The 60,948-nt window shown below is 43.7% G+C and overlaps 1 protein-coding gene across 1 annotated transcript; it reads left to right on the plus strand.

Annotated features, from left to right (window-relative positions):
• The first annotated feature begins 24,545 nt into the window (after positions 1-24,545).
• Positions 24,546-60,406, plus strand: LOC130367660 (phospholipid phosphatase 3-like). Its single transcript, XM_056570223.1, has 6 exons — positions 24,546-24,755; positions 39,444-39,601; positions 41,830-42,101; positions 52,334-52,391; positions 58,218-58,394; positions 60,102-60,406. Exons 1-6 carry the CDS (start codon positions 24,596-24,598, stop codon positions 60,204-60,206), a joined length of 930 nt encoding a protein of 309 aa, XP_056426198.1. The 5' UTR covers positions 24,546-24,595; the 3' UTR covers positions 60,207-60,406.
• Positions 60,407-60,948: the final 542 nt, after the last annotated feature.

Raw genomic sequence — 60,948 nt, forward strand, 5'->3', positions numbered from 1 at the left:
TCGTTGTTATTACTACAACTACTACTACTACTACTACTAATAATAATAGTAATTAACATTATTATTATGAAGTATTAATGAAATATTCCGTTTTGGCAGATACATTCTAGATAATAAGCAGTTAAATGTTCCTGCCAGGAAGTAAACACAAAGCTGGTGCAGAGCAGTGACCTGTGGACAGAGTTCAGGATACAGAATGAGAACATAAGACTAAACAATGGTCAAGAAGAAGAGGAAGGAATAAATCAGACAAGGAGGCCATTGTTTGGAACAGATGGTGATAAAAATGTTTACTTTTTTTCTTTTTTTTTTACTATGCAACACCATTATTGAACACTAGGTGGCAGCACAAAATAAGACGTAACTGAGCCATGGTAAGAGATGTGGAGGTGAGAATGTTTACATATCATTAAATTGGTGAGGATATGACTTATTTATATCCTGATCAGCACATGGAGCCGAATCCCGTAAGTGAGTCAGGGATTGGCCCCTGTGTTTATAAATGGTCTTCCCAATAAGTGTGACTAAGGACAAGGTGACGTGTAAATACAGGCACTGACTAGTGTCCTTACCAAGGAAACATGAATACAGAATGTATAGAGGAGAACGATACTTAAGAGACGGGATCAGCTGTGTCCATGATAACACTGATCTTCCAGGAATAGTTTTCATAGGGACACAGTTATGGTTTACAACCACAAGACCGAAAACTAGGGGCGCGTGCCAACCAATACAGAACAAAACTATTACCTTCGGAATTTATGGATTTGTTTGAATCTAAAACTTTTAGGATTTGTTTTGGCTCAATCATTCAAAATGGTGGCTGACAGCTAGTGATCAGAACAAGGGGTAAGGGTTAGGTTTGGGAGTCTCTCCGAGGCTACTTTTGGGTAGTGTATCTCTTGGTGACAGATCAGAGACTGCTAGACATCCCTTCCCTTCATTACACCTCTTGTCCCCTCACTTTACTCACTTCTCTTCATTTACACCCCATGTCTCTTCATTACACCCACCCCCTGTCTCCTCACTACAACCGTCTTTTCATTACACCCCCTTCTCGTCATTACACCCCCTGTCTCCTCATCACATACCCCTATCTAATCACTACGCTCTCTGTCTCATCATTACACCCTCTGTCTCTTCATTACACACCCCTGTCTCTTCATTACACCCCTGTCTCTTCATTACACTCCCTGTCTCTTCATTACACACCCCTGTCTCTTCATTACATCCCTGTCTCCTCATTACACTCACTGTCTCTTCATTACACTCACTGTCTCTTCCTTACACCCCCGTCTCTTCATTACACCCCTGTCTCTTCATTACACCACTGTCTCTTCATTACACCACTGTCTCTTCATTACACCCCCTTCTCTTCATTACACCACTGTCTTTTTATTACACTCCCTGTCTCTTCATTACACTCACTGTCTCTTCATTACACCCCCGTCTCTTCATTACACCACTGTCTCTTCATTACACCACTGTCTCTTCATTACACCACTGTCTCTTCATTACACCCCTGTCTCTTCATTACACCACTGTCTCTTCATTACACCCCTGTCTCTTCATTACACCCCTGTCTCTTCATTACACCCCTGTCTCTTCATTAGACCCCTGTCTCTTCATTACACTCCCTGTCTCTTCATTACACGCCCTGTCTCTTCATTACACTCCCTGTCTCTTCATTACACTCCCTGTCTCTTCATTACACACCCCTGTCTCTTCATTACACCCCTGTCTCTTCATTAGACCCCTGTCTCTTCATTACACTCCCTGTCTCATCATTACACTCCTTGTCTCTTCATTACACTCCCTGTCTCTTCATTACACCCCCGTCTCTTCATTACACCCCTGTCTCTTCATTACACCACTGTCTCTTCATTACACCACTGTCTCTTCATTACACCCCCTTCTCTTCATTACACCCCCGTCTCTTCATTACACCCCTGTCTCTTCATTACACCACTGTCTCTTCATTACACCCCCGTCTCTTCATTACACCCCTGTCTCTTCATTACACCACTGTCTCTTCATTACACCACTGTCTTTTTATTACACTCCCTGTCTCTTCATTACACTCACTGTCTCTTCATTACACCCCCGTCTCTTCATTACACCCCTGTCTCTTCATTACACCCCTGTCTCTTCATTACACCACTGTCTCTTCATTACACCACTGTCTCTTAATTACACTCCTGTCTCTTCATTACACCACTGTCTCTTCATTACACCCCTGTCTCTTCATTACACCCCTGTCTCTTCATTAGACCCCTGTCTCTTCATTACACTCCCTGTCTCTTCATTACACTCCCTGTCTCTTCATTACACTCCCTGTCTCTTCATTACACACCCCTGTCTCTTCATTACACCCCTTGTCTCTTCATTATGTGGTAGAGGGGTGTGTGATGTAGGGCAGAGGGATATACCCTAGGGGCAGATGGCATTAACCCCTTGTATTCGTGACACCAGGGCATGGTTTATCCACAATACCACCCGAAGGTATACCGCTTGATCCTGGGCTAGACACGGGGGCAATAATGACTCCGATGCCAAGTTACAGACAACAGTAGCTTTACTGAGTGACAGATGGTACAGTCTATACAGTGTAGGCAGGGCCCACGGAGGTGACCAGTGACTTCAGAGACCTTAAGGGCTTGCTGGGACGTGCAGTAGATTTGGACAATTTAAGTGCAGGCCACTCTGACTTGACAATAGATGACTGTGACTGACTTGACTTGAGACTGACTAAGCTGTGACTTTAGCTTAGGCCCCTTTCACACTATAAAGTTGTTCCATTAAAATATCCGTTATAAATGTGCGTTAGAAAAGCCATGTTAAACGGCCGTTACAAAATCCCATTCAAGTCTATGGGATTTTTTGATTATCCGTTATGACCTGTCCATGAATAACGGCCGTTATTTGTGACGGAAGAAAAAATGTCACATGCACTAATTTTTCTTCCGTCACAAGAAACGGGTAAATTAACGGCCGTTATTTTTAACATTGAAGTCTATGGGTGATGGATGAGCCTTTATGTCATCCGTTTGCACCTGGTTTATAATATCAGTTATTACTTCTGAGCATGCTCAGAAGAGGTGACATCAGCAGACTCCTGAAGTGCTGAGGGACTACTACTACTCCCATCAAGGAATAAACTTGCTTCCTTGATGGGAGCAGTAATTCCCCGGATGTGGGAGTCTGCAGACAGCTGGGGAGGCTACATTAGTGTTTGTACTACTACCCCCATCATGGAACAGAGTCTGTTCCATCTTGGGGGTAGTAGTACAGGGGCTCAGGGATTGATTGCATCGGGTCTCAAGCAGGGGAGCTGGCGGCATGGTCCGCAACCCTGCAATGTACGCATTTACTTTCATTTTTAAATCCCCCACGGGGAGCCCTGAATGGCCGGTACTGAGGAGCCATTCAGGGCTCCCGGCGGGGTTTTTAAAATAAACATTGTGAGTGGCAGGGGGGCATATGTATATTAAAAACGCTGTGGGGAGCAAGATATATAGTGCTGCGGGGGAGGGGAAAGGGCAGATATACAGCCTATATATCTAGCCCCCCAGCGCATTTATAATATTCCCCCTGCAGCGCTTTAATAAAAATATGACCCCCCCCGCCAGCGCATTAATAAAGATATGACCCCCGCCGGCGCATTTATAAATATATACCCCCCACAGTGCATTAATAAAGATATGACCCCCGCCAGCGCATTAATAAAGATATGACCCCCTGCCGGTGCATTAATAAAGATATTACCCCCCGCCAGGGCATTAATAAGGATATGACCCCCACTTGCGTATTAATAAAAATATGACCCTTGCCGGCGCATTAAAAAAGATATGACCCCCGCCGGCGCATTTATAAATATATACCCCCCGCAGCGCATTTATACTGTGACCCCCGCAGCGCATTTGTCATAATGTGCCACCGCAGCGCTATATGTGAAAAGTATATCTATCAACAGCCGGCCGGGCCGATGATGCTGATATAATACTTTTCATACATAGCGCTGCAGTGGCATATGTATATAGATGCGCTGGGGGGCAGACATATAGTTATCTGGCCCCCACAGAGCATCTATATACATATGCCACCGCAGCGCTATGTATGAAGAGTATTTCTATCAGCATCATCGGGTTGGCCGGCTGCTGGCCCGATGCGCTGATATACTTGTGGTGTCCCGGTACAGGACTTGTCCTGTACCATCCTTAAGTCCCCTCAGGAAGAGTGCCTTAGGTCCATAGGGCTCTCCTACAGGGCTCCTCCTTGTTGCCTGATATAAATTCACTGTATATTCGTTATGTGTATCTATTGTTCATATGTATAAAGTTGTACAAAAGTGTTTAAAGTGTTGGTCATGTGAACTACTGTCATGTGATGTACCCAGAGTTCCATGGGCACAGGAACCCCAGGCATTAGCAACCAATGGGCTTTAGTCCAGCCCCCTAGTATATAAGGGGCTGTAGTCTCCATATTCTCTCTCTTAGTTCCTGGTATTGAAGAAAGCACAAAGTCCTGTATACTGCAAATTCATCTCATCTAGGCCAAAGCCTAAAGTCCAGCAGCCACTTCTAAAACGTGAGTTACAAATCAAGTGACTACTACTCAGCTAAGGAATATATTAGTAGCACAGTGGTCTGCCTAAATATCCTCATAACTACAAGTCCAAGCAAGCCTGCGAGGTATCCTGTGTCCCAGTTGCCTCTTAGGAAACTGCATTATTGTAAACACCCCGTGGTCACCACATACTTTTCACATATAGCGCTGCGGTGGCATATTATGACAAATACGCTGTGTGGGGGGGGGGGTTTACATAATAAATGCGCTGCGGGGGGTATATATTTATAAATGCGCCAGAAGTGGTCATATCTTTTTTAATGTGCTGGCGGGGGTCATATCTTTATTATTGCGCCGGCGGGGGTCATATCTTCATTAATGCGCCGGCGGGTGGGGGGGGTCATATCTTTATTAATGCGCCTGCGGGGGGGGTCATATGTTTATTAATCCGCCGGTGTGGGGTCATATCTTTATTAATGCGCCGGTGGGGGAGGGTCATATCTTTATTAATGTGCCGGTGGGGGTCATATCTTTATTAATGGCCGGCAGGGGGTATATATTTATAAATGCGCCGGCGGGGGTCATATCATTATTAATGCACCAGCAGGGGTCATATCTTTATTAATGCACTGCGGGGGGCATATTATAAATGTGCTGGGGGGCTAAATATATAGGCTAAATGTCTACCCCCCCCCCCTGCAGCGCTATATATTTTGCCCCCACAGCGCTTTTAAAATAGATATGGCCCCCGCTGCCACTCAAAATGCCGCCTGCTCCCCTGCTTAATAACTTCTGATTGCATCAGAAGTGAGACCCGGTGCGATCAATCCCTCAGTCCCTGTACTACAACCCCCAACATGGAACAGACTCTGTTCCATGATGGGGGTAGTAGTACAAACACTAATGTTGCCTCCCCAGCCACAGGAAGACTCCCGCAGCCAGGGAACTACTACTCCCATCATAGAAACAAGTCTGTTCCATGATGGGAGTAGTAGTAGTCCCAGCTATAGGAGTCTGTAGGCGGAGGTGTTAAAACGGCTGTGCATGAGGGATGTTATAACAGGTCTTAACGGATGAATATGCCCGTTATTTTGACGGACATTATTCAGCCGTTAGCATCCGTTATTTAATCCGTTATTATACATCTGTTTTTACACAGAAAATGGACGTTTAATAATGGATGAATGCTCATAGTGTGAAAGGAGCCTTACGTGTAGCTTGTGGCTACAGGATGGACTTGAGGCCTCCTATAGACTCCAGACACACTCCTAGGCTTGATTTATCTCCAAATATTTTTCTGCAAAGAGACTGAGAGACTCCTCCCAGGGCTTTTATAGGGGAGACTCTGATGGGGTCCCATAGCTCACCATTAGGTCACATGGTCACTGATACCTCATGGGTTACATTCACATGACAACTCACATGAGAACTGGGGATCACATGTTAACATTTCTCAAACCAATAACACTTCTATACACACTTTACAGTAGAACATATGACAGAAAATATATACATGAGGAGACAGGTGTAGAGGGGGCCCAGGGGACACTGAAGGGAGGCTGCCTGACAGGGCAGCAAGGGTACGGGGTAACACTCCTGTACTGGGACACTGCAAACTCCCCCTCTTAAATACAGCCATCCTTGGCGCCCAGTCCTGGAGGGCGGACGACTGTAAGTGGCCACTGGGGCCAGTTGACAACAGTTCCTGGGGCATTATTGTCCAATGTCCTTCACAGGTCTGAATATGAGTCCATGTAGCACTTTGTGAAAAATGTCCATGCATGCTCCTTTTGATACTGGGACATAAACATGTGGGATTCATTACCCTTGTAACTGCATACTGAACACAGTTTAGCATGCTTAAACACATTTGTTGCGGATTGGGCTGCCGGAGGCTCTTCTACCCAATGCCTTAGCTTCTGGGGCCCATAGGCAAAAAGGCTACTACTCCCCAGAACATTGTACATACTTTTTTACAACATAGCACTGTTACCTTTATGTACAGCAACTCTGTCACTATACGTGCTTTATTTCTATCGCAGGGGAACCCTCTGGCCAGTAGAGTGCCCTGTACACGTGAAGAGCAATGATTAGACGTGTGTGCATTAAACATTATGGATATGGACTGGAAAAATAAATTTTAGTTGCAGTCCTATCTAGGCATTACTTTGTCACTTTGTCATGGCGGTGCGGTAGTGGATATGCTTCTGCCGACCTGGTCAGGATACCTCCTATATAAATTGCCATGAACAAAAGACACTGTACTCTTGAACATTTTCGTACAAACACGTTATATGCATTTATTACATTTTACCCATATTTTCTCTAGTACCACTCTACAGTTCTGGTACGTTTTGTTCTCAGTAAAGGGTCATGGCTAAAAGCCGGGCATGTACACTTGCGCAAATGGTTACAGAAGTTCTTGGTGAGTCCACCAGGCACTTTTTCCTTAAACGTTGCTGAACCTGAAAACAACAAGAACACTTCACACAAAGTTAGTCTTACGACTCATTAGCAGAGTGGGTACACATAGACTCTTCAGCCTGGGTATTTGCCATCCCAGCCTTGCCTGTCGGACTGCTTCCGAGGCTGGGACATGTAGCAGGGTCCATGGGATTGTGTCCCCTCTAATGGACTCACTTGGGTGTTCCAGTTCACCTGGGACAAAGTAGACTCAGTAATGGTAGGGCTGATGGTGACCACCATTTGCAGCGCAGCAGCTTGCGCCACTGGGGGACCAGCAGTCGGTGCCTGTTGGGCCGGCCAAACCTCTGCGGGAGTAGGTCAAGGCACTTCAGTTGGTGCCCGCTAATTAGGCCAAACCTCTTTGACCACAGGAGTAGGCCTGGGCACTTTTGTAGATGACTGTGATAGAAACTTTGGCGCCATGACAGGCACTTTGGGCAAGTAGACCTCTTTTTCCTGGATGGTACCTCTGACTTTAGGTGACAGCAAACCGAAGGGATCTGCGTCCAAGTTGTCCGATGGGAAGTAGGCAAACCGAATCTGAGATGGATTCTTCAGACGGGTCACCGCAGCCACCCATTCTCCTTTCATACTCTGTACAGGAGTATATTCCATGATCTCTCCGCTCTCTAGAGAATGCAATGATGGGGGGGAGATAGTCTCTCTGCACTGCCCAACGATTGACCAAGATGATCCCACCCCATGACGGCAGTCCATGAGGGTGCCAAACCCGCACACTTTGTAAAATTTTACCACTGTGGCTTTGCAGCGTTCCAGGGGTGGCTCTCCCTCTCGGGGATGCTCCAACTTTCTGATGTATAGGGCCTCTACTGCTTTGTTGTCCTGTTGCTGTGCCTGTCTAACCTCATATGGTAGCAGCTTTGGCCCATATTTCTCCAATTTTTGGGCCCTCAGCCCTTCTACAATCTCGGCCACCTGTGCTTCTCTCCTGGCCCTCTCGGACTGGGCTGTCGGAACTGGGGGATGGGACTTCCCTGGCAGGGGAAGAAGGTGCTCCCTCATGTTTTGGATTCGTCCGGGCTCATCGCCAAATAGCCAACGGGGTAGCAGTGGTGACTGAGGGCATACAGCAGACTTCTGGACCGGGGGTGGGGAGTTTGCTCTGGGCTAGGGGAAGAAGGAGGGGTAGAGAAAGCGGCCTCAGATGGGGTACTCATTTCTGACTCCTCTGTATGGATTTTGGCCCCGGATCCCCAGGTCCAGTGGTGAGGGGAAGCCTCACTGGCTATGATGCACGGGAAGATGCCGGCGTTCCCTCCACCAGGGTTGCTGGCCAGTCTCCATTGTCCTCTGGCAGCGGGAGTTGGTAGCAGGCCTCCTCAGCCCGAAGGAGATGGGCTGTAAACGATCTGAAACATTTGCGCCGCGGTGACTTTCCGAGCCTCCGGCGCCATCTTGGGACTCTCCGACCTCGTGCTTGCCTGTTCTGCCATATTGCTCCATTTGCAGACTTCCGGCAAACTGGGAGGATCCGGCGGTGCTGCTCCTTGATCACCTCCGTGGTCCCTGGCTGACTGTATAGACTGTTCCATCTGTCACTCAGTAAAGCAAACGTGGTCTGTAACTTGGCGTTGGAGTCGTTATTGCCCCGAGCCTAGCCCAGGATCCAGCGGTATACCTTTGGATGGTATTGAGGATAAACAATGCCCTGGCGTCACAAATACAAGGGGTTAATGCCATCTGCCCCTAGGGTAATTCCATCTGTCCTGCATCACACACCCCTCTACCACAACTTTTGGCATCCTACGAACAGGATACGGGTGTGCGCCTTATGTCTAAAGTACCCCCTCCCAGTCTGAACTGTGTCCAGTATTGTCAGAATATCGCATGCCGATGCAAATAAAATTTGCACCAGAAAGTGTACGGGACATTTTCAATGGTAAAATAGAGGGGGAGGTGATCATGACGTCATGACTCCACCCCCGTGTGACGTCACACCCCGCCCCTCAATACAAGTCTATGGGAGGGGGCGTGACAGCCGCCACACCCCCTCCCATAGACTTGCATTGAGGGGGCAGGTCGTGATGTCACATGGGGGCATAGTCGTGACGTCAGGATCTCCCGTCACCGTGGTCGTGAGGCGTTAGGATGAGAGCCTCCTGCGCTGACGGAAGCCGCAACAGGTGGGTGCTGCAGCCGAGATCCCGGGGGTCCCCAGCGGCGAGACCCCCCCCCCCCCCCCCGCGCGATTTGACATCTTATCCCCTATCCTTTCGATAGGGGATAAGATGTCTAGGGGCGGAGTACCCCTTTAAGGGCTTACTGGTACTTGCAGTAGAGTTGGACAATTTTAGAGCAGGCCACTCTGACTTGACAATAGATGACTGTGACTGACTTAAGACTGACTAAGCTGTGACTGTAGCTTACTTGTAGACTTGTATCTTGTGGCTGCAGGACTGACTTAGAGAGCCTCCTATAGACTCCAGACACTCTCTTAGGCTTGACATGACCTCAGCAAAGACTTATCTCCAAAGAGAGCAAAGAGACTACTCCCAGGGCTTTTATAGGGGAGAATCTGGTGGGGTCCAATAGGTCACATGGTCACTGATACCTACTGGGTTACATTCACATGATAACTGGGAATCACATGTTAACATTTCTTAAAGAAATAACACTTCTATACACACTTTACAGTAGGACATATGGCAGAAAATATATACATGTGGAGACAGGTGTAGAGGGGCCCCAGGGGACACTGAAGGGAGGCTGCCCAACAGGGCAGCAAGGGTACGGGGTAACAACTCCCATACTGGGCCACCACAATTACACCACGGTTTCTTCATTTTACACCCCTGTCTCTTCATTACACTCCCTGTCTCTTCATTACACTCCCTGTCTCTTCATTACACACCCCTCTCTCTTCATTACACCCCTTGTCTCTTCATTTCACACCCCTTGTCTCTTCATTTCACACCTGTCTCTTAATTACACACCCCTGTCTCTTCATTACACCCCTTCTCTTCATTACACCCCCGTCTCTTTATTAAACCCCTTTCTCTTAATTACACCCCCTGTCTCTTCATTGAACCCCCTTCTCTTATTTACTCCCCCTGTCTCTTTATTTCACCCGTCTCTTCATTACACTCCCTTCTCTTTATTACACTCCCTATCTCTTTATTACACTCCATTCTCTTCATTACACCCTCTTCTCTTCATTACACTCCTGTATCTTCATTGAACCCTCTTCTCTTCATTACACACCGCTGTCTCTTCATTACACCCGTCTCTTCATTACACTCCCTGTCTCTTCATTACACTCCGTCTCTTCATTACACCCCCTTTCTCTTCATTACACCCCCTGTCTCTTCATTACACTCCCTTCTCTTCATCACACTCCATTCTCTTCATTACACCCCCTGTCTCTTCATTACACTCCCTTCTCTTCATTACACTCCATTCTCTTCATTACACCCCCTTTCTCTTCATTACACCCCCTGTCTCTTCATTACACTCCCTTCTCTTCATTACACTCCATTCTCTTCATTACACCCCCTGTCTCTTCATTGCACCCCTTGTCTCTTCATTTCACACCCCTGTCTCTTCATTTCACACCTGTCTCTTCATTACACTCCCTATCTCTTCATTACACACCCCTGTCTCTTCATTACACCCCTGTCTCTTCATTAAACCCCTTTCTTTTAATTACACTCCCTTCTCTTCATTACACCCCTTCTCTTCATTACACTCCCTTCTCTTCATTACACTCCCTTCTCTTCATTACACTCCCTTCTCTTCATTACACCCCTTCTCTTCATTACACCCCTTCTCTTCATTACACTCCCTATCTCTTTATTACACTCCATTCTCTTCATTACACCCTCTTCTCTTCATTACACTCTTGTCTCTTCATTGAACCCTCTTCTCTTCAATACACACCCCTGTCTCCTCATTGAACCCTCTTCTCTTCATTACACACCGCTGTCTCTTCATTACACCCGTCTCTTCATTAATCTCCCTGTCTCTTCATTACACTCCATCTCTTCATTACAACCCCTTCTCTTCATTACACCTAATGTCTCTTCATTACACTCCCTTCTCTTAATTACACTCCGTCTCTTCATTACACCCCCTTCTCTTCATTACACCCCCTGTCTCTTCATTGCACTCCATTCTCTTCATTACACCCCCTGTCTCTTCATTACACTCCCTTCTCTTCATTACACTTCATTCTCTTCATTACACCCCCTTTCTCTTCATTACACCCCCTGTCTCTTCATTACACTCCCTTCTCTTCATTACACTCCATTCTCTTCATTACACCCCCTGTCTCTTCATTACACTCCCTGTCTCTTCATTTCACACCTGTCTCTTCATTACACTCCCTATCTCTTCATTACACACCCCTGTCTCTTCATTACACCCCTGTCTCTTCATTACACTCCCTTCTCTTCATTACACTTCATTCTCTTCATTACACCCCCTTTCTCTTCATTACACCCCCTGTCTCTTCATTACACTCCCTTCTCTTCATTACACTCCATTCTCTTCATTACACCCCCTGTCTCTTCATTACACTCCCTGTCTCTTCATTTCACACCTGTCTCTTCATTACACTCCCTATCTCTTCATTACACACCCCTGTCTCTTCATTACACCCCTGTCTCTTCATTAAACCCCTTTCTTTTAATTACATCCCCTGTTTCTTCATTAAACCCCCTTCTCTTATTTACACTCCCTTCTCTTCATTACACCCCTTCTCTTCATTACACTCCCTTCTCTTCATTACACTAACTTCTCTTCATTACACTCCCTTCTCTTCATTACACCCCTTCTCTTCATTACACCCCTTCTCTTCATTACACTCCCTATCTCTTTATTACACTCCATTCTCTTTATTACACCCTCTTCTTTTCATTACACTCTTGTCTCTTCATTGAACCCTCTTCTCTTCAATACACACCCCTGTCTCCTCATTGAACCCTCTTCTCTTCATTACACACCGCTGTCTCTTCATTACACCCGTCTCTTCATTAATCTCCCTGTCTCTTCATTACACTCCATCTCTTCATTACAACCCCTTCTCTTCATTACACCTCCTGTCTCTTCATTACACTCCCTTCTCTTAATTACACTCCGTCTCTTCATTACACCCCCTGTCTCTTCATTACACTCCATTCTCTTCATTACACCCTCTTCTCTTCACTACACACCGCTGCCTCTTCATTTCACACCTGTCTCTTCATTACACTCCCTATCTCTTCATTACACACCCCTGTCTCTTCATTACACCCCTTCTCTTCATTACACCCCTGTCTCTTCATTAAACCCCTTTCTTTTAATTACACCCCCTGTCTCTTCATTAAACCCCCTTCTCTTATTTACTCCCCCTGTCTCTTTATTTCACCCGTCTCTTCATTACACTCCCTTCTCTTCATTACACTCCCTTCTCTTCATTACACCCCTTCTCTTCATTACACTCCCTATCTCTTTATTACACTCCATTCTCTTCAACACCACAGGAGAAAGTAGACATTACACCCTGCTTGCTTTGTCTTTATAATGGAGGGCAAAACAGGTTCTCCAGAGCAAAAGACTCTCTTTGGAGCACCTGCCCCGGCCAAGAGATGAGGAGATACCGGTTGGAACTGTTAAAGGGGTACTCCGGTGAAAACCTTTTTTCTTTTAAATCGACTGGTGGCAGAAATTTTAACATATTTGTAAATTACTTCTATTAAAAAATCTTAATCCTTCCAGTACTTATTAGCTGCTGAATGCTACAGAGTAAATTCCTTTCTTTTTGTAACACTGATGACATCACGAGCACAGTGCTCTCTGCTGACATCTCTGTCTATTTTAGCAACCATGCATAGCAGATGTATGCTAAGGGCAGCATGGTGGCTCAGTGGTTAGCACTGCTGCCTTGCAGTGCTGGGGACTTGGGTTCAAATCCCACTAAGGACAATAAATAAAGGATTGTTATTATTATTATTATTATAATAATGTCAGCAGAGAGCACTGTGCTCGTGATGTCATCAGAGAGCATTCCAAAAAGAAAAGAATTTCCTCTGTAGTATTCAGCAGCTAATAAGTACAGGAAGGATTAAGATTTTTTAATAGAAGTAATTTACAAATATGTTTAACTTTCTGCCACCAGTTGTTTTAAAAGAAAAAAGGTTTTCACCGGAGTACCCCTTTAATGTTTCCAACAGCGACACCATAGGAGAAGTTAGACATTACACCCGGAAGCGCTTCACTCTTGTTTTTATGAGTGACATGTCACTTGCCACTTATGTGGCTACCAGTTTTTAATATGTTTCATTAAACGTTAAGTTTTACTGGATTTTTTTTTTTCCTCCGAGAGGTGGATTTCCTTTTTCTACTTTCTTTTATGCCTTGCCAGCTTGAATGAGTGCTTTGACTGTATAATGGAGGGCAAAACAGGTCCTCCAAATCGAAAAACTCTCTTTGCAGGACCTGTCCCGGCCAAAAGATGAGGAGATACCTGGTTGGAAACATTAAAGTTCCCAACAGCGATAACCACAGGAGGAATTAGCCATTACATTTTGCTTGCTCGAGTGAGTGCTCTGTCTGTATAAAGGAGGGCAGGACAGGTCATCCAGAGTGAAAGACTCTCTTTGAAGGACCTGGTTGGAAGTGCTAAAGTTCCCAACAGCGACACCACAGGAGTAAGTGGTCATTACATCCTGCTTGCTTTGTCTTTATAATGGAGGGCAAAACAGGTCCTCCAGAGTGACAGACTCTCTTTGGAGGACCTGCCTTGGCTAAGAGATGAGGATCATGAATAGGGAACACCTCTGTGAAAACTCAGAAGTCCCTAATACAGTAAATAAAAATAGAGTTTCTAAACTGGACAATCCCTTGAGGGGGTTCATTAAATTTGTTGTCCGTTAATGAAATTCCAATATAAACACTATCTATAATCCTTCCTACTTCTCAAGATTTCCTCAGGTTAAGACTATTTTGGTCTTCAAGGTCTTTCCATGTTTATCTTCTTGGAAGTCGTCTCCTTCTATTTCTGCTGCTCCTTTTCCTATAGATGAGCTGTGGGAAACAGGCGGGCCTGGCAGTCTTTTCCCGTACTCCATATCCTGTTCCCTAGTTGATAGGAAAAGTCAGGAAGGATGCCCCAGTGTCAGCACACTCCTCTCTGCTGTCCCACGGGCCGGATACATGTCCTTCTGCCTCACCTCACGCGGTCAATCTTATGCCTCGCATTGACGTCAACCAGGACGAGATCATTCACCTATGGAAGAGACATTTACGTAATATGTATAGAAATGCTTAATCCTACAGAACGTGGACCTGGGAGGTGCAATTAAAGGGGTACTCTGGCTTTCTACATCTTATCCCCTATCCAAAGGGGAGATCATACATCCTTTGGATAGGGTATAAGATGAATAAAGCCGGAATACCCCTTTAAGTCTTGTAGTTATGTTTTCGGGGTTCTACTGGGGTTAAAGACATTGGACCAGAAGAGCGTAGTTGATATTTTTGGAGGTTTGAAGAATCTGACCCATGTAAATCACGATAGTTCCCAATACTGACCAATTGCTTTTCCCGTAATTCTACGGACCGACAGACAAGGCTAGTGGAACGTTCACCATCATCTCAACTTCAGTGAAGGAAAAATGTATTTGATCCCCTGATGATTTTACACGTTTGCTCACTGACAAAGAGATGTTCAGTCTATAATTTTAATGGTTGGTTTATTTGAGACAGAATAACAACAAGAAATCCAGAAAAACACATTTCAAGTAAGTTATGAAGAGATTTGCATTAGTATTTGATCCCTTATCAATCAGTTATACTTTGTGTCTCCTAGGTGTCTTTTATACAGGCAACGAGCTGAGATTAGGAGCACTCTCTTAAAGGGGGTGCTCCTAATATCAGCTCCTTACCTGTAGAAAAAACACCTGTCTACAGAATCAATCAAATAGATTCCAAGTTGTCCACCATGGCCAAGACCAAAGAGCTGTCCAGGGATGTCAGGGACAAGATTGTAGACTACCCAAGGCAGGAATGGGCTACAAGACTATTGCCAAGGAGCTGGGTGAGAAGTTTACAACGGTTGGTGCGATTATTCACAAATGGAAAAATTCAAAATAATTGTGAATCTCCTTCAGTTGGGGGCTCCATGTAAGATCTCACCTCGTGAAGTTTTAATGATCAGGAGAATGACGAGGAATCAGCCCAGAACTACACGGCAGCTGGGACTATAGTCACCAAGAAAACAATTGGTAACACAGTACACCATGAAGGACTAAAATCCTGCAGCACCCGTTAGGACCCCCTGCTTAAGAAATCACATGTACAGGCCCAGCTGAAGTTTACCCATGAACATCTGAATGATTCAGAGGAGAACTGGGTGAAAGTGTTGTGGCCAGATGAGACCAAAATCAAACTATTTGGCATCAACTCAACTTGCTGTGTTTGGAGGAGGAGGAACGCTGCCTATGACCCCAAGATCACCATCCCCACCGCCAACATGGAAACGTAAAGTTTTGGGGATGCTTCTCTACTAAGGGGATAGGACAATCTCAAGTGACGATGGATGAAGCCATTTCACATCTTCTCTCAGCCAGGGCATTGAAAATGGGTCGTGGATGGGTATTCCAGCATTATAATGACCCAAAACACACAGCCAAGGCAATAAACTAGTACCTGTCATTTGGAAGAACTTTTGGCAAGTCTTAGTGACATATCAATCAATTTGCAGGGTCTGAGTTTTCCGAACTGTGGTGATCATCAGAACGAGTCGGAGGAAGTTTGCGCTGCCACGCGCTCCTCTATCTGCTCTGTGTCACATGACCGAGACACACTCATAGACATTGTGGGGGGAGATTTATAAAAACCTGTCCAGGGGAAAAGTTGCTGCGTTTCCCATAGCAACAAAGGCCTCTGTAAATTGAAAGAAGCGATCTGATTGGTTGCTATGGGCAACTTAGCAACTTTTCCTCTGGACAGGTTTTGATATATCTCCCCCTGTGAGATAGTTTAAATCACATGACTTGCAAGAGAACACGTTGAACGAAAACTTCTCCCTGTCCATTCTCCAGATCAGTGGAGGTCTGAAAACTCAGACCCCACCGATCCAAACTTTTGACATGTTGCTAGGATATATTAAAAGTTTTTTTTCCAACTGACAGAGGCCAGTTAGGATCCTGGTGGGGCCTAGTCAGTCTCTTAATTCCATAGAAAATCTGTAAGGGGTCCTGTCAAACATCAGCCTCAAAACCTTAAAGGAGTACTCCGGCAAAAGGAAACTTATCCCCGATCCACAGGGTAGGGGATAAGTAGCTGATCGCAGGGTTCTGACTGCTGGGGCCCCTGTAATCACTAGGACAGGACCCTGGCTCTCATAGTGAGGAGCACTTGTCATCTACTGGTAGACGGTACGTGCTCCATTCATTTCTATAGGAGCGCCGATGATGCCCAAGAGCTCTACTCGGGTCTTTTCAGTGATCGCGGAGGGCCCCAGCGGTCAGACCCCCCGCGATTAGCAACTTATCCCTTATCCTGTGGATAGGGGATAAGATTTTTTTTTGCCGTAGATCTCCTTTAATGACTTGGAGAGGATCTGCAAACCTGGTGCCAAGTACTAAGTCATGTTTTGCGAAGGGGTCAAATACTTATTTCACTGAGTAAAATGCAAATCAGTTCACATTTTTTTTTGCATTTTTTTGATTTTTTTGTTATCCTGTCTCACGATTCAATTAAAGCGAACATAAAAATTATACAAATGTACAAAAGTATCAAAGACTGGTCCCATCTACTATCCTCATGGGTGGGATGGATCAATAAAATGGATAAATGGATAAATGTATAAAATCTACATTTTCCATCTACCGTATATACTCGAGTATAAGCCGACCCGAATATAAGCCGAGACCCCTAATTTCAACCAAAAAACCCAGGAAAAGTTATTGACTCGACTATAAGCCTAGGGTGGGAAATACATAATCACCACCTGTTAATCCCTTCATCAGTGGTCTTCAACATCTGCGGACCTCCAGATGTTGCAAAACTACAACTCCCAGCATGCCCGGACAGCCGATGGCTGTCCGGGCATGCTGGGAGTTGTAGTTTTGAAACCTCTGGAGGTACGCAGGTTGAAGACCACTGCGGCCTTCATCATCATGCAGACCCCCCTTTAGTTTTCTACTCACCTCCCCTCTGTGGGAAGGAAGGGTGAGCTGGTCTGGGCCATCTATGCTGCAGGGACCATCCGGTGGAGAGGGTTAGTCGTTCCAGGCTGTCCATCTCTTCAGCGCTCCGGGCCGGCCCCGGACTAGTGATGTTGCCTTGACGACGACGCACGGGGACGTTCATGCGCAGGGACCTTACAGACCAGCTCACCCTTCCTTCCCACCGAGGGGAGGTGAGTAGAAAACTAAAGGGGGGGGGTCTGGATGATGACGAAGGCCGCAGTGGTCTACAACCTGCGGACCTCCAGATGTTTCAAAACTACAACTCCCAGCATGCCGATGCTGTCCGGGCATGCTGGGAGCTGTAGTTTTGCAACATCTGGAGGTCCGCAGGTTGAAGACCACTGAGAAGGGATTGACAGGCGGAGAGTTCACTCGAGTATAAGCCGAGGGGGACGTTTTCAGCACGAAAAATCGTGCTGAAAAACTAGGCTTATACTCGAGTATATATGGTACCTATGAAGTTCATCCTATGCACTTGACCTTCACCTATTTTTCACTTGATTTTCCCCTGTTGTTCTTGGCCACCGTCTGTTTACTGCTTTTACCTTTCTTCCCATACGCAGTGGAGGGGTTGGTCTAATGTATTTGTGTTCACTATAGCTATACTTATTTTCAGACACCTTTGGGAATTTCTCCGGTCTACAATGCTTCCTAATTTCCCACTATAGGCGGCCCCCTCCCCTAGAGACCAAAGCAATTGTGTGATTATCATCATCCTCCAAGGCCCAGCACCATCCATCCCATAGAATGAATAGAATGAAGGCCTTACCCACCTCTCCTAAAGTATTTGGCCAATTAATATTTAAATTATTTATTTAAAATTGATTAAATAAATGTATTTATATAATTTTTTTAAATGTATTTCTTTACAGTATTTATTTATTTATATTTCTAATATTTATTTATGTAACATTTATTTATATATTTATTTAATATTTTAATTATTTAATATTTATTATGTTTTATTTCTGTTTTCACTATTCCCACTGGCTTTTGAAGAGGAAAAAACATATTTTGACCTAGTCCCCCTTACACAGCTGATTGGCTTGTTACAGTGCTTACATTTAGATACTAAAAAGATTGTTGGAGTACTTTGGGGAATTAAAGGGGTACTCCACTGGCCAGCGTGGAACTAAATGTTCCGAACGCTGATTTTGCGCTGCTGGGGTCGGCCATGCCCCTTTGTGACATCACGGCCACTCCCCCTCAATGCAAGTCTATGGGAGGTGGCATGACAGGCGTGTGAGCAGCACTTGAAATGATAGGCATGACTCCACCACTAAATGTCCACCATGTTCACCCTCTTGTTTTGGGGGATTTATAGTCTTAAGTTTATTATTTTCCCTCTTTGTCCCAGCACCCAATCACCCTGTCACTTTGGCATTGGTTTACCCCACTCCCCTCTTATCTAACCCCTCTCCTTCCCCTTTCCATAACCCTCTCACCCACACGGATTGTCCCCCAGGAGAATATCTGTTTTTGACCCAAGTCTTGTATCTAAATACCATGATCAAGACAAAAGGGAAACTCCACTGGATTCCAGACCCCCAGGAATATGACAACTAGCCCCCAACACCCCACCCCACCTATATCCCTACTACCCCTTCTAGGTATTATCTATAACCCTCCCATCTATTATCACTCCTCCTTCTCTTCCACCTCTCCATTTTAGGTGTCCCGTTTTCCCCTCCCAGGGTTCACCTCTTCCCCTCCCTCCTCTGAGGTATCACTTTTTCTCTGTCCCTTTCCAGGTGTCACCTCTTCCCCTTTCTCCTTTGTAGCATTTATTTACAATGTATAATCTCTTCCCTCTTATCCTTCCAGATATCACCTCTTCTTCTTCTATCTCCCAGCTTTCATCTCTTCCCATTCACCACCCAAGTATCATCTCTTATTTTACCTCCCATCTATCCCTTCTTTGCACTTCTCCTGCCCCGTATCATTTCCTCCCTCTCCACCACCAATGTATTCACCACATCTCCTGCCACCACCCAGATATCATTGCTCCCCCTCTATCACCCTGGTATCCCCATTACCTCTTCCTGCCTCTCGTCCTAAGTATCCCCTCCTTTTTCACTTGTCAGGTATCATCTCGATCCTCTCTACCTTTGAGGGTGTAACCTCTTTTACTGCCCCCTTAAGGTAATACCTTTTCCTTTCTCGGGGTTCATTTCATTCCTCACCACCAATGTTTGGCCCTTACCCTAATCCTCCTAGGTGTCGCCTTTTATTTTCACCTCCTAGATATCACCCTCTTCTTTACTTCTCCTAGATGTCCCCTCTTTTATTTCCACCTATTAGGTATCATCTCCACGCCCACTACCACCCAGGTTTCCCATCCTCTTCCTCCTAGATGTCACCTCTTCTATCTCCACCTCCTAGGAATCATCCCTGCCCCCTCTTTCCATTTGGTGTTACTTCCTTTATCTCCACCTCCTAGGTATCACCTCTATCCCCTCTCAGGTTTCACTTCACACCTCCCCCTCCTGTAGGCGTCAACTCTTTTGTCTCCTCTTCTGGAGTATCAGCCTCACCCCCCCCCCCCCCGGTTTCACCTCCTCCCCCTGTTCCTCATAGGTGTGTCCTCTCTTATCTCCACCCCCCTGGTATCATTTCTCTTCTGTAGATGACAGCTTCCTCTTCTCTCTTCTCCTCCCCAGTATATTATTTGTAGGATCAGCAGCTCTGGCTGAAGACTCCTGCACTATAAACCCAGAAAGAGAAGACATCATATAGGGGAGAGACAGCTCAATAGGTAAGATCTACTGATGGTCCATACACTGTACAGCCTGGGTAAAGAAGGGATACGGCACCACTTGCCATCCATAGATGGGAGAGACTGCTGGTGACTAGAGAAGGGGAGTGCAGAGAGTAATATGTGGAGCCACCTAGCTGACAATTTCAGAGCAGAGTACTTCCCTTTACCGGAGTGAAATGGTGTACCTTAAGGGCAATGATACCAATATGTGTACACTATTGCTGAGTTATATAAGCAGGATGCCATAGTGAATTCTACACAACATTATTTTTGTGTATCATCATAATGATGACCTATTAGGGATGCACGATATATCGCAAAAGCAATCGAATCGCGATTTTTGCTTTTTGCGATATGGCGATACGGACCCCAAGGAAAACATGCGATTATCTGCTCGGGATGGCTCCCGTGGCGGAGGACGGCCAGAGCAGGTAAAAACTAATTTAAATACTAAAAGTCAGTGTTTCCCAACCAGGGGGCCTCCAGCTGTTGCAAAACTACAACTCTTAGCATGCCCGGACTGGCAAAGGCTGTCCGGGCATGCTGGGAGTAGTAGTTTCACATTGTGAAACAGAAGGGGGGAATGTGACAGAAGGGGGGGGGGGGGATGTGACAAAGGGGGGGGGAAATGTGACAAGGGGGGGGAAATGTGACAAGGAGGGGAATGTGACAAGGGGGGAGAATGTGAAATAGGCGGTGGGCATAAAATGGGTAGGTAGATGTGAAATGAAGGCGATTGAGGGGGGGGGGATTTCACCATTTTTTTTTATTATATCGCAATCACAATATTTAGGCCCAAAATCGCAATCGCACATTTTTCCCATATGGTGCAACCCTATGACCTATCATTATAGTGCCTGTCTTAGGGATATGCACATCACTAGTTACCTGCTTATGCCCCTGATCTTGAGGCCCTTACACATAAACACTACATTCCTTAGTTTATCAATCCAGTAGAGGCCTCCTAAACATCATAAACCTTCAATGATAGTCAAAAATATTGACTACTTTAACATTAAACCAACAGGGATAATAACATTTAAAGGCCTCCAAACCATCAGGGATAATAACCTCTAAGACACCCTAGACCACCAGGGATAGTAAACATAAACACTCCAATTCACCAAGAATAATAACCCCCAAAACACCTTAGACCATAACCTCTAAACAACCCCAGCCTACGAGGGCTAATAATTTCTAAACCCTCTAGACCACCAGGAATAGTAAACCTAAAACATCTTAAACCACCAGGGATAATAACCTCTGAAACACCTTATTCCACAAACTCTAAACTAGTGTTTCCAATCATTGTGCCTCCAGCTGATGCAAAACTACAACTACCAGCATGCCCGGACAGCCAGTTATCACCTCTTCCTGCTTCTCGTCCTTAGTATCACCCTCTTTTTTTACTTGTCAGATATCATCTCAATCCTCTCCCCATATGAGGGGTCGCCACTTTCACTGCCCCTTCAAGGTAATATCTCTTTCCTTCCATGGGGTTTACCACATTCCTCATCGCCAAGGTATGGCCATTCCCCTCTTCCTCCTAGATGTCACCTTATTTTCACCCCCCAACTATCACCCTCCCCCTTCACTTCTAGATGTCACCTCTTCTATCTCCACCTCCTAGGAATCATCTCTGCCCCCTCTTTCTATTTGGTTTTTCCTCCTTTATCTCCACCTCCCAGGTATCACCTCCCAGGTTTTCACTTCACACCTCCCCCTCCTGTAGGCGTCACCTCTTTTGTCTCCTCTTCTGGAGTATCAGCCTCACCCCCCCCAGGTTTCACCTCCTCCCCCTGTTCCTCATAGGTGTGTCCTCTCTTATCTCCACCCCCTGGTATCATTTCTCTTCTATAGATTACAGCTTCCTCTTCTCCCTTCTCCTCCCCAGTATATTATTTGTAGGATCAGCAGCTCTGGCTGAAGTCTCCTGCACTATAAACCCAGAGAGAGAAGACATCATATAGGGGAGAGACAGCTCAGTAGGTAAGATCTACTGATGGTCCATACACTGTACAGCCTGGGTAAAGAAGGGATACGGCACCACTTGCCATCTATAGATTGGAGAGACTGCTGGTGACTAGTAGGGGGGGGGATGCAGAGAGAGTATCATTATGTATCATCATCATAGTGAACTATTTTTATAGTGCCAGTCTTAGAGATTTGCCCATCACTAGTTATCAGTTTATGTCCCTTGTACCAGTCTTGGGCTCCTTGTACATGAAAGCTAGTTTACCTATCACGTAGAGCCCTCCTAAACATTATAGACCTTCAATAATATTGACTACTTTGACACCCTAGACCACCACAAACCACCAGGGATAATACCATCTAAAAGACACCAAACCATCAGGAGTCAAAACCTCTAAAATAACCTAGATCAGGGATAGTAAACTTAAAACACCCAATCCACCAGGGACAATAGCCTCCGAAACACCTTAGATCATAACCTCTAAATATCCTAACCCACCAAGGCTAATAACCTCTAAACCCCCTAGACCACTAGGGACAGTAAATCTACATCTCATACACCCAGGGATAATACCCTCCAAATACACTAGCCCACCAGGGATAATATTCTCTAAACACCCTAGACCACCAGGGACAGTAAACCTAAAATATCTTAAACCATCAGAGATAATAACCTCTAAACACCCTAGCCCACCAAGGATAATAACCTCTAAACACCCTAGCCCACCAGGGATATTGCACTTTACCCTTGGGTCATCAAGGATTTTTTTTTTAGTCATGCATAGCATTTATTAGACTTCTGTATGTTGTTATTGTTTGGACTATGTATGGTACTATTTTTTTGGCACTCAGTGACAGGATTTATTCAAACATTACAAGAGTGCTGTAATTTGGCTGCTGTATGTCGTTATTGTTTTAGCAATGCATCGTGATATTAAAACAATGTATGTAACTTTTTAGCACTGTATGGCAGAATTTTTTATTCAGACATAGTGCTAATGCTGGTTATCGGATTCCTGTACAATGGCATTAAGTGAGCACTGTCTGGCGATATTCAGCCTTTATAAGGTAATTTTACTATATACAGGAAAATCTTGACAGTCTATGATTGTAGTAAAGAATATATATGACAGTATTATGTCATAGCACAATGTTCTGTCATATAGTAATAGTTTATAGTTTAATTTGTGAATTATACACATGGGGCACTATCTAACCAAAGGCCGGCCCTGCCTACAGGTCTATTACATTATCCAGACATTTCTTTTTTTAAGGTTTATTCCAACCTGTGAGTCTCCAGCTGTCACACAACCACAACCAATATCATGCCCTGACAGCCCTCGACTGTGAGAGTATGATGAGAGTTGTACTGTTTCAGAAGCTGAAGTGCCACAGGTTGAGGAACACTTAGGGGTAATTCTGGGTTGTTGTGGTGTCCTGGAGAACCAGCGGTGGCACTGACCAAATGGCTCGTGCCCTATGGTCACACATGGTGTCAACTCTTTGTCTCCACTTCTCGAGCATCACCCTTACCAACTCCCATGTTTTACCTTTTCCCCCTGTTCCTCATAGGTGTGTCCTTTCTTATCTCCACCTCCCTGGTATCATCTCTCTTCTATACATGGCAGCAACTCTCATCATGCAAGGGCATGATAAGACTTGTACTTTTTTAAAGGCTGGATTCTGGGTTGAGGTCTCACTATGAGAAACACTATGGAGTAATTATGGGTCTTCGATGTGTCCTAGAGAACCAGTGTCCTATGGTCACACATGGTGTCAACACTTTTGTCTCCACTTCTAGAGTATCACCCTTACCAACTACCCCCCCTGTACCTCATAGGTGTGTCCTCTCTTATCTCCCCCCCCCCCCCCCCCCCCCGGTATCAACTCTCTTCTATAGATGGCAGCTTCACCTCTCCAGAGATGGCAGCAACTCTTATCATGATAAAGAGTTGTACTTTTTTAGAAGCTGGAGACCCACAGGTTGAGGAACACTATGGGGTCATTCTGGGTCTTTGTGGTGTCCTGGAAAACCAGTGCTGGCATTAATATAATACAGAATGGCTGGTGCCCTATGGTCACGCATGGACGGGACCACCACAGATTTTTGCAGTGTCGAAAGATTACTTAACAAATTCAGTTGTCCTTCACCTATGTGGCTACCACTATCACCACCTGCTGGAGAAGACCTCTTTATATGGCCACCAGGGTTCAAATTCTAATAATTGTAATAATGTCGTGAAACTATCACTGTGCAAACACTAAGAGCAGAGCTGTGAAAAAGACTCTCTCGTTCCCGTACCCGCCCGTTGACACTTTGCTCCTCCAGCTATTCTTAAATTCAAGTCCAATACCAAGAACATATGGACACTTATAGATTGCAGGGTCCCGTAGAGATGGATTGCAGGGTGGGGACCACTCCGGGCTCAGATTACAGCTACATTATTCTCTTTTCCTAAACAGTTATCGCTCTTCCTCTCTTTCCTTCCAATGTCTGTCTCACCCCCCCCCCCCCCCATACACCCCTCCCGGCCCCTCCTTCTCTTCCTCTCACTCTCTTAACTGTCTCTGTTCTCTACTGACAAGCTTCAGAAGCCTCTCTGGTTAGAGGAAGCGACACATCCATTACCAAACCGGCACCATGCACCTAACCCCTGGAGGAGCACCCGACTGGTGTCCTGACCCCAGAGTCCTCAAGGTGACAGTCGGGGGCCACTGTGTCCACCGGGAACCCAAAACCAAAGTCAGCAAAGGATCTCGAAGATCACTGGTTTTCCTGGACTTTCTGTGCCTGTGTGTGGGTAAGTATGTGCCCCTCTTTACAGGTGCCAGTCTACAGACAAGCCACCTGTCTTTTATGGTGGCAAATATTTTTAAAAAATTGTATTTCTTATGAATTTACTCACGTCATATTTTATTTATTAATTTTTTTAATCAATATTTTGATATTATGATTTTTTATCGATTCTGTAGGTAACAGGAGGTAGGTGAGAACAGGTAGAGTTTTACAAAAATTACAAAAATGGTCTTCTACCGGGTGGGCTTTGTAGAATAATGTATGGTGGACTGAAAAACCCGTCACATGATATTTGGTCTAGAGGTGGAGGTATTTTTTTTCGGAGAGGTTTCACTGTATATGGAAGTGGTCTCCAACTGTGGACCTCCAGATGTTGCAAAACTTCAACTCCCAGCATGCCCGGACAGCCGTTGGCTGTCCGGGCATGCTGGGAGTTGAAGTTTTGCAACATCTGGAGGGCCACAGTTGGAGACCACTGGTATGTGGGATAGGACGAATCATAGATTGTAGAGTTGAATTGTGGCCCCAGCTCACCAGGATATATTATTATTATAACATTCTTCATACCATCTGTCATTACTTGTTATTTGGGAACTATGGGTCCTCAAAGGAGGGTCTCCATTTTGGACAATCCCCACTTGTTAGAAGGGTCCATTGACAATAAGCTTCTTCCTTCGTCGACCTCCAGAAATCAGGTGTAATTATTGAGTAAACCTGTCAGTAAGTGTTCGATTCTCCCTGCAGCACCCCCGCAGGAAAAAAAAGGTATTACACTTTATCCATTCCATCAGTGGGACACGTCCTCCAAAGTGAGAGACGCTCTTTGTAACTTAGGTAATACAGGGGGGTCCTCTCCACTTTGTCAGAGATGAGGACCCTGAACAGAGGACCCCCCCCCCCATATTACCTCAGAAAACCATAATCGGATATATGAAAGCACCCCCTCTCCTTATGCCGGTTCAGTCTATCTGCCCGATCCTAGTAGATATGGGCATCGGGGGGAGATTTATCAAAACCTGTCCAGAGGAAAAGTTGCCCAGTTGCCCATAGCAACCAATCAGATCGCTACTTTCATTTTTAAGAAGGCCTCTGCAAAAGCCTTATGTCACCAGCTGGGGCATCCATAGGACGGACCTACGGGACATGGGGGAGATTTATCAACACCTGTCCAGAGGAAAAGTTGCCCAGTTACCCATAGCAACCAATCAGATCGCTTCTTTCATTTTGCAGAGGCCTTGTTAAAAATGAAAGAAGCGATCTGATTGGTTGCTATGGGCAACTGGACAACTTTTCCTCTGGACAGGTGTTGATAAATCTCCCCATAGTCATCCATATACCGTCATATTGACTATAATACAACAGTATGGATGTCCTATTTTTGGATATTGTGGAGTGAGGGGTATTTGGTCCATTAATCTTACTCTTCAGAATTGTGGCCTAAAATTAGAACTTCAAAGTAACCGAAGAGGCCGCTGGTGGGACGACATAGTGGTTTCCATTAACCTCAGTTACAAACCTCAACCCCCGATAGTTCAGTCAGCGCCGATAATGTAATGCATCTATGGCAGCTATGTCATGGTATCCCCCCAATTATATTACCATTGATTGGAGCCAATATATATGTCTTACAGATGTAGTCGTGCTGAACGTGTTCTCTAACACTAGGATAGCACCACAGTCCCACAGATAGCACATGGTAGTTCCATGAAATGGCAGGTTCACCTCCTATAAACCTGTATATATGGTAAATACAGGACGACATCTCAGCAGTCAGCGAGGCTGTCAGAGGAGCCCAGAGCAAACAAGGAATGACGGGAAATGGCACAAAGGGTTTTATTGGAGAGAACTTCAGGGTGAAAGGTTGTGGGACTCAAGTGTCTTCAAGTAGAATCATTGTGACGGAAATCTGTAGCCTGGAATTATCTATCTATCTATCTATCTCATATCTATCTATCTATCTCATATCTATCTATCTAGCTATCTCATATCTATCTATCTATCTCATATCTATCTATCTATCTCATATCTATCTATCTATCTATCTATCTCATATCTATATATCTCATGTCTATCTATCTCATATCTATCTCATATCTATCTATCTCATATCTATCTATCTCATATCTATCTATCTAGCTATCTCATATCTATCTATCTATCTATCTCATATCTATCTATCTATCTCATATCTATCTATCTATCTATCTATCTATCTATCTCATATCTATATATCTCATGTCTATCTATCTCATATCTATCTCATATCTATCTATCTCATATCTATCTATCTATCTCATATCTATATATCTCATGTCTATCTATATATCTCATATTTATCTCATATCTATCTATCTCATATCTATCTATCTCATATCTATCTATCTATCTATCTATCTATCTATCTAGTAACAGGAGAATACAGCAGCACCCTGCTAGCACAAAGATATAGATGAAACATGAGTATATAGATAAAGCCTGAGTATATAGAAAGAACATGAAAAGCTATACAGCTTTAGTGCAATAAATGAAGATATGAAACTATGAAATAGCTTTTCATGTTCTATCTATATACTCAGGTTTTATCTATATACTCATGTTTCATCTATATCTTTGTGCTAGCAGTGTGTGCTGCTGTATTCTCCTGTTGCTGTATATTTAGCCCAGCAGCCTGCACCTGCAAGCCAGGTTATTACAATAGTTTGGAATCAATAGTGCTGGCCAACTTATTCTTTGGTTGTATCTATCTATCTATCTATCTATCTATCTATCTCATATCTATCTATCTATCTATCTATCTATCTATCTCATATCTATCTATCTCATATCTATCTATCTATCTCATATCTATCTCATATCTATTTATCTATCTATCTATCTCATATCTATATATCTCATATATATCATATCTATCTATCTCTCTCATATCTATATCTATCTGTCTCATATCTATATCTATCTATCTCATATCTATTTGTCTCATATCTATATCTATCTATCTCATATCTATATCTATCTATCTCATATCTATGTCTATCTGTCTCATATCTATCTATCTCATATCTATATCTATCTATCTATCTATCTATCTCATATCTATATATCTCATATATATCATATCTATCTCTCTCTCTCATATCTATATCTATCTGTCTCATATCTATATCTATCTATCTCATATCTATTTGTCTCATATCTATATCTATCTATCTCATATCTATATCTATCTGTCTCATATCTATATCTATCTATCTATCTATCTCATATCTATATCTATCTATCTCATATCTATCTGTCTCATATTTATATCTATCTATCTCATATCTATCTCATATCTATCTATCTCATATCTATCTATCTATCTATCTATCTATCTCATATCTATATCTATCTATCTCATATCTATCTCATATCTTTATCTATCTATCTATCTATCTCATATCTATCTATCTATCTATCTATCTATCTCATATCTATCTATCTATCTATCTATCTATTGTTACGCCTAGCGCTCCGGGTCCCCGCTCCTCCCCGGAGCGCTCACGGCGTCTTTCTCCCTGCAGCTCCCCGGTCAGTCCCGCTGACCGGGAGCGCTGCACTGTCATGGCCGTTGGGGATGCGATTCGCACAGCGGGACGCGCCCGCTCGCGAATCGCATCCCAGGTCACTTACCCGTTCCCGTCCCCTGCTGTCATGTGCTGGCGCGCGCGGCTCCGCTCTCTAGGGCGCGCGCGCGCCAGCTCCCTGAGACTTAAAGGGCCAGTGCACCAATGATTGGTGCCTGGCCCAATTAGCTTGATTGGCTTCCATCTGCTCCCTGCCTTTATCTGACCTCCTCCCATGCACTTCCTGGCCGGATCTTGTTGCCCTTGTGCCTAGTGAAAGCGTTTTGTGTGTCTAAAGCCTGTGTACCAGAACTTCTGCTATCCACCCTGACTACGAACCTTGCCGCCTGCCCCCGACCTTCTGCTACGTCCGACCTTGCTTCTGTCTACTCCCTTGTACCTCGCCCATCATCAGCAGTCAGAGAGGTGAGCCGTTGCTAGTGGATACGACCTGGTCACTACCGCCGCAGCAAGACCATCCCGCTTTGCGGCGGGCTCTGGTGAAAACCAGTAGTGACTTAGAACCGGTCCACTAGCGCGGTCCTCGCCAATCCCTCTCTGGCACAGAGGATCCACTACCTGCCAGCCGGCATCGTGACAGTAGATCCGGCCATGGATCCCGCTGAGGTCCCTCTGCCTTATATCTCTGATATCACCACGGTGGTCGCTCAGCAATCCCGACAGATCGCCCATCTAACCCACCAGCTGTCGGAAATGTCCACCATTGTGCACCAACTTCAGTCGCAACTTCAGCAGCAATCATCTCCTCCGCCAGCTCCTGCACCCCTTCCGCAGCGAGTGGCCACTCCTAGCCTCCGCCTGTCCTTGCCGGACAAATTTAATGGGGACTCTAAGTTTTGCCGTGGCTTTCTTTCGCAATGTTCCCTGCACATGGAGATGATGTCGGACCAGTTTCCTACTGAAAGGTCTAAGGTGGCTTTCGTAGTCAGCCTTCTGTCTGGAAAAGCTCTGTCATGGGCCACACCGCTCTGGGACCGCAATGCCCCCGTCACTGCCTCTGTACACTCCTTCTTCTCGGAAATTCGAAGTGTCTTTGAGGAACCTGCCCGAGCCTCCTCTGCTGAGACTGCCCTGCTGAACCTGGTCCAGGGTAATTCTTCCGTTGGCGAGTACGCCATACAATTCCGTACTCTTGCTTCTGAACTATCCTGGAATAATGAGGCCCTCTGCGCGACCTTTAAAAAAGGCCTATCCAGCAACATTAAAGATGTTCTGGCCGCACGAGAAACTCCTGCTAACCTGCATGAACTCATTCATCTAGCCACTCGCATTGACATGCGTTTTTCTGAGAGACATCAAGAGCTCCGCCAGGAAAAAGACTTAGATCTCTGGACACCTCTCCCACAGTCTCCACTGCAATCTGCGCCTAGGCCTCCCGCCGAGGAGGCCATGCAAGTGGATCGGTCTCGCCTGACCCTGGAAGAGAGGAATCGCCGTAAGGAAGAGAATCTTTGTCTGTACTGTGCCAGTACCGAGCATTTCTTGGTGGATTGCCCTATCCGTCCTCCACGCCTGGGAAACGTACGCTCGCACCCAGCTCTCGTGGGTGTGGCGTCTCTTGGCTCTGAGTCTGCTTCTCCACGTCTCACGGTGCCTGTACGGATTTCTTCTTCAGCCAGCTCTTCCCTCTCAGCCGTGGCCTGCCTGGACTCTGGTGCCTCTGGGAATTTTATTCGGGAGTCCTTGGCGAATAAATTCCGCATCCCGGTGACCCGTCTTGTCAAGCCACTCCACATTTCCGCGGTCAACGGAGCCAGGTTGGATTGCACCGTGCGTTTCCGCACGAAGCCCCTCCTAATGTGCATCGGACCTCATCATGAGAAAATTGAGTTTTTGGTCCTCCCCAATTGCACTTCTGAAGTTCTCCTTGGACAACCCTGGCTTCTACACCATTCCCCAACCCTGGACTGGTCCACTGGGGAGATCAAGAGTTGGGGTCCCTCTTGTTCCAAGGACTGCCTTAAACCGGTTCCCAGTACTCCCTGCCGTGACCCTGTGGTTCCTCCTGTATCCGGTCTCCCTAAGGTCGTTAGGGACTCTGCCTGCCACAGAAAATGCCTCTCCCCCCCTCCCAGTCCACTCAGGCAAGCCTCGGTGCCTCCTCATGGCCCTCGTCCTGGTGTCACACTGCCCCGTGCCAGGCCTCGCCCTCTGCCCTCCCTCCCCATTCCCACTCCTGCTGTACTGCCTGCCATTGAGGAAACCATCCATTCCTTCCCGGTGTCCTCATCCCAGGGGAGGCAGTCACCGGACAAAAAAAAGGGGAGACCTAAGGGGGGGGTACTGTTACGCCTAGCGCTCCGGGTCCCCGCTCCTCCCCGGAGCGCTCACGGCGTCTTTCTCCCTGCAGCTCCCCGGTCAGTCCCGCTGACCGGGAGCGCTGCACTGTCATGGCCGTTGGGGATGCGATTCGCACAGCGGGACGCGCCCGCTCGCGAATCGCATCCCAGGTCACTTACCCGTTCCCGTCCCCTGCTGTCATGTGCTGGCGCGCGCGGCTCCGCTCTCTAGGGCGCGCCCGCGCCAGCTCCCTGAGACTTAAAGGGCCAGTGCACCAATGATTGGTGCCTGGCCCAATTAGCTTGATTGGCTTCCATCTGCTCCCTGCCTTTATCTGACCTCCTCCCATGCACTTCCTGGCCGGATCTTGTTGCCCTTGTGCCTAGTGAAAGCGTTTTGTGTGTCTAAAGCCTGTGTACCAGTACTTCTGCTATCCACCCTGACTACGAACCTTGCCGCCTGCCCCCGACCTTCTGCTACGTCCGACCTTGCTTCTGTCTACTCCCTTGTACCTCGCCCATCATCAGCAGTCAGAGAGATGAGCCGTTGCTAGTGGATACGACCTGGTCACTACCGCTGCAGCAAGACCATCCCGCTTTGCGGCGGGCTCTGGTGAAAACCAGTAGTGACTTAGAACCGGTCCACTAGCGCGGTCCTCGCCAATCCCTCTCTGGCACAGAGGATCCACTACCTGCCAGCCGGCATCGTGACATCTATCTATCTATCTCATATCTATCTCATATCTATCTATCTCATATCTATCTCATATCTATCTATCTCATATCTATCTATCTATCTATCTATCTCATATCTCTATCTATCTATCTATCTATCTATCTATCTCATATCTCTATCTATCTATCTATCTATCTATTTATCTATCTAATGCCACGTGTAGAAGGCAGCACAACCAAATCCAGTGAACAAGATGCGGGGTGCCAGTGGGGTAACAGTCCCAGTCACAGACTATATACAGATCCAAGACAGATAAGGTCCAGCAGCACTCACAGGATAAGGTGCAAAGTATAAGGTGCTTTATTGACCCATGAATATATGACATTTTGATGGCATCACACTATCTTCATGAGGCGTGATTGATAAAGATGGAATGATGCTATTGAAATGTCGTCAATAAAGCACCTTATATTTCATATAGGAAGTGCGTATACACATATTTTGTCCATTTATCAGCAATATGTCCGGTGTCCTCTGATGCCGATGTTACGATGGAGTATCTCCCCTGTATACAATGGTTCTTCAAGTTACAATATTAATCAGTTCCAGGACGACCATTGTATGTTGAGACCAGAACTCTATGGAAACCTGGTAATTGGTTCTGAACCAAAATGTGATCCAAAAATAGGAAAAAGTGAGGATTAAAGAAAAATAAGTAGATAACTAATATAGATAAAGCAAATCCTTACATATAAAAGTAATAAAGATCTGCTGGGAGCTGTAATCACTGTCTATGTAGAGGACAGGAAAAGACCATTATATGGTGAAACTACTGTAGGTTGAGGGATCCCCGTACACTCTTGCGCATGCGCTAACTTATCATAGGTTTGGCGACCGCTGATGCCCATAGCTATAATGGCTGAGTTTGCATTCTGTACATTTAAGTGCATGCGCGAGATTGGACATTGACGCGCACCACATGTGACCAGGTTTCTCCTATGCTGATTGGAGTAATGAAAAGGGGAAGGGCTTTCACGGACCGAGCTCCCGGAACGCCAAGAGGCCCGTGCACGCTGCGACACACGTCTACATGTACAGCTACTGTATTCTAATCAATTGCTTCCTCTGGTTGTTATTGGTTTTACGTGTGTGACATTGTATCGCACTGTATCTATATTGCTGATAGGGTGAGGATCACTAAGTATATAACACTGAATGTATAGTTGTTACGCCGAGCGCTCCGGGTCCCCGCTCCTCCCCGGAGCGCTCGCTACACTCTCGCTACTGCAGCGCTCCGGTCAGATCCACTGACCCGGTGCGCTGCGATACCGCCTCCAGCCGGGTTGCGATTCGCGATGCGGGTGGCGCCCGCTCGCGATGCGCACCCCGGCTCCCGTACCTGACTCGCTCTCCGTCGGTCCTGTCCCGGCGCGCGCGGCCCCGCTCCCTAGGGCGCGCGCGCGCCGGGTCTCTGCGATTTAAAGGGCCACTGCGCCGCTGATTGGCGCAAGTGGTTCTAATCAGTGTGTTCACCTGTGCACTCCCTATGTATACCTCACTTCCCCTGCACTCCCTCGCCGGATCTTGTTGCCATTGTGCCAGTGAAAGCGTTTCCTTGTGTGTTCCTAGCCTGTGTTCCAGACCTCCTGCCGTTGCCCCTGACTACGATCCTTGCTGCCTGCCCCGACCTTCTGCTACGTCCGACCTTGCTTCTGCCTACTCCCTTGTACCGCGCCTATCTTCAGCAGTCAGAGAGGTTGAGCCGTTGCTAGTGGATACGACCTGGTCACTACCGCCGCAGCAAGACCATCCCGCTTTGCGGCGGGCTCTGGTGAAAACCAGTAGTGACTTAGAACCGGTCCACTAGCACGGTCCACGCCAATCCCTCTCTGGCACAGAGGATCCACCTCCTGCCAGCCGGCATCGTGACAGTAGATCCGGCCATGGATCCCGCTGAAGTCCCTCTGCCAGTTGTCGCCGACCTCACCACGGTGGTCGCCCAGCAGTCACAACAGATAGCGCAACAAGGCCACCAGCTGTCTCAACTGACCGTAATGCTACAGCAGCTACTACCACAGCTTCAGCAATCATCTCCTCCGCCAGCTCCTGCACCTCCTCCGCAGCGAGTGGCCGCTTCAGGCCTACGACTATCCTTGCCGGATAAATTTGATGGGGACTCTAAATTTTGCCGTGGCTTTCTTTCTCAATGTTCCCTGCACTTGGAGATGATGTCGGACCAGTTTCCTACTGAAAGGTCTAAGGTGGCTTTCGTAGTCAGCCTTCTATCTGGAAAAGCTCTGTCATGGGCCACACCGCTCTGGGACCGCAATGACCCCGTCACTGCCTCTGTACACTCCTTCTTCTCGGAAATTCGAAGTGTCTTTGAGGAACCTGCCCGAGCCTCTTCTGCTGAGACTGCCCTGTTGAACCTGGTCCAGGGTAATTCTTCCGTTGGCGAGTACGCCGTACAATTCCGTACTCTTGCTTCTGAACTATCCTGGAATAATGAGGCCCTCTGCGCGACCTTTAAAAAAGGCCTATCCAGCAACATTAAAGATGTTCTGGCCGCACGAGAAATCCCTGCTAACCTACATGAACTCATTCATCTAGCCACTCGCATTGACATGCGTTTTTCCGAAAGGCGTCAGGAGCTCCGCCAGGATATGGACTTTGTTCGCACGAGGCGTTTTTTCTCCCCGGCTCCTCTCTCCTCTGGTCCCCTGCAATCCGTTCCTGTGCCTCCCGCCGTGGAGGCTATGCAGGTCGACCGGTCTCGCCTGACACCTCAAGAGAGGACACGACGCCGCATGGAGAATCTCTGCCTGTACTGTGCCGGTACCGAACACTTCCTGAAGGATTGTCCTATCCGTCCTCCCCGCCTGGAAAGACGTATGCTGACTCCGCACAAAGGTGAGACAGTCCTTGATGTCAACTCTGCTTCTCCACGTCTTACTGTGCCTGTGCGGATATCTGCCTCTACCTTCTCCTTCGCTACTATGGCCTTCTTGGATTCCGGATCTGCAGGAAATTTTATTTTAGCCTCTCTCATCAACAGGTTCAACATCCCAGTGACCAGTCTCGCCAGACCCCTCTACATCAATTGTGTTAACAATGAAAGATTGGACTGTACCATACGTTTCCGCACGGAGCCCCTCCTAATGTGCATCGGACCTCATCACGAGAAAATTGAGTTTTTGGTCCTCCCCAATTGCACTTCCGAAATTCTCCTCGGACTACCCTGGCTTCAACACCATTCCCCAACCCTGGATTGGTCCACTGGGGAGATCAAGAGTTGGGGTTCCTCTTGTTTCAAAGACTGCCTTAAACCGGTTCCCAGTTCTCCTTGCCGTGACCCTGTGGTTCCCCCTGTAACCGGTCTCCCTAAGGCCTATATGGACTTTGCGGATGTTTTTTGCAAAAAACAAGCTGAGACTCTACCTCCTCACAGGCCTTATGACTGTCCTATTGACCTCCTCCCGGTCACTACTCCACCCCGGGGCAGAATTTATCCTCTCTCTGCCCCAGAGACTCTTGCTATGTCTGAGTACATCCAGGAGAATTTAAAAAAGGGCTTTATCCGCAAATCCTCCTCTCCTGCCGGAGCCGGATTTTTCTTTGTGTCCAAAAAAGATGGCTCCCTACGTCCTTGCATTGACTACCGCGGTCTTAATAAAATCACGGTAAAGAACCGCTACCCCCTACCTCTCATCTCTGAACTCTTTGATCGCCTCCAAGGTGCCCACATCTTTACCAAACTGGACTTAAGAGGTGCTTATAATCTCATCCGCATCAGAGAGGGGGATGAATGGAAAACGGCATTTAACACTAGAGATGGACACTTTGAGTATCTGGTCATGCCCTTTGGCCTGTGCAACGCCCCTGCCGTCTTCCAAGACTTTGTTAATGAAATTTTTCGTGATCTCTTATATTCCTGTGTTGTTGTGTATCTGGACGATATCCTGATTTTTTCTGCCAACCTAGAAGAACACCGCCAGCATGTCCGCATGGTTCTTCAGAGACTTCGTGACAATCAACTTTATGCCAAAATGGAGAAATGTCTGTTTGAATGTCAATCTCTTCCTTTCCTAGGATACTTGGTCTCTGGCCAGGGACTACAAATGGATCCAGACAAACTCTCTGCCGTCTTAGATTGGCCACGCCCCTCCGGACTCCGTGCTATCCAACGTTTTTTGGGGTTCGCCAATTATTACAGACAATTTATTCCACATTTTTCTACCATTGTGGCTTCTATCGTGGCTTTAACCAAAAAGAATGCCAATCCTAAGTCATGGTCTCCTCAAGCGGAAGACGCCTTTAAACAGCTCAAGTCTGCCTTTTCTTCGGCTCCCGTGCTCTCCAGACCTGACCCATCTAAACCCTTCCTATTGGAGGTTGATGCCTCCTCAGTAGGAGCTGGAGCGGTCCTTCTACAAAAAAATTCTTCCGGGCATGCTGTTACTTGTGGTTTTTTTTCTAGGACCTTCTCTCCGGCGGAGAGGAACTACTCCATCGGGGATCGAGAGCTACTAGCCATTAAATTAGCACTTGAGGAATGGAGGCATCTGCTGGAGGGATCAAGATTTCCAGTTATTATTTACACCGATCACAAGAACCTCTCCTATCTCCAGTCTGCCCAACGGCTGAATCCTCGCCAGGCCAGGTGGTCTCTGTTCTTTGCCCGATTTAATTTTGAAATTCACTTTCGGCCTGCTGATAAGAACATTGGGGCCGATGCTCTCTCTCGTTCCTCGGATGCCTCGGAAGTAGAGCTCTCTCCGCAACACATCATTCCTCCTGACTGCCTGATCTCCACTTCTCCAGCCTCCATCAGGCAAACTCCTCCAGGGAAGACCTTCGTCTCTCCACGCCAACGCCTCGGAATCCTCAAATGGGGTCACTCCTCCCATCTCGCAGGTCATGCGGGCATCAAGAAATCCGTGCAACTCATCTCTCGTTTCTATTGGTGGCCGACTCTGGAGACGGATGTTGTGGATTTTGTGCGAGCCTGCACTGTCTGTGCCCGGGATAAGACTCCTCGCCAGAAGCCCGCTGGTCTTCTTCATCCTCTGCCTGTCCCCGAACAGCCTTGGTCTCTGATTGGTATGGACTTTATTACAGACTTACCCCCATCCCGTGGCAACACTGTTGTTTGGGTGGTCGTTGATCGATTCTCCAAGATGGCACATTTCATCCCTCTTCCTGGTCTTCCTTCAGCGCCTCAGTTGGCAAAAATTTTTTTGTACACATTTTTCGTCTTCACGGGTTGCCCACGCAGATCGTCTCGGACAGAGGCGTCCAATTCGTGTCAAAATTCTGGAGGGCTCTCTGTAAACAACTCAAGATTAAATTAAACTTTTCTTCTGCCTATCATCCTCAATCCAATGGGCAAGTAGAAAGAATTAACCAGGTCCTGGGTGATTATTTACGGCATTTTGTTTCCTCCCGCCAGGATGACTGGGCAGATCTTCTACCATGGGCCGAATTCTCGTATAACTTCAGAGTCTCTGAATCTTCCTCCAAATCCCCATTTTTCGTGGTGTACGGCCGTCACCCTCTTCCCCCCCTCCCTACTCCCTTGCCCTCTGGTTTGCCCGCTGTGGATGAAATATCTCGTGATCTTTCCACCATATGGAAAGAGACCCAAAATTCTCTCTTACAGGCTTCATCACGCATGAAGAAGTTTGCTGATAAGAAAAGAAGAGCTCCCCCCATTTTTTCTCCTGGAGACAAGGTATGGCTCTCCGCTAAATATGTCCGCTTCCGTGTCCCTAGCTACAAATTGGGACCACGCTATCTTGGTCCTTTCAAAATTTTGTGCCAGATTAATCCTGTCTCTTACAAACTTCTTCTTCCTCCTTCTCTTCGTATTCCTAATGCCTTTCACGTTTCTCTTCTTAAACCACTCATCATCAACCGTTTCTCTCCCAAACTTGTTTCTCCCACTCCTGTTTCCGGCTCCTCGGACATCTTCTCCGTAAAGGAGATACTGGCCTCCAAGAAGGTCAGAGGGAAAACTTTTTTTTGGGTCGATTGGGAGGGTTGTGGTCCTGAAGGGAGATCCTGGGAACCTGAGGACAATATCCTAGACAAAAGTCTGCTCCTCAGGTTCTCAGGCTCTAAGAAGAGGGGGAGACCCAAGGGGGGGGGGGGGTACTGTTACGCCGAGCGCTCCGGGTCCCCGCTCCTCCCCGGAGCGCTCGCTACACTCTCGCTACTGCAGCGCTCCGGTCAGATCCACTGACCCGGTGCGCTGCGATACCGCCTCCAGCCGGGATGCGATTCGCGATGCGGGTGGCGCCCGCTCGCGATGCGCACCCCGGCTCCCGTACCTGACTCGCTCTCCGTCGGTCCTGTCCCGGCGCGCGCGGCCCCGCTCCCTAGGGCGCGCGCGCGCCGGGTCTCTGCGATTTAAAGGGCCACTGCGCCGCTGATTGGCGCAAGTGGTTCTAATCAGTGTGTTCACCTGTGCACTCCCTATGTATACCTCACTTCCCCTGCACTCCCTCGCCGGATCTTGTTGCCATTGTGCCAGTGAAAGCGTTTCCTTGTGTGTTCCTAGCCTGTGTTCCAGACCTCCTGCCGTTGCCCCTGACTACGATCCTTGCTGCCTGCCCCGACCTTCTGCTACGTCCGACCTTGCTTCTGCCTACTCCCTTGTACCGCGCCTATCTTCAGCAGTCAGAGAGGTTGAGCCGTTGCTAGTGGATACGACCTGGTCACTACCGCCGCAGCAAGACCATCCCGCTTTGCGGCGGGCTCTGGTGAAAACCAGTAGTGACTTAGAACCGGTCCACTAGCACGGTCCACGCCAATCCCTCTCTGGCACAGAGGATCCACCTCCTGCCAGCCGGCATCGTGACAATAGTCACACTACTCCCTACAGTACTGGACCTTAATTGCACTGATTACTTATTCACTAATTTAGTCCCATTGCTGCTGTGTATAAATTGCACCATCGTTCTGTTGTGAGTTGCTTGAGAAAAGTCCTGGAGAGGATCGAAACGTCGCTGATTTGTTTTACATTTCTTGATGGAGGAAATTTACATTTTTTTGCACTATGGAGTGCGGATTCTTTTCAGTGGCCTAAACCCTTCACCTGGATATCATCAGAGTGCTATTGTATTTTTTCTATTATCTATCAATCTATCTATCTCATATATATCTCATATCTATCTATCTATCTATCTATCTATCTATATATCTCATATCTATCTATCTATCTCATATCTATCTATCTCATATCTATATCATATCTATCTATCTATCTATCTATCTCATATCTATCTATCTATCTATCTCATATCTATCTATTATCTTTCTATCTATTATTTATCTATCCATCTATTATCTATCTATCTATCTCTCTCATATCTATCTATCTCATATCTATCTATATCTCATATCTATCTATCTATCTCATATCTATCTATCTCATATCTATCTATCTCATATCTATCTATCTATCTATCTATCTCATATCTATCTATCTCATATCTATATCATATCTATCTATCTATCTATCTCATATCTATCTATCTATCTATCTCATATCTATCTATTAACTTTCTATCTATTATTTATCTATCCATCTATTATCTATCTATCTATCTATCTATCTATCTCTCTCATATCTATCTATCTCATATCTATCTATATCTCATATCTATCTATCTATCTCATATCTATCTATCTCATATCTATCTATCTATCTATCTCATATCTATCTATCTCATATCTATCTATCTATCTATCTCATATCTATCTATCTCATATCTATCTATATATCTATCTCATATCTATCTATATCTCATATCTATCTATATCTCATATCTATCTATCTCACATCTATCTATCTATCTATCTATCTATCTATCTATCTATCTCATATCTATCTATCTCATATCTATCTATCTATCTCATATCTATCTATCTATCTATCTCATATCTATCTATCTATCTATCTATCTCATATCTATCTATCTAATATCTATCTATCGATCTATCTATCGAGCTATCTCATATCTATCTATCTATCTATCTATCAATCAATCTATCTATCTAGGGTTTATACAGAACAATTATTTATACTGTGTATTATGTCTTTCTTATTCCAGTCTCCATCCCCTTCCTGATCTGTGAGTTGGGTTTGGTCCCTCCGGTCCATCGTGGGTTCTTCTGTGATGATGTCAGTATACGGTTCCCATCTACTCGGGAGGAGACTGTGAGTGACACCATGCTGATCAGCCTGGGCATCCTCATCACCGGGGTGACGGTAAGTCTCTACCTGTACAGGGGTGTACATTATGGTTACAGCATTTGGTATAAAGAAGGTTTATTCTGTTACAACTTAATAATAGACATTACACCCTCATCTTACCAGTCCTTACACTATTACATCCATTCTATAGTCCTTATACCATAGTTCTCACCCAAGTCCCATATAGTATTTCCTATAGTCAACACATCATTGAATCCTCACCAAAACCCCATAGTATACAGTTCTCACCATAGTCCTTATACCATAAAGTTCTCAATATGGTCCTTATACCAAGTTGTCACTATAATTCTCATAACATAAAGTACTCACCGTGGTCCTCAGACCATAACAATCTCACTATAGTCCTCTTACCATAAAGTTCTCCCCATAGTCCTCATACCATAATGTTCTCACAATAGTCCTACAACACAATGTTCTCACTATAGTCCCCACACCATAAAGTTCTCCTCATAGTCCTCACACCATAAAGTTCTTACTATAGTCCTCACACCATAAAGTTCTCCTCATAGTCTTTACACCATAAAGTTCTTACTATAGTCCTCACACCATAAAGTTCTCCTCATAGTCCTCACACCATAAAGTTCTCCTCATAGTCCTCACACCATAAAGTTCTCCTCATAGTCCTCAAATCATAAAGTTCTCCTCATAGTCCTCAAATCATAAAGTTCTCCTCATAGTCCACAAATCATAAAGTTTTCCTCATAGTCCTCACACCATAAAGTTCTCCTCATAGTCCTCAAATCATAAAGTTCTCCTCATAGTCCACAAATCATAAAGTTTTCCTCATAGTCCTCACACCATAAAGTTCTCCTCATAGTCCTCACACCATAATGTTCTTACTATAGTCCTCACACCATAAAGTTCTTATTATAGTCCTCACACCATAAAGTTCTCCTCATAGTCCTCACACCATAATGTTCTTACTATAGTCCACACACCATAAAGTTCTCCTCATAGTCCTCACACCATAAAGTTCTCCTCATAGTCCTCACACCATAATGTTCTTACTATAGTCCACACACCATAAAGTTCTCCTCATAGTCTTTACACCATAAAGTTCTCCTCATAGTCCTCACACCATAAAGTTCTCTTCATAGTCTTTACACCATAAAGTTCTCCTCATAGTCCTCACACCATAAAGTTCTCCTCATAGTCCTCACACCATAAAGTTCTCCTCATAGTCCTCACACCATAAAGTTCTCCTCATAGTCCTCACACTCTAAAGTTCTCCTCATAGTCCACACACCATAAAGTTCTCCTCATAGTCTTTACACCATAAAGTTCTCCTCATAGTCCTCACACCATCAAGTTCTCCTCATAGTCCTCACACCATCAAGTTCTCCTCATAGTCCTCACACCATAAAGTTCTCCTCATAGTCCTCACACTCTAAAGTTCTCCTCATAGTCCACACACCATAAAGTTCTCCTCATAGTCCACACACCATAATGTTCTTACTATAGTCCTCACACCATAAAGTTCTCCTCATAGTCCACACACCATAAAGTTCTCCTCATAGTCCTCACACCATAAAGTTCTCCTCATAGTCCTCACACCATAGTGTTCTTACTATAGTCCTCACACCATAATGTTCTTACTATAGTCCACACACCATAACGTTCTCCTCATAGTCCTCACACCATAAAGTTCTCCTCATAGTCCACACACCATAAAGTTCTCCTCATAGTCCTCACACCATAAAGTTCTCCTCATAGTCCTCACACCATAAAGTTCTCCTCATAGTCCTCACGCCATAGTGTTCTTACTATAGTCCTCACACCATAATGTTCTTACTATAGTCCACACACCATAACGTTCTCCTCATAGTCCTCACACCATAAAGTTCTCCTCATAATCCTCACACCATAATGTTCTTACTATAGTCCTCACACCATAATGTTCTTACTATAGTCCTCACACCATAATGTTCTTACTATAGTCCTCACACCATAACATTCTCCTCATAGTCCTCACACCATAAAGTTCTCCTCATAGTCCTCACACCATAACATTCTCCTCATAGTCCTCACACCATAAAGTTCTCCTCATAGTCCTCACACCATAAAGTTCTCCTCATAGTCCTCACACCATTAAGCTGTGCCTACAATTCTCCTTACTATAGTCACGAAGCACAGACAATGGAGACCCCCCCCCATGGCTACATGGCTGTTGTTGAGCGCAGCTGTTGGCATTGACTCTCGTGATATTTTTTTCGTTCCCTCAGATTGTATTTGGAGAGTGTCACCGGGTCAGCAGGCAGCGGAGATCAGATTCCTGTCCCAGAGAAGGCTACCTGTCCAGCATTTACCGCCAGGTGCTTCCCTTCCTATTTGGATCTGCTATCGGACAGTCACTGACTAATGCAGCCAAGCTGAGTGCAGGTCGTCTGAGGCCAAACTTCCTCTCAGTGTGTCAACCAGAAGCGCTGAATTGTACCACCGGCTATGTGGAGGACTATACGTGTACGGGAAACCCAAGCGCTGTGATGGAGGCCAGGTGAGACACCCGGGGTTGGGTGAAAGCCCAGGGGACCATCATTTCCCCTTTTTTATAAGAAATGAAACATATATAAGTGTGACGTAAAAAAGTTCAGGGTGAGTGGAGGCTTTTGAAAATTAATATCCAAAAAGTTCCCCGTAAAGTTGAAAACCACAGTATGAGTCATGATTTGTCATCGTTTTGTTAAGTTGCCAAAAAACGTAATAACTTGAGTGGCGGGGGAGGGGGGGGGGGGGCGATTCGGGAACATAGTTTGAAAAAAATCACATTTAACAAATGCTCCAATCTAAAAGGAATTTTTTTTTTGTGGTGTAGTGTTCTCTTTAAATTTTAGAAAGGGTTCTTTACATTACAAGATGTAAAATAACCTGTAAATTATGAGATTCAAAGATTCAAAATGTTAAGAAATAAATGACCATTTATAGACATAAATGTGCTATAATAAAAAAAAAAAAAAAAAAATAAGAACACTGGCACAGTGATGGGTTCTTTATGCTAAAAGCAGTAAATATGGGTTATTGTAAAATGACAATGTCTGAGCGTCTTTATAAAGGTGCCATTATTTAAATCAGTTGTAACAACAGACACATTACATCTCTGTCCTTATGAAAAGAACCTTGAGATTAATTCTTTATTAGGTTCTTTACCGTAAAAGCAGTAAAAAGTTATAAAATCATGTAAGTAGCTTGGTATTCACTGAAAGATGCCACTATACACTGTATAACATTTTTAATACCAGAAACGCATATGTATGCTTGTGTCTAAAGGAAATCTGCCCTTGTGATGTGTTTACCTTTAATAGTAGAAAGGGTTCTTTACAGTAAAAACAGTGAATAGAAGTTATAAACTCATGTAGTTACTTACATTTACTTTAACTTGTTATTATATTTATAACATTTGTAATACAAGAAACACTATATATATATATATATATATATATATATATATATATATTTATATATATATATATATATATATATATATATATATATATAACTTCAAAAAATGGTGCGGCACTCCAAATATCCAAAAAAATTACTTATTTATTCCACATGTCAATTGGCTGTGATCGAGCCTGGGGAGCTGGCACCCGTCTACTGTGGTATAGTAGTGCTGCATTTTTTTGGACATCTACATATATATATATATATATATATTTATATATATCCCCTGGCAATAGGTTTTATACTAATAGTAGAAAGAGTTATTTGAAGTAAAAGCAGTAAAGGGAAGTTATAAAATTGTGTTAATGTATTGGGATTTACTGTGTGAAGTCACTATTTACTGTATAACATTTGTAATATAAAAATACATTATATCTATACTTGTTTCTAAAGAAAATCTACCCTTGTGATGGTTAAATGCTTATAGTAGAAAGAGTTCTCTACAGTAAAGGCTGTTTCTATAGGTAATGCGGTAATTTGAGCTTAGTCCATGTATATAAAGTAATAAATTAAATAAATAGTTATATATTTTATTTATTCTTTTATATAAAGGGAAACTTTTCTTGGTTAGATCTTTTTTTTAAGTGGCAGAAAGGACTCTTCGCACTAAGAGCGGGAAATAAATGCATACTTTAAGATGGAACCAAAAATTGGTCAGCAAAAACCTGGTCTGGACAAGGGGGTGTTCTTCTGCTGGCAGAGGTTTCATTGTGCTTGTAGACAATTGTAGGAGGTATATTGAACTGGTCCAGTGTCGTGTAGACCTGTTGCCATTTCCATATGGTGTCTATTATCACGTGCGGCATTTGCCGCCACCATAGCGATGCTGTTCTTAAAGACAAACACATCTTTGTTTAAGACGTAATGAAGGAAGCATAAGAAGGGGTGGGATTTTTTCTTCATCTAGAAAACATATAGTAACCGATTGTGCTCCGAGGAACAAAACATCTATGTAGGCAAAATACATCTCCAGAGGCAACAATCCCTTCACAGTAGAATGTAAGGAATGAAGGATCCATTATCATGACTGGAGATCTGTGAAATGTTCTTTTAGAACCGTGGTCTCCAAACTGCGGACCTCCAGATGTTGCAAAACTACAACGACTGGGTGGTTGCCTTCTCAAAGTTGAGGTCTTTTGGGGAAGACTTTTCATTGTATGTAACTAATATAGATATGAGATAGATAGATAGATATGAGATAGATAGATAGATATGAGATAGATAGATATGAGATAGATAGATAGATATGATCTAGATAGATATGAGATAGATGATAGATAGATAGATATGAGATAGATAGATATATAGATATCAAAGGTAGTAATCCGCAGCACTCCAGGGATAGGTGCAAAAATAAAGTGCTTTATTCCATACTAATACAGAGCAACGTTTCAGCTGCCATGCAGCCTTTCTCAAGCATCATAGTAGTGACAAACAGGAAGTATATAAAGGTGTACAGGTGATTAAAACGATACGAGTATGCAATCAAATCATTAAGGCATACATAAATATAAGTGTACAACAACATAAGATACAAGGTAATAAAACCATTGTAATATAAGAGGAGAGGTGAATGGTGTATTAAAAATAAAACAGCAGGTCGAAGGCTGCAAAATATTGTAAACAGATCGCATAAAGTGCATAAACAATCATAATTAGTCAACATGTGCAAACTTTAAAATAGTAATCAGGTAGGCGGAGTATGTAGGCTGCACTCACCCCTATATCCATACAAGGTAAACGCCATAATGGCTGATTCATGTCCCGAGGCATATGGCGTGTGGGTAGATGGAAGCACCCGGTCACATGACCGGTTCCATCACCCCACGTCACATCCGGTGGTAGGGTAAACAATTTAGGTTGTCATGCAGGGAGTCGGGCAGGTCGATGGTTCCGAGAGCGAGGTAGGTCATGTGATAATCACATGACTCACTCTCGCTTCGTCCGCATCATCACGTCCTGGGTTCCCTTCTCTGCACAGTTGCGCGGATCAGGGAAATCCCCCCGTGTAAACAGGTGCAGTAAACGTTGTGTGGCCGTCACTCCTAGCAACACTTAGTAATGAATGGAAAAAGTATAATATAGAAAAAAAGTATAATATAGAAAAAAATGAGGTAAAGAAATGGTAAGAGAAGTAGAGGCAAACAAAAGATAAGAAATAAAAAATAATAACTAAAAAATTGAAATAAAATTAGCAATAACAATAAATGTAAATAAAAAATAAATAAAACTAATGAAAAATAATAATAGAGAAGATAAAATAAAATAAAATAAGAATGAAGAATAAAAATAACTGAAAAATAATAATAAAAAAAGTAATAATAATAAAATAATGTAAATAAAGATAAATGAAATGATATGATACAATGTTGCACATTGTCTGTCTTGTTGTTACACTGTGGCACATCCTTCCCTCTCACCTCTAGGTTTTTTATCCTCTAACCCCCGCATTGCGTGCTTGCACATATGCTGACAGGGAGACCTCTTGTACCCGCGGGCATTCTAGGTGTCCGCTGGGAGTTCAGAGTGAGATTAACCATAATCAAGGTGGGCATTTTTCGCCGGGGGGTGCCTGCGTCAGTGTATAGAACCATAGTTGTGGTGCGTTCTCCCTTGCGCGGCTATTATATCCAAAAGATAGAAATAATAAAAAAATAATAATAAGAAAATAAGAAATAAAAAAATTATAAAATAAAATAAAAATAAATGTAGAAAGTAAATTGAAAAATAATGAAAAATATCAAAAATTAATAATAAGGATGATAATGAGGGTGAAATAAAGGAAGGAAAAATAGAGTAAACAAGAGCGTGGTGTTGGGGTGTGGGTCACAAACAACGTTATTTATTGCACCATATGACAACCGAACAATTACAGATAAAAGGTAATTTTTAAAGAATTATGTTGAAAGTAGTGATCGCAGCCATCATCATCACGCCAACCTAAGGTATATAAAAAAAGAGAACAAGTGTAAGTACATGTTCATGAATAGATACATATTGATCTTAGTATCTCGTCACCACTAACCAAACTGGAAATGAGTTGGTGTATCTACTGGTTGCTAGGGGTTACGCCAAATAAATCTGTGGGGTGACCGTGAAATCTACATTAAGTCCATTGGGTCTAAGAGACCCAAGCTGATATATCCATCTTAGTTCTGTCTTCTTAAGTTTACTAACGCGATCCCCACCCCTTTTGAGGGGGGGAGTGTGGTCTAAAAGGACAAAGCGAAGATCCCACTCGGAATGACACATTTCGGTGAAGTGCTTGGATACCGGTAGATCCAAACGTTTTTTCCTAATAGTATACCGATGATGATTTATACGTGTTTTGAAATCCCATGTGGTCTCGCCAACATAGACGAGACCACATGGGCATATCAAAGCGTATATTACAAAAGTAGATGTACATGTCAAATAATGTTTCAAATTGTACACTTTTCCTGTTTTAGGATGGGTGAACTGACCCCCTTTCAGCATCAGGGGACAGTTAACACACTGGCAACATGGAAAAGATCCCTTATTTTTGACAGACAGATACCTTTGTGAGGGTGTCTGTCTGGACACATCCGATTTGATAAGTCTGTCTCTGAGGTTGCGGGACCTCCGGTATGACATCAGGGGCGGACTCGCAAACTCAGGGACTAATGGAAAACTTTCTTTCAATAATTTCCAATGCTTGGTAACGACTTTGGCCAATTGGCTCGAGTGGTCACCAAATGTGGATACAAAAGCCAATCTGGTCTGTGACTTTTTTGATGTTGTCTCATAAATGAGTTTTTTGCGATCCATTTTCATAACTTTCTGTTTGCTATCTTCTAAGAGGCGTGGAGGGTATCCACGTCTCCTGAAGTTCGCTACCATCTTGTCCAAGGCAGGTTCAATTTCTTCCTCCCGCTCAATGATCCGTCTTGCCCTGATCATTTGACTGGTGGGCAGTGATCGGACCATTGAGCGGGGATGGTTACTATAGAAGTGTAAAGTGGAATTGGAATCTGTTGGTTTAACATAAAGGCTGGTGACTAAACGCTGTGTATGAACAGAAACCAAGGTATCCAAAAAGTTAACTGTTAACTTTTTGGATACCTTGGTTTCTGTTCATACACAGCGTTTAGTCACCAGCCTTTATGTTAAACCAACAGATTCCAATTCCACTTTACACTTCTATAGTAACCATCCCCGCTCAATGGTCCGATCACTGCCCACCAGTCAAATGATCAGGGCAAGACGGATCATTGAGCGGGAGGAAGAAATTGAACCTGCCTTGGACAAGATGGTAGCGAACTTCAGGAGACGTGGATACCCTCCACGCCTCTTAGAAGATAGCAAACAGAAAGTTATGAAAATGGATCGCAAAAAACTCATTTATGAGACAACATCAAAAAAGTCACAGACCAGATTGGCTTTTGTATCCACATTTGGTGACCACTCGAGCCAATTGGCCAAAGTCGTTACCAAGCATTGGAAATTATTGAAAGAAAGTTTTCCATTAGTCCCTGAGTTTGCGAGTCCGCCCCTGATGTCATACCGGAGGTCCCGCAACCTCAGAGACAGACTTATCAAATCGGATGTGTCCAGACAGACACCCTCACAAAGGTATCTGTCTGTCAAAAATAAGGGATCTTTTCCATGTTGCCAGTGTGTTAACTGTCCCCTGATGCTGAAAGGGGGTCAGTTCACCCATCCTAAAACAGGAAAAGTGTACAATTTGAAACATTATTTGACATGTACATCTACTTTTGTAATATACGCTTTGATATGCCCATGTGGTCTCGTCTATGTTGGCGAGACCACATGGGATTTCAAAACACGTATAAATCATCATCGGTATACTATTAGGAAAAAACGTTTGGATCTACCGGTATCCAAGCACTTCACCGAAATGTGTCATTCCGAGTGGGATCTTCGCTTTGTCCTTTTAGACCACACTCCCCCCCTCAAAAGGGGTGGGGATCGCGTTAGTAAACTTAAGAAGACAGAACTAAGATGGATATATCAGCTTGGGTCTCTTAGACCCAATGGACTTAATGTAGATTTCACGGTCACCCCACAGATTTATTTGGCGTAACCCCTAGCAACCAGTAGATACACCAACTCATTTCCAGTTTGGTTAGTGGTGACGAGATACTAAGATCAATATGTATCTATTCATGAACATGTACTTACACTTGTTCTCTTTTTTTATATACCTTAGGTTGGCGTGATGATGATGGCTGCGATCACTACTTTCAACATAATTCTTTAAAAATTACCTTTTATCTGTAATTGTTCGGTTGTCATATGGTGCAATAAATAACGTTGTTTGTGACCCACACCCCAACACCACGCTCTTGTTTACTCTATTTTTCCTTCCTTTATTTCACCCTCATTATCATCCTTATTATTAATTTTTGATATTTTTCATTATTTTTCAATTTACTTTCTACATTTATTTTTATTTTATTTTATAATTTTTTTATTTCTTATTTTCTTATTATTATTTTTTTATTATTTCTATCTTTTGGATATAATAGCCGCGCAAGGGAGAACGCACCACAACTATGGTTCTATACACTGACGCAGGCACCCCCCGGCGAAAAATGCCCACCTTGATTATGGTTAATCTCACTCTGAACTCCCAGCGGACACCTAGAATGCCCGCGGGTACAAGAGGTCTCCCTGTCAGCATATGTGCAAGCACGCAATGCGGGGGTTAGAGGATAAAAAACCTAGAGGTGAGAGGGAAGGATGTGCCACAGTGTAACAACAAGACAGACAATGTGCAACATTGTATCATATCATTTCATTTATCTTTATTTACATTATTTTATTATTATTACTTTTTTTATTATTATTTTTCAGTTATTTTTATTCTTCATTCTTATTTTATTTTATTTTATCTTCTCTATTATTATTTTTCATTAGTTTTATTTACTTTTTATTTACATTTATTGTTATTGCTAATTTTATTTCAATTTTTTAGTTATTATTTTTTATTTCTTATCTTTTGTTTGCCTCTACTTCTCTTACCATTTCTTTACCTCATTTTTTTCTATATTATACTTTTTTTCTATATTATACTTTTTCCATTCATTACTAAGTGTTGCTAGGAGTGACGGCCACACAACGTTTACTGCACCTGTTTACACGGGGGGATTTCCCTGATCCGCGCAACTGTGCAGAGAAGGGAACCCAGGACGTGATGATGCGGACGAAGCGAGAGTGAGTCATGTGATTATCACATGACCTACCTCGCTCTCGGAACCATCGACCTGCCCGACTCCCTGCATGACAACCTAAATTGTTTACCCTACCACCGGATGTGACGTGGGGTGATGGAACCGGTCATGTGACCGGGTGCTTCCATCTACCCACACGCCATATGCCTCGGGACATGAATCAGCCATTATGGCGTTTACCTTGTATGGATATAGGGGTGAGTGCAGCCTACATACTCCGCCTACCTGATTACTATTTTAAAGTTTGCACATGTTGACTAATTATGATTGTTTATGCACTTTATGCGATCTGTTTACAATATTTTGCAGCCTTCGACCTGCTGTTTTATTTTTAATACACCATTCACCTCTCCTCTTATATTACAATGGTTTTATTACCTTGTATCTTATGTTGTTGTACACTTATATTTATGTATGCCTTAATGATTTGATTGCATACTCGTATCGTTTTAATCACCTGTACACCTTTATATACTTCCTGTTTGTCACTACTATGATGCTTGAGAAAGGCTGCATGGCAGCTGAAACGTTGCTCTGTATTAGTATGGAATAAAGCACTTTATTTTTGCACCTATCCCTGGAGTGCTGCGGATTACTACCTTTGATGTGTGACCGCCCTGACCGGGCTATTTCGCCGCTGGCACCGCTTTACTTACCTACTCTTTGGATGTGCTGCTCTGTTGTTATTTTGGAAATATAGATATATAGATAGATATAAGATAGATAGATATGAGATAGATAGATAGATAGATATGAGATAGATAGATAGATAGATATGATCTAGATAGATATGAGATAGATGATAGATAGATAGATAGATATGAGATAGATAGATAGATATGAGATAGATAGATATGAGATAGATAGATAGATATGATCTAGATAGATATGAGATAGATGATAGATAGATATGAGATAGATAGATATATAGATAGATATAAGATAGATAGATATGAGATAGATAGATAGATAGATATGAGATAGATAGATAGATATGATCTAGATAGATATGAGATAGATGATAGATAGATAGATAGATATGAGATAGATAGATAGATATATAGATAGATATAAGATAGATAGATATGAGATAGATAGATAGATAGATAGATATGAGATAGATAGATATGAGATAGATAGATATGAGATAGATAGATAGATAGATAGATATGAGATAGATAGATATGAGATAGATAGATAGATAAATATAAGATAGATAGATAGATATGAGATGGATAGATAGATAGATAGATAGATAGATATGAGATAGATAGATATGAGATAGATAGATATGAGATAGATAGATAGATATGAGATAGATAGATAGATATGAGATAGATTGATATGAGATAGATATACAGATAAATTAGTAATATATATTAGTAATAGAGGGGGTGATTGTGCCATTTATTAGTAGCGGGGGGGGGGGGGGGGGGGACCTCAGTCCTTTTCTTCCCAAATTACTCAATTTAAGGAGAACTTTGTAATGTCAAAAAACGATCCCATTAAGTAGGAAAGAAACCCCCCCATAATGACTGTGTGAGTAATGAGATTAATAGAAGGGAATTTCTAGTAGAGTCTGATGGGCTTCCTGCTCCGCACTGCAGAGAGTGGGGGTGATTGTTTATGGGCAGAGGTGAGTGATGGAGGGAGGGAGGAATTATCCTTACAGGAGGCGAAAAGATATGGACTTATAATAGTTACATTAACACAGAATATCTACAGTCTGTATATCTATCTATCTATCTATCTATCTATCTATCTATCATCTATCTCATATCTATCTATCTCATATCTATCTATCTCATATCTATCTATCTATATATCTATCTATCTATCTATCTATCATCTATCTCATATCTATCTATCTCATATCTATCTATCTCATATTTATCTATCTATCTATCTATCTATCTCATATCTATCTATCTCATATCTATCTATCTCATATCTATCTATCTATCTATCTCATATCTATCTATCTCATATCTATCTATCTATCTATCTCATATCTATCTATCTCATATCTATCTAATATATATCTATCTATCTATCTATCAATCTCATATCTATCAATCTCATATCTATCTATCTCATATCTATCTATCTCATATTTATCTATCTCATATTTATCTATCTATCTCATATCTATGTATCTATCTCATATCTATCTATCTATCTATCTCATATCTATCTATCTAATATCTATCTATCTCATATCTATCTATCTATCTATCTCATATCTATCTAATATCTATCTATCTATCTATCTATCTATCAATCTCATATCTATCAATCTCATATCTATCTATCTATCTATCTCATATTTATCTATCTCATATCTATCTCATATCTATCTCATATCTATCTTTCTATCTATCTATCTATCTCATATCTATCTTTCTATCTATCTCATATCTATCTATCTATCGATATCATATCTATTTATCTCTATCTAATATCCATCTCATATCTATCTATCTATCTATCTCATATCTATCTATCTATCTATCTATCTCATATCTATCTATCTATCTCATATCTATCTATCTATCTATCTATCTATCTCATATCTATCTATCTATCTATCTATCTTATATCTATCTATCTATCTATCTATCTATCTCATATCTATCTATCTATCTCATATCTATCTATCTATCTCATATCTATCTCATATATATCTATCTATCTATCTCATATCTATCTATCTCATATCTATCTCATATCTATCTATCTATCTCATATCTATCTATCTCATATCTATCTATCTATCTATCTATCTATCTCATATCTATCTATCTATCTATCTATCTATCAGTTTATTACTAGCTCAGATGACCACAGACACATTACATGATATCATTTGATGAGTCAGATATATATATATATATATATATATATATATATATATTTGTATCTTTATTACTGTGTGACTAATAGTCAGATGTTTCCAGTCACGCGTATGTTTTCCCTGTTTTCACTATTTTGGTCTCCCCCTCTGTATGAATGATGTAGATGTCCCCGTGGTCACAGTCAATTCACATTTTCTGCGTTTTTGATATTTCAGGAAATCCTTCTATTCGGGTCACGCATCCTTCGCGCTGTACTCCATGTTGTACCTCTCGGTGAGTATACTGTGTATATATCTTATATATATGGTGAGTCAGTATCCGTAGGCTTATGGTGGTTTTATAAAGGAGGAAGCCTGATATTAGGTCTGTCGTGAGATTACGCAGCACTCCACCATACGAGGAGGGAGGTTTGCGGGTTTATATTTCGTGTTAGTTCGGCATTGACTTGTAATGTTATCACTAAGGAGGAAGACAACTGTATGATAATATATAGTGAACATATGTAGCAGAGCCGAATTAGTTGTGTAGTTACCTGTAATCTCCTATGTCAGTCATGTAAATGGAGTTACAGTCCATGGGTCATCTCTGCACCTTCCAGAATGGGGGCTTGAGACCCTCGTTCTATTGATACTTGGGGATCCCTGCAGTGGGACCCCCAGAGATCATCCTGTAGGTGATCACTATTATTCATGGGATAACCCAAGACTCTTCTATGGCATCTCAGATGGTGTCTATGACAGACCAGGAATAGAGTCTATAGCAGTGGTCTCCAAACTGTGAACATCAGATGGTGTCTATGACAGACGAGGAATAGTCTATAGCAGTGGTCTCCAAACTGTGGCCCTCAGATGGTGTCTATAACAGAAGAGGAATAGAGTCTATAGCAGAGGTCTCCAAACTGTGGCCCTCAGATGGTGTCTATAACAGAAGAGGAATAGAGTCTATAGCAGTGGTCTCCAAACTGTGGACCTCAGATGGTGTCTATAACAGACCAGGAATAGAGTCTATAGCAGTGGTCTCCAAACTGTGGACCTCAGATGGTGTCTATAACAGAAGAGGAATAGTCTATAGCAGTGGTCTCCAAACTGTGGACCTCAGATGGTGTCTATAACAGAAGAGGAATAGTCTATAGCAGGGGTCTCCAAACTGTGGACCTCAGAAGGTGTCTATAACAGAAGAGGAATAGTCTATAGCAGTGGTGTCCAAACTGTGGACCTCAGATGGTGTCTATAACAGAAGAGGAATATTCTATAGCAGTGGTCTCCAAACTGTGGACCTCAGATGGTGTCTATAACAGAAGAGGAATAGAGTCTATAGCAGTGATCTCCAAACTATGGACCTCAGATGGTGTCTATAACAGACTAGGAATAGAGTCTATAGCAGTGGTCTCCAAACTGTGTCCCTCAGATGGTGTCTATAACAGAAGAGGAATAGTCTATAGCAGTGGTGTCCAAACTGTGGACCTCAGATGGTGTCTATAACAGAAGAGGAATAGTCTATAGTAGTGGTCTCCAAACTGTGGACCTCAGAAGGTGTCTATAACAGAAGAGGAATAGAGTCTATAGCAGTGGTCTCCAAACTGTGGCCCTCAGATGGTGTCTATAACAGAAGAGGAATAGTCTATAGCAGTGGTCTCCAAACTGTGGACCTCAGATGGTGTCTATAACAGAAGAGGAATAGAGTCTATAGCAGTAATCTCCAAACTGTGGACCTCAGATGGTGTCTATGACAGACTAGGAATAGAGTCAATAACAGTGGTCTCCAAACTATGGACCTCAGATGGTGTCTATAACAGACTAGGAATAGAGTCTATAGCAGTGGTCTCCAAACTGTGGACCTCAGATAGTGTCTATAACAGAAGAGGAATAGTCTATAGCAGTGGTCTCCAAACTGTGGACCTCAGATAGTGTCTATAACAGAAGAGGAATAGTCTATAGCAGTGGTCTCCAAACTGTGGACCTCAGATGGTGTCTATAACAGAAGAGGAATAGTCTATAGCAGTGGTCTCCAAACTGTGGACCTCAGATGGTGTCTATAACAGAAGAGGAATAGTCTATAGCAGTGGTCTCCAAACTGTGGACCTCAGATGGTGTCTATAACAGAAGAGGAATATTCTATAGCAGTGGTCTCCAAACTGTGGACCTCAGATGGTGTCTATAACAGAAGAGGAATAGAGTCTATAGCAGTGATCTCCAAACTATGGACCTCAGATGGTGTCTATAACAGACTAGGAATAGAGTCTATAGCAGTGGTCTCCAAACTGTGTCCCTCAGATGGTGTCTATAACAGAAGAGGAATAGTCTATAGCAGTGGTGTCCAAACTGTGGACCTCAGATGGTGTCTATAACAGAAGAGGAATAGTCTATAGTAGTGGTCTCCAAACTGTGGACCTCAGAAGGTGTCTATAACAGAAGAGGAATAGAGTCTATAGCAGTGGTCTCCAAACTGTGGCCCTCAGATGGTGTCTATAACAGAAGAGGAATAGTCTATAGCAGTGGTCTCCAAACTGTGGACCTCAGATGGTGTCTATAACAGAAGAGGAATAGAGTCTATAGCAGTAATCTCCAAACTGTGGACCTCAGATGGTGTCTATGACAGACTAGGAATAGAGTCAATAACAGTGGTCTCCAAACTATGGACCTCAGATGGTGTCTATAACAGACTAGGAATAGAGTCTATAGCAGTGGTCTCCAAACTGTGGACCTCAGATAGTGTCTATAACAGAAGAGGAATAGTCTATAGCAGTGGTCTCCAAACTGTGGACCTCAGATAGTGTCTATAACAGAAGAGGAATAGTCTATAGCAGTGGTCTCCAAACTGTGGACCTCAGATGGTGTCTATAACAGAAGAGGAATAGTCTATAGCAGTAATCTCCAAACTGTGGACCTCAGATGGTGTCTATAACAGAAGAGGAATAGAGTCTATAGCAGTGGTCTCCAAACTATGGACCTCAGATGGTGTCTATAACAGAAGAGGAATAGTCTATAGCAGTGGTCTCTAAACTGTGGACCTCAGATGGTGTCTATAACAGAAGAGGAATAGAGTCTATAGCAGTGGTCTCCAAACTATGGACCTCAGATGGTGTCTATAACAGACTAGGAATAGAGTCTATAGCAGTGATCTCCAAACTGTGGCCCTCAGATGGTGTCTATAACAGACGAGGAATAGAGTCTATAGCAGTGGTCTCCAAACTGTGGACCTCAGATGTTGTCTATAACAGAAGAGGAATAGAGTCTACAGCAGAGGTCTCCAAACTGTGGCCCTCAGATGGTGTCTATGACAGAAGAGGAATAGTCTATAGCAGTGGTCTCCAAACTGTGGACCTCAGATGGTGTCTATGACAGACTAGGAATAAAGTCTATAGCAGTAATCTCCAAACTGTGGCCCTCAGATGGTGTCTATGACAGACCAGGAATAGAGTCTATAGCAGTGGTCTCCAAACTGTGGAGCTCAGATGGTGTCTATAACAGAAGAGGAATAGTCTATAGCAGTGGTCTCCAAACTGTGGACCTCAGATGGTGTCTATAACAGAAGAGGAATAGTCTATAGCAGTGGTCTCCAAACTGTGGCCCTCAGATGGTGTCTATGACAGACGAGGAATAGAGTCTATAGCAGTGGTCTCCAAACTGTGGCCCTCAGATGGTGTCTATAACAGAAGAGGAATAGTCTATAGCAGTAATCTCCAAACTGTGGACCTCAGATGGTGTCTATAACAGAAGAGGAATAGAGTCTATAGCAGTGGTCTCTAAACTGTGGACCTCAGATGGTGTCTATAACAGAAGAGGAATAGAGTCTATAGCAGTGGTCTCCAAACTATGGACCTCAGATGGTGTCTATAACAGACTAGGAATAGAGTCTATAGCAGTGATCTCCAAACTGTGGACCTCAGATGGTGTCTATAACAGAAGAGGAATAGAGTCTATAGCAGTAATCTCCTAACTGTGGACCTCAGATGGTGTCTATAACAGACCAGGAATAGAGTCTATAGCAGTGGTCTCCAAACTGTGGACCTCAGATGGTGTCTATAACAGAAGAGGAATAGTCTATAGCAGTGGTCTCCAAACTGTGGACCTCAGATGGTGTCTATAACAGAAGAGGAATAGTCTATAGCAGTGGTCTCCAAACTGTGGACCTCAGATGGTGTCTATAACAGAAGAGGAATAGTCTATAGCAGTGGTCTCCAAACTGTGGACCTCAGATGGTGTCTATAACAGAAGAGGAATAGTCTATAGCAGTGGTCTCCAAACTGTGGCCCTCAGATGGTGTCTATGACAGACGAGGAATAGAGTCTATAGCAGTGGTCTCCAAACTGTGGCCCTCAGATGGTGTCTATAACAGAAGAGGAATATAGTCTATAGCAGTGGTCTCTAAACTGTGGACCTCAGATGGTGTCTATAACAGAAGAGGAATAGAGTCTATAGCAGTGGTCTCCAAACTATGGACCTCAGATGGTGTCTATAACAGACTAGGAATAGAGTCTATAGCAGTGATCTCCAAACTGTGGCCCTCAGATGGTGTCTATAACAGATGAGGAATTGAGTCTATAGCAGTGGTCTCCAAACTGTGAACCTCAGATGGTGTCTATGACAGAAGAGGAATAGAGTCTATAGCAGTGGTCTCCAAACTGTGGCCCTCAGATGGTGTCTATGACAGACTAGGAATAAAGTCTATAGCAGTAATCTCCAAACTGTGGCCCTCAGATGGTGTCTATGACAGACCAGGAATAAAGTCTATAGCAGTGGTCTCCAAACTGTGGACCTCAGATGGTGTCTATAACAGAAGAGGAATAGAGTCTATAGCAGTGGTCTCCAAACTGTGAACCTCAGATGGTGTCTATAACAGAAGAGGAATAGAGTCTATAGCAGAGGTCTCCAAACTGTGGACCTCAGATGGTGTCTATAACAGAAAAGGTATAGAGTCTATAGCAGTGGTCTCCAAACTGTGGCCCTCAGATGGTGTCTATGACAGAAGAGGAATAGAGTCTATAGCAGTGGTCTCCAAACTGTGGCCCTCAGATGGTGTCTATGACAGACTAGGAATAAAGTCTATAGCAGTAATCTCCAAACTGTGGCCCTCAGATGGTGTCTATGACAGACCAGGAATAGAGTCTATAGCAGTGGTCTCCAAACTGTGGAGCTCAGATGGTGTCAATAACAGAAGAGGAATAGTCTATAGCAGTGGTCTCCAAACTGTGGACCTCAGATGGTGTCTATGACAGACTAGGAATAGTCTATAGCAGTGGTGTCCAAACTGTGGCCCTCAGATGGTGTCTATAACAGAAGAGGAATAGAGTCTATAGGAGTAATCTCCAAACTGTGGACCTCAGATGGTGTCTATGACAGACTAGGAATAGTCTATAGCAGTGGTCTTCAAACTGTGGCCCTCAGATGGTGTCTCAAAGTTTGGAGATCGCTTGTCTATTAGATTCGAGCGCCAATAGTGCCTCCAGTCTCAGACTCTATGTCTTCTCCTCTATATCACAAGATCATTTACCACCCTCAGCATAGACTGGATGACTTCAATGTTTATTACAAAACACATGAAAAATTGAAGAACCAAAATTTTACCTTCATGTGACCTTCCTGTAACGCCAGATATAATCCAGGCCAATGACTAGACAAAGACTGACCGGCCTGTGACCAGTGATGGTGCAAGAGTCTTTCTTCATATATGATATCCGTGAGTCAGGATGACATCACATGCACTATCCACCATGGTATGTGTTAAAAAGGTCACGAGCAAGATATAGGGATAACTCCCAAGAGTTGGAGACTGATCACAGCAATCCGTGATCGAATAAACCCATCAGTAGTGTTCAGTTTCCCTACAATGCCACCTACAGGTGAAACGAAGTATTACACACTACACAATTTCCATTGAAATGTTTAGTTCTTACTCTTTTTCTCATAGAATATTTATTCATGTAAACTGCAATACCAGATCCAGCCAATGACAAGGGTGGCGCTGTTTCTGAAAAAAAAAAAAAAAAAAAAAGGATAAAAATTTAGCACCATAGAAGTTCTAGCAATTAAATGTTAACCATACATAATCTGTTAGCGTAAGGGTTAATCCACTGACCATTTCGGTATCTCTCTCCAGTTTTACCTGCAGGCACGGTTCACCTGGCGAGGGGCCCGGCTCTTACGCCCCCTAGTTCAGTTTGTCTTGGTTCTCGTGGCCTTGTATACGGGATTCACTCGGATATCGGACTACAGGCACCATCCATCTGATGTCGCTGTTGGGTTCCTGCAGGGGGCGCTGGTCGCTTACTGGGTGGTGAGTATTAAAAGATTGACAGCATCTCTGCACCAGACTAAACCAGAGATAGATATGAGATAGGTAGACATTGGATCCAACTACAACCTCATGCTACTGTGTTTCCCAACCAGGGTGCCCCCAGCTGTTGCAAAACTACAACTCCCAGCATGCCTGGACAGCCGTTGGCTGTCTGGGCATGCGTGGGGTTGTAGTTTTGCAACAGCTGGAGGTACCCTGGTTGGGAAACACTGTCATTCTTTGATATGAGATAGGTAGATAGATATGAGATAGATAGATATGAGATAGATAGATAGATATGAGATAGATAGATAGATATGAGATAGATAGATAGATAGATATGAGATAGATAGATATGAGATAGATATAAAATAGATAGATATGAGATAGATATATAGAGAGATATGAGATATATAATAGATAGATTTTAGATAGATAGATAGATACAGTAGATATGAGATAGATATAAGATAGATAGATATGAGATAGATAGATATGAGATAGATAGATATGAGATAGATAGATATATTTTTGATCGATAGATATGAGATAGATAGATACATATGAGATAGATAGATATGAGATAGATAGATTTTTGATCGATAGATATGAGATAGATTTTAGATAGATAGATAATAGCTAGATATGAGATAGATAGATAGATAGATAGATGGATAGATAGATATGAGATAGATGTGAGATAGATAGATATGAGATAGATAGATAGATAGATATGAGATAGATAGATAGATAGATAGATATTAGATAGATAGAGAGGTATGAGATAGATAGATATAGATATGAGATAGATAGATATGAGATAGATAGATATAGATGGATAGATAGATAGATATGAGATAGATAGACAGATAATAGATATGAGATATGAGATAGATAGATAGATAGATAGATAGATATGAGATAGATAGATAGATAGATAGATAATAGATATGAGATAGATAGATAGATATGAGATAGATAGATAGATAGATATGAGATAGATAGATATGAGATAGATAGATAGATAGATAGATATGAGATAGATAGATAGATATGAGATAGATAGATAGATAGATAATAGATATGAGATAGATAGATGATAGAAATGAGATATGTGATAGATAGATAATAGATAGATTTTTATAGATAGATAGATAGTCAGTCCTGTGGGTTATGTTGATGTTCTATGAATAATAGGTAATAAACACAGATATAATTTTAGTCTCAGTAAAATATAAACAATGTTATAATAAGAATAATAATGTCCTCCGCCCGGTCCCTTTGTGCTGAGTATTTTTAGGAGAGTGGGAATAGGAAGTGTAATCTAAATGAAGAATAGGTAAATATTCGGCTTCCCCCTGGGCCTGTGCGGTGGCCGCTGTGTATGGGGGGATGGGTGGTGGAGCAGGAAACCTCTGTGTATCCGGCTTCACTTCACACAAAGGACGTTCTCTGACCAGCACTGTCTGCTTTAGTCTGACCAGGAGATCAGGATCATATGGGGCAGGATACATTTCATTATTAGTATGAGTTTGTGCTGATACCTGCCTAGACCTACTGAAGAGAGTGAGGGGGCGGAGCATGACAAAGGGATTTAAACCACACCCCAGATAGAAGTCAGGCTCCGCCCATTTAGGCCATGCACTGGATATAACACCATTCCTGGAGTGTTCCTTTAATAATTTTATCATTTTTATATCTTTCCAGGCTTTCTACATTTCCGACATGTTTCGGACAAAAGGCTTACAGCCGGTTTCCGTCCCCCCGCGGCCTGACAGCCCAGAGACCACAGCCCAATTCACCAATTGTTAGGTGCCAAGATAAATGTCAGAGGAAAAGAGACAAAGCAAGTGACGGAGAGAAATGTCCCTGCGGGACCTGTAAGACTCCACAGACCTGGACTGTGCCCGTAATCCTATCAATCTGCGGGACCTGTAAGACTCCACAGACCTGGACTGTGCCCGTAATCCTATCAATCTGCGGGATCTGTAAGACTCCACAGACCTGGACTGTGCCCGTAATCCTATCAATCTGCGGGACCTGTAAGACTCCACAGACCTGGACTGTGCCCGTAATCCTATCAATCTGCGGGACCTGTAAGACTCCACAGACCTGGACTGTGCCCGTAATCCTATCAATCTGCGGGACCTGTAAGACTCCACAGACCTGGACTGTGCCCGTAATCCTATCAATCTGCGGGATCTGTAAGACTCCACAGACCTGGACTGTGCCCGTAATCCTATCAATCTGCGGGACCTGTAAGACTCCACAGACCTGGACTGTGCCCGTAATCCTATCAATCTGCGGGACCTGTAAGACTCCACAGACCTGGACTGTGCCTGTAATCCTATCAATCTGCGGGACCTGTAAGACTCCACAGACCTGGACTGTGCCCGTAATCCTATCAATCTGCGGGACCTGTAAGACTCCACAGACCTGGACTGTGCCCGTAATCCTATCAATCTGCGGGATCTGTAAGACTCCACAGACCTGGACTGTGCCCGTAATCCTATCAATCTGCGGGACCTGTAAGACTCCACAGACCTGGACTGTG

The sequence above is a fragment of the Hyla sarda genome, chromosome 4, assembly GCF_029499605.1.
Source record: "Hyla sarda isolate aHylSar1 chromosome 4, aHylSar1.hap1, whole genome shotgun sequence".
NCBI lineage: Eukaryota > Metazoa > Chordata > Amphibia > Anura > Hylidae > Hyla > Hyla sarda.

Coding starts and splice junctions, on each gene's coding strand:
- LOC130367660 (XM_056570223.1), top strand. CDS start 24,596: ATGCACCTAACCCCTGGAGGAGCACCCGACTGGTGTCCTGACCCCAGA. Junction 39,602..41,829: donor TCCTCATCACCGGGGTGACG/GTAAGTCTCTAC, acceptor TCGTTCCCTCAG/ATTGTATTTGGAGAGTGTCA. Junction 42,102..52,333: donor AGCGCTGTGATGGAGGCCAG/GTGAGACACCCG, acceptor TTGATATTTCAG/GAAATCCTTCTATTCGGGTC.